Source organism: Condylostylus longicornis, unplaced genomic scaffold (genome assembly GCF_029603195.1).
Source record: "Condylostylus longicornis isolate FDR11 unplaced genomic scaffold, ASM2960319v2 ptg000110l, whole genome shotgun sequence".
Lineage (NCBI taxonomy): Eukaryota > Metazoa > Arthropoda > Insecta > Diptera > Dolichopodidae > Condylostylus > Condylostylus longicornis.
The window spans coordinates 2,639,419-2,711,507 of NW_026578078.1; the positions used below are offsets into that span (position 1 = coordinate 2,639,419).

The 72,089-nt window shown below is 23.9% G+C and overlaps 1 protein-coding gene across 1 annotated transcript; it reads right to left on the reverse strand.

Moving 5' to 3' along the window:
• Positions 1 to 5,627: 5,627 nt before the first annotated feature.
• Positions 5,628 to 51,872, reverse strand: LOC129614524 (uncharacterized). The gene is made up of 5 exons (XM_055529173.1): positions 51,794 to 51,872; positions 51,208 to 51,663; positions 7,867 to 8,088; positions 7,597 to 7,789; positions 5,628 to 7,123 (listed from the first exon to the last, which is right to left on the reverse strand). The coding sequence occupies exons 2-5, from the start codon at positions 51,234 to 51,236 to the stop codon at positions 6,722 to 6,724; spliced, it is 846 nt and encodes a 281-aa protein (XP_055385148.1). The 5' UTR covers positions 51,237 to 51,663; positions 51,794 to 51,872; the 3' UTR covers positions 5,628 to 6,721.
• Between the last annotated feature and the right edge of the window lie 20,217 nt (positions 51,873 to 72,089).

Genomic DNA, 72,089 nt, shown 5'->3' on the forward strand with positions numbered 1-72,089 from the left:
CGCGTTGATTTAAAATTTCAATAAAAACAAAAATATTTTTTTACTTTTTCTTTATGTGCGAATTTTTGCATTTTATGCTTAGGAAGTAATAACTTTTCATTCTTTAAATAATTTCTGAATTAATTATGTAATTGGTGCTCATTGCTTTTAATTTTTAAATCATTTAAACATGTGTTTGTATTTAGCGTTATAGGCGAATTAATAAAAAATGCACATACAGATTTTTATTTTTAATCTTGATTTCGTATGGGGTAGATAGGTAGATTAACCATAATATTTTTTTAGTTTATTATGTATAATACCAACAAGTGTTTGATATTCTATGCACTTGGTTAAGGTCGAATACAATATGTGCTTACTACCGTTTCAAATCTGGTTGTCCATCTCTTTGTAGTTTTTGACTGGTTTTCACTGTTAACAAAAAAATTATTTATTTAGAGCCTCTTTGAAGTGAGATTATACAAAACGCATTTGTAAAATTGTATATAATTAAATAAAGTATTTGTTTATTTCACTATACTAACTTATTTTCATAGTGATTTTGATTATAACCTAAAAAAACTTAATGCTGTGGAACAACGTACTCAAATATATCATACGCTTAATACAACTTCAAGCCACGTCCAGTCAAATTAAGTTTTATTTATGCAGATACTTTTAAAAATTAATTTCAAAAAGTGCATTTATATTTTTGATTAAAACGTTAGCCAAACTGTTCTACAATTTAATTTTTGTTTTAAACTTTAGGGGAAAATGAAAAATATTCATTATATTTTTAAATTAAAAGATACAAGCAAATTATAATTATTATAAAGCATTGAACAAAAGAATGCCAAAGACCCTTTCTATTTTTGCAAAAATTTTTAATAAAAGAAGAAAGGTGAAAAAAATGTCTTTGCAATGGGCAATGGATGATAAATAAGCTAAAATGTAAGTAAGATAATGTGTTTTTATGTGTGTAATTCTCATCATTTAAAATTTTACTTTTCATTGTCCTATATACATTGTATGCATATTCATATAAGAATGAACCCACAAATAATATTTTTCTTATAGCATGTAACAATTAATATGATGTTCCAATTTTTTAGAGAAATATTAAATGTATAATAAAAATGAATTTAAAATAAAGGAAGTTAGGACTAATAATCTGTAATAACTTTTTTAATTCATCATTAAAATTGCCATTGGTTTTATTTGAAATTTGAATATTTTAATAAAGCTAATTTGTGTGAACATATGTCTTAGAACAGATATAGGAAGTTATGGATATATGTTAAATTACTGCTATGTACATAGCCACATGTTAATAACTATATATAGCTGTAATTAGAATAGGAAACACATAATATCCTCAGCAATTTGATAATATTTTTACAAACATATGTATGTACATATTATGTGTACTTGTTTTCAATATATTTTTTTTAACTCTATATAAAACAGTAAGTAAGTTTTATTTTGCTATATTTGTTATTTTTCTATTTAAATTTTAAAGGTAAATTTTTAATCATAATAATAATAAAATAGTTAAATTGCATTTGGAATTGAATTCTAAAAGTACTTTTCCATTCATAAGTCATTTTTTTACGATTATCTAAGTGAATATTTTCAATCTAATCAGAAAAATATATATGTATGTATATTGTAATGTCGATTATATGGACCTATATGTCCGAATTTATCTAATGTTGTTTAGATTTATTAATAATCTATTTATATAGATTTAAATGTAAACGAGTTTTATATTAGAGTTTTTGCAGTCAAAAAGAGTTTTGTTGCAGTAGAAAAAGCTTTTACTGTAACTTATATACATATAACAAAATTATTTTGCAATTCTAAAAAAATAGTAATGATAAAATTCGGAGTTATGCTCAAAATTTCAAAAAGTAAAAAAATCAGTCGAAATTGACTTTAAGCCCCGAACCTATGAACATCGTCTCCATTGTTTTGTCTACTCATGAGGGCTTATACAATGGCGTATGACAATGTACTTTGCTACGTGTTACCCTGTATACTATATGAGTACTCTTTTACTAAAAATAATTAATTTTAAATCTAAAAACATCTCAAATCTATTCTAGAATCAAAAAGCAAAATTGGAGAAACAGAAACGCTTTTAAAGTAAAAACAATTATGTGTAAGCAACTATTATTTTTTAACTATAATTTATTAAAATTTATTTTAAATTATTCCTGTTGATGATATTTCAATAAAGCTTTCAATTGAAAATGATAATTACAGATAATAAAAGTGCATTATGTAAAAGTATTAATGCATGGATATTCACATTACATGTATATCTATATAACTTTTATAATGATTTCAAAGAAAACCATATTGGTATATTAAAAAATACAAATTTTACTATCCATATACGAATACCATGTACTGATACAGCGCATCCATCATTCATTTAATAATATTCTATTGTTTGCGATTGATAAAATTATTTGAAATCGATTTGACCATATTTACTTCGTTTTTTTTATATTATTTTTGCAAAATTTTTATGCAAGGATAGAATAAAATATATACCTATACCACAATAAAGAGAAAATTTTATTTAATGAATATATCTAGGGTTAATAACCTCTGAAGGTTAATAATGTGGAATAGTTATAAAGACTATTTCATTACATATAATAACGACAGTCTGAGCACAAATAAATTCAAGTATTCTAATAAATAAATCGATAAAATTTTGAATAATTAATTAAAAAATATTTAAACTTGTATACAATTACCCGTACTACATAAATTGTGTACATATTTTTTTGTATTGTAGCACTATATTATGGTGTATATGTATAATCTTTTGTGGAAATGGCAATATTGACACAAAATCTTTATTAAATAATCAAGTTATTTGTAGGGTTTCATAATACAATTAAGACCAATGCAATTACATAATACTTTATTTCAAATAAAATGTTTCACTTAATATCTTCAAATGAAAATTTCATTATATAAAAATAAAAATCAGAAGAAAAAAACATTGGCAATATTTTATTTATAAATCAATTTTCGTTGGATTGTGTCTTTGCTATATGAAGTCATAGGTTTTGTCTCTTTAGTGAAAAATTTAGCATACTTTTAGGTAACGTCAAATTCAGTTTTTTTTAGCTTTGCATTTTTCTGGGTATATAACTTTTTCCTTATATTGTTTTAGACATTTTAGATATACAATATTAGGAAAATTGTTATACAAATAAGATTATAAAAATCATTTGTAAAAATTAACTTCAAAATTATCTTCTTTTTTGCTTTAATTATTTAAAGCATTTAATTGTGCTCTGATATAATGATAAAAATATAGGAGCGCAAGATTTTTTTCCAACCAATTCCATGTTCAGAATTGTTGCTGCTCAGACGTATTTCAATGTACTTGCAATATTTTAATTACTCATATTCAGTTAAGTATGATTTTCTTATTTAATATAGCAATTTTTAAAACTAATTTCAAATTGATTTTGTTTAATAAAAAGTAAAATAAAAAAGAGGATTGTTATTATATCGATTTTAATAAGTAATGCTACAATATAAAAGATTTGTATAATTGTATATTTTATTTTTTTGATATTAAATTTTGCTTTTATATAGTACAAATAAACTTATGTTTCTATGTTATTGCATACAAAAGTGATAAAATATCGTTATACTTTATTTTTATCATCGTAAATTTTTACATTTTATTTAATTTTGTTTTGCAAAAGCCTACAAGTAAAATGATCACTTTTTGCTTTCTTCTTTTTAATATATTGTGTTTTAATTTCTAAACTATTAAATGTTATACAGTAGAGTTCCGGTTTAATAATATGAAAATAGCTATTAACATGAAATGCGATAAAATGGAAGAATTCTTGTATAATAATATTCCATATTCTAAATAATTAAGTACAAAAATTTTAACAAATTTTAGATTAGCAAGTTAGATAATTTTGTAAGACATTTTATGTTTCAATATATTAAGTATGCCCATTTTCACTCAAGTAAAATTGAAATTCAAGTGATCTAAAAAGGCTCTGGAATATATGTATTCAACTTATGTATGTTGCTTAAGAATGTTAATAAAGAAATTTATATAACAACTTTTTATATAATTTTCATATGTTCAAAACAAATAAACTGCTAGAATATAGCATTTTGGTCATACTAATGGGTTGATATTGTAAAGGTTTTATCATGTTTATGAAAGACGCTTGTAATTAATTGGATCTCACACGGAATTTATTTTTCAAATGATATTAAAGTTTATATTAGTTGAGGTTTACACATCAAAGATTATTCATAGATTTTGTTTGATCAGAATTGACGAGATGGCCTTACTCATCCAACCCATGGAGATGAGAATTGATGAGCTTCTCCCCATCCAACTTTTATAAATTTTTTATTAGATTAAATAAAATCTAATGAAAAATCATTATATTAAATAAAATCTAATGACGTTTGATGTGTAAACCATGTTGAAGGTACATGAAAAAAATCTCCAAAAAGTATGTAAAATATGTGAATTAGTGCGTTTTTCTTAAGATTTCTGTACTTAGAAATTTAGATTATGTATCTACCTATATTATTATAATATTTTCTAATCTCATTATTAGAACTACATACGTATTTTTATTTATTTTTGTTTATGTTTGTAATTTTAAAATTTTAGTACAAGTTTTAGTAAAGTTATAAAAATTTGTTCGATTTGTTTTGTAAAATGTAAAAATGGTTTTTTAATATTTTTAATATTTTCAATTTCTTAAAATCATATTTTTTCCTTTTAAATGCCTAATATTTTGCTTAAAATTTATTATATTGATAAAGTAGAACTATTATTAGATTAAATAAATATATTTATATGTGTATATACAAGTATACAGGTATTTATGTAATAATATAAATGTATGCATAATATTTTATTCTTTTAATTTTAAAATATTTCTATATAAAAATTCACCAATAACACAATTTTTAATAAAAATAAATTTTTAATACATACCTATGTATGTATATTATAATATTTTAGAATAATGATGGTAAACTTAATAGAATAAATACCAGTATTTAACAGAACATTAAAAGAATAAATGCAAAATGATTTCCATTCATCAGAAAAATTTAATTTTAAATATTACATAAGTGTTATTTTATTAAAAAATATTTTAAATTATTCTAATTTAACAATGTTACATTTTCATATTAACTTGTTATAATAATATAATAATATAATAATCGGAATGCGCAAGTTTCATTCAAGAATTTTAAAACAAAAATAAATTCAGATGGTTTGCCAGTTTATTTCTTTTACATTTTTTCTTTAATAAATTAAAATTTAAAAATAGAATATGCTTTTAATAAAATTTAGAATACCTATATTTTGAAATATTTACCAAAATAATTAAAAATTAAAATTAACATTATAACAGGATTAAAAAGACAATTACATAAATTTGCGCAAAAATCCCTGGTTAAAATAAAAATGTGACATTAATATTAAATTAAAGAACAATAAAAAATTTGTTATTTTATAATTTTTATATATCGTGCTTAAGATAGGTATGGATTTCTAAATATGTATGGTAGATAATGCCATAAATATCTATCAGGCCACCAAGCTCAGACTGCAAATCAAAAATAAATTCCAAATTTATATGAAGTTTAAATGGAAGAGATGTCGGAAATTATTTGTGTGAAGGAAATTGGTTACTATTTTTAGGTCTACTAATTCTACATATTTTTTTAAATTTAAAACTTAAATTTCAACTTCAAAAAATCGGTTGATAAATTCCATCTGAAAAATGAAAAGTTGCAATTTTTAGCACACACAACCCTTCTTGTCTTTCAAATGGAGCGGTTCTGATTTACAGAGTTCAAAATGGAAGGGTACTGAGTTGAAGTTTTTGAATAAAAAATTGTATTTATAAAGAAATTGAAAAAAAAAAAACAAAAAAATAATTATTATAATCTAGATGGCTTTTAAAATCATACTGAATAAAGTGAGTGTCACAAAAAATACTCAAAAATTCCATAAAAAAAAAAATATTTCAATCGGCTTACTTCGAAAACATAAAATATTAATAATTGTTTTTGTAATTTTCCGATTCAAAATTTTGCAAAATAACTTCAGTTTGGTGGCATAATAGGTATGCAAATGTGGCATTAATGTTAGATATAATAATAATTAGCATAACTCAAAATCTCATAATGAAATTTGCATAGTTGTTGTATTTGAGTGGTTTTTTAAAATTGCATTACGCTAACGCAAATATATTATAAAAATTTTGTTTTTGGCAGTCTTGTTATACTTTTAAAATCGGCATAAGGTGCTTAGGTTATACCTTTGAGTTCTTAGATTATGAATACTCAAAGGCTGTATAAGTATGTAGATAAATATGTATAATTATAAAGAGAGTAGTAAATTTTTTTTTTTGTGCTGAGATTTTGGGCTAAAATTATAATCGGAAATTGTTTTTTTGTTTTTCATAGTTTAAAATTTATAATTAAAATTGGTATATAGTGTTTTAATAGGCTTGGTTTTTTTTTCAACTTTTTTTTTTACTGGTATAATTAACATAACATTTTATTTAATCAGTCATATTTTTTTTTTTGTTTTTTATATTTTGATTTTTTGTTTTTGATTTGTATTGTTGTTAAATTTACAAAAAAAACTTTGTTTTTTTCGTAATTTACTTATTTAATATTATAAAAAAAGATTGGGAGGAAATTATGTTCAAGATGTGATATTCTTATAATAAAGTGGTTTTTTACCAGTTTTACCCATTACATAAAGTCCTTTTGGTTTACCATTACTAGGAAAATTTTTATGAAAATTACTATTAGGTCCTTTAATATAATTATGTGGTGCATAATATGATGGTATCGATTTTTTCGATGCTTTCTTTCCAATTGATCTTACGGTATCATATGAGCCATATTTATCGATTGTTTCATTTTCCCATTGATTTGACCATGTTGGAATATTTTTAATATCAATTAAACTTTTATCATTTTTTCTTGAACTTTTAATATTCGATTGTGGTAATTTTTTATCAGTTTTTTGTGCGACTTTATTTATTACAGGTAAATTCCAATGATATATTCTTCCAAGTTTTCCATTTGAACGGAAATTGAGCTAAAAATTAAAAGAATTTCATTAATAAAGTAAGTAATCATTTACATACATACATATATGTATTTATTTATAAATTTCTTTTAAAGTTATAACGAAATTGAACCATTTCTAGACTTTTTACCAGAATTAAATTTTTCATCTGCAAACTTCAGTTCGAATTTTATTACAATTATAATTCAATGTCTTTTCTTTATAAATGGCAAACTTGATTTAAAATAGATTTTTATTAAATTTTAGTATTCAATTTGGAATAAATTTAAAATTTAGACACTTTTTACAATTGTACTTATTTCACATTGTTAACAATTAGATTTCAATAAAATTTTGTTAAAATTTCTTTCTTGTTTATTTCTCATTAGAATATTTACAAGAGAATTTTACGAATGTATTTACTAAATGAACGGCCAAATTAAATTAAAATTCAGTAAATACCCGACATACATAATATATAAACTCCAGTATTTCTTACTTACCTTTTGAACATCATTATTATTGACAGAGTTTTTCGGATGAGCAAATTTAACGTTTCCATAATAAGCCGGTTGTGGAGGAAGTTTTACAATAAACATTTTTGAATCATCTGGTCTTGAAAATCTTCTCGATTCAACAGCTAATCGTTTTCGGCCATGACTAATTGGAACTATGACTTCTGATAATCCCAACCTCCTACAAGAAAATTCAACAAAATAAGCATGAAGTGTATATTTTTTTTATAAATTCTAAAATAATTTATAAAAAATTACTCTAAAAGTTCCTTATTATTAGGTTTTTTCGAATTCGATTTCTTTTCTCGATTCATTTTTTTCATTTGATTTCCACCACTTAATGGATTAGCATGTCTCTTTTTGAGTGTATTAACTGGTCGAATATCTAAATTTATAATTCGTGAATCTCGTAAATGTAAATTATGTTCTTCTGTTGGTGTTGTTGCAAATGCAATATTTACAAGTAATATGCAAAATATGCTGTAAAAAAAATATGAAAAATTTAAAATTATTAATGAATTTATTGAAAGATACTTAAATCTAAATTTGTATTTTAAATTTATGGAATTATTAGGAATTTGTTAGGGATTTATAACTTCGACATATGTATAACCTAGCGAATTTTCATTAATTTCACAACAAACCCAGTCATTTAAGAAATTTTTTTAAAATCCGATCTTTTTTGAAGACAAATGGAATGGAAAATAAAGAAAAAACAATTTGCTTTTTCACTTATTTGTGTCGAAATTAATTAACTCCATACAATGATTATAATTAACAATAAATCATATTACTTATTATTTAATATTGTTAATATTAATCCGAAAAACATGGAAATCGCATTAAAATTTATATTTTTTTACATATACATACATACATAAGCATTAAGATAATAATTAAGTTTAAATGACAAGAACGCAATCTTACTCTTTCTTTCAGTTAGAGGCTATACATTCACAAGAAAACTTATATATGTACGTATGTATATAAGTATAACCCATATTATATCAGTATGATTTTAATTTTAAATATTTTTCTTGCAAAATTTATATGAATGCACAATGAATGGTAAAAGAAAAGAAAAGCAAAATTGAATTAATTTACAAGAATTTTTTCACAAAAACTCTGTAACTGCATTGAATTGCTTGAAATGTAAACAATGGAAAGAGGAGTCGTGTAGAGTATAGACTATAGAGGGAGGGAAAAAATATAATATGACTGAATAATACATTATGATGCTTACATCTACACATAATTTGTGTGTATGATATTTACCTTAAGAATTCAAAAAACGGACCATAAAATTTTTTTATCTGAGATCAATATTAGATCAGTTGGCGTGCAAGAATTAAATAAAATGTAAATATAATCATCTTAAGATTACATCATAATAAATGCTACTTGGATATAAATTTACAAACATGTATAAAATATTTTCAGTGTTTTCAGCAGTTTTATAGTATGCCTGCTGGTCGATGATGGATTCTAGAGTGAATATTTTAAATTTATATTTCTTACATAAATTATTATTATTAAAATATTTTTGCAAAGTAAAACAGTAAGTTTAAAAATAGAATATAATAATAATATTTTTTCCTAGTAAGGTATACAGGGTGGTTCGCATAAGGTGGCAAATAATTTCAGGAATGATTCAATTTCCAGTAAAAAATTGTATGAGTGGGGGAGGGAGAGATATACTCATTTTCGAACTACAGCCTGTTGAAAAAAAAAGTTACAAAATCTTTCTGAATAGAAATAAATGCTTATAACTTCGGAACCATACAACATAGAGATATCATTATCAGTTTGTCTTACAGGCGATTAATTGTTCTTTATTTTTGGTCTTTGTTTTAAGCCATTAAAACTAATTTAATTTGATTTAAGCCATAATTTTCGAGATACAGCTTTTCAAAGTCAGAAGTTTTGCTTGTTTTAAAATTTTTTTTACAAAATTCGAAATTTCCTAAAAAATTTTTGTTATTATTATTGTTTTTTGTTTTGTTTTTTTTTTTTGATGCGCTATGATGAGATCTAAAAGTTAACCCATATAACATTTTCGTCTATCTCTCATAGTTTTTCCAGTAAAAAGTGTTAAATGTATTCAAAAACATGCGAAAAATGGAAAATATCGCCACCCGACACCCCATACAATTTTTTGCTGGAAATTGATTCAAGAATAATCCCTAAAATTATTTGCCGTCTTATGCGAATCTCCCTATATAAATTAATAATTAATATAGATTAGAATAATAAAAAAAATGTATAAGAACTTAAAAAAATCAACATTTTAATAAAAAAAATTCTTTTAGGTAAAAGTTTTTTAAAAATGACAAAATATTAAAGAAAATATTAAGTAGCAAGCGACTTGTATCAGATTTGCAAGTTATTAAATTAATATTTCTATTTCCGAATAGAAAATACCAATATTTTCGTTAAATTGAAGAATAATTGTTGATTTTGACGCCATTTTGTTCTTACCTATTTAATTTAATTAAGTAATATATTTACATATAGGAAAAAGTAAATCACATTTAATTTATTAACAAAAATCCAATTTAATAAATTCGAATCATTTCAACAATTTGTGAAGTAGCACATTTCCCTCCACCAAATCAAATTTTTTCTAGAAATTAAATCCTTTATCTAATTTATAATTATTTCGCTGACATATTAAAAAAATCATAATTATTGCATAAATTTAGGATGGAATAAAATTATAAAAAGCATTGTCACATACCAACCAACTAGTGATCAGTTGAGTTGAAATAACTAACTATATTTTTTGATGGTAGGACATTCATAATATTGTTTTTTGTCTAAAATGCAACGCTTTTTGTTGAATAAGTAATGCATGGAAAGAGGGCAAAAGGAGTATAAATTATGTATTTATTAATTTCTACGGCAGTTATTAAAATTTTCTATTTTAATGCGTGCAGAAATTTTTCAAACAGATTCACCAATTCCATCACTTATTCGGGTAGACTGAAAGTAATAAACACAAATTTCTTCAATTTTGTTAAAAATATATGTTAAAATTTAGATTTCAAATTAATTTTTACTCGTAATATTTACGAAAATCTAAATTTTTACTTTTCATTGATATGTCGGAAATTATTTAGTATAATGAAAAGAAAGTCAAAGTTGTTTAGAAAGTTTATTATTAATTTCGATTTTCTCAATTCTCATTTTATATACGTATAATAACAATTATATATTATGTGTTTAGACAATGATATTAAAAATTATATAAAAAAATTAAAAGAACATTGTGAATTATAATAAAAGAAAGTTCAAAATATAAGTAATTTAGTTTTTCTTTTCAATAAAAAAATATGTGTATATAAAATTGTTTAAACATAATCTAATTTATTCTTCGAACATTAACTATTTTCATTAAATATTATTATATGCATAAATTATATAGAATTAATATTGTAAAAAAAATGTTAATTTTTAAATATATGACTGGCGTCATACAAGAAAATTGATCTTTCCTTTAATATAATAAAAAATTGTTATATACCTAGGTATATTTTTAATAAATAACCCTTTATTTACTTACTTTATTATTTCAGAATTATTATAAAAGTGTACACATGATTAATATAAAAATATTTTATCCTTAATAATGTAGAGTAACATATAAATTATTTTTTTTTTGTAGCTGCGATAATAGTTAAAAAATGTTAGTGTATTATAATTCATAGTTTTGCATTCTCCATTTTAATCAGTTATTTTGATATATGTATATATAGGAAAAAAAAATTATTTATTATATTAAATCATAAATTATTATTTGTTATTTTCTACAGCAAATTTGCAAACTGAAACAAATTTAACAAGCTTAACCTTTAATTCATGGTGTAAATAAACATAAAATGGAAAACATTTTATTAAAACGTGAGGTTCTTGATGATAGAGTTAGATCTAAAAATAATTTTATAAAATTATAAAATGATTTAGTATAATTTATTTGAAAAAGTGTGTTTTGCTAAAATTTATATGTATATGTCAATGAAAGACATTTTAATTCTAATATTGAATATTTGTCTATAATAATTAAAAAATTGCTAACAATAATGTTTATGGTAGTTTTTTTTCACAAAAAATTCTACAAATCCTAAATTTTAATTTCTAATAGAAATAAAAAAAAATTCTGGAGTAGTTCAATAAAAATTATGCTGCGATTACATAAAAAATACGGAGAAACAAATAATTATATTTTACTAAATTAATAAAGCCGTTCAGTTTAACAAAAAAATATTATGTTATTGATACTTCAGCTCTTTCTTTGTGAATCGAATAACATAGCACCATTAAAAATATTGGTATGTATGGATGTATGTACATTTACATAAAAAAATCACACATTGAGATTTTATTTCAGGATAATAAAATAAAAATTAATGAATGAGTGTTTTAATTTTATTGATAAAATAAATGCAAATAATAATTAAATTTTATTGAATAGTTCTATTCAATTTCAGTTTTATAAAATAAGCAAAAAAAGAGGAATCGAATACATTATATTCCATGAGTATGATTCTATGAAGATTTCATAAAAATTAAAGTTTTTGTTACAAAACATAAAAATTATTTGTATGGGTATTTATTAATACATAAAAAAATTAAATTGATCCTAAATAACAACAAATATGTAGTTTAAATTTTATAATGAAAGAATAATGACATTTTTATGTTTTTATTAGTATAGTGATTAATGTATACGTATTTATATTCATTTACGTTATGTAAATATGGCTGTATGTACGTAAATTACTTAAAACTTACTGGTGTCGTGGAAGTTATGTGTATGCAATCATTTAATAATTTTAAAATACACTTATAAAATAAATGTAATTTTCATATACATCTATTGTAAAGAATCGTATAATCTACTAGTAATCCTATGCTGTTAAAGTGCTTTGTAGACCTATTCGCTTTAAAATATCCCCATTGGTCAATTTACGCTAATCCATCGCTTATGTAAAAAATTTTATCTTTCTATGCGCAACCCCTTTCTCAAAAAATTAATTGGAAGCGAGAATTTTGGATAAAGGTACCGTTTAACACTTTTGTACACGTACAAACACAAAATAACTGAAATATTGTTCATAAGCGTTATGTTTTTGTAGCACACAGCATGTAGTATTAAGACAATTCAGGTAATAAATTAATTTATTGGGGCTTATTTTGACTATCGAATAACTAATATCACTAGTGATATTTATCGTAAAGTTTCAAAAACTTTATTATAAACACGAGATATTTGTAAGAATTGATTTGTGTTTACAATAATAATATCGTACTTTAATCGTATATTATCAGTATCACTTAGTGATTTATTAGATAGAATAAGTTTGTTTGATCATATGACTTTCTTTGAATTTGTTATAAGGCATTACATTTACGGTACATATACGACATATGCATATGAAAGACTCGCATGTGATAAAATTTAAATAAGCGGTTTCGATACATTTTTTACACACATCTTCATAATTTAATATTTTTCTTATATTTTTCCAATTAATACATTTTTATAATTCCACACAAATAAAATATAGTGTTCAAACAGATCCAGTGTTCTACACACTTTGATTTCTTAGAATTATTTGCAATTTGTTTAAAATTTTTCATATTACATCCGTTAACCTAAATATGAAATGTAAGAATTGTAATTGTAGATACATACATACATTCGCACAAACATATATCGTAATTCGTATGCAACGAATAAATAGATTTCCTTATTGATTATTTACAAGAAATTTAAATTATGCTATTGAAAGTTAAGAATATAAAATGCACAAAGAATATTCTTTGTGTGGAATTCTTAATTCAATTCTTCGAAAATTTGCAATGACAGATAGAGTTATTGAAAATAATAGTCTGTCACTTGAAATGATTCGGAGCAGTACATATAGTAACTGTAAAATATGTCTGAAAGAACTATAGAAATCTGTCAATACATACATACATGCATTTTACATGATCTTCACATAAAAAGATTAAAAATTAAAAAGATAAAATTTATAGTTTACCAACTCACACTATGAGATACAAAATTCTAAGTAAGAGATACTACACGTAAAGCCTGAAAGTTTTTAAATTTTGCAGTACATAAAATACAGAATCAAGAAATATGTTTATGCCCTTTACTAGGCAACTGTTTTTTTGAAGTTCCTATTATTTTCAGAACGGAAATTATAATCAAAAAACTTTGGATAAGTAAAAACTTCGTGAAAATTCATTAAAATCACTACGGAACTCGGAAACTTTTGAGATTTGGCACCCAATCCGGAATAAAAATTTTAGCCATTTTCGATCCTTTAACCAATGATATATATTGTTGTACTCGTATACCTTTCAGAGTCATCCTGTATATATAAGATGCATGCAGACAAGGATGCAAAAGTTTAAGAACTATATGCGCAATCTTCACTCCACAAATACTTTCAACATTATAAATTAAGTGACAAATTTGTTATATAATACATATTTCAATTTTACTTTATGCATTTATTGCCGATATAATTATGAGCGTAACTAATTCATTATGACATAATTATCTTAACACTTCTAAGATTTTATTTCAATTTTAAATATTCTACTTATTTACAGAGCGTGTGTTAAATTAATTTAAAAAATTTTTTTGCAAATTCTTTACAAATAGTTTGAATAACTAACATTTAAAATTAACATTTTTCTGTCATCTCTTTTATTTCATTTTATATAGCAATATTATTTATTTCGAGTTCCAATACTCTTATTATTAATTTATTTATATAATTATAATTAATATGAAATGATATTACGGAACTAAAAATAAAATAAATTATTACATATTCTATATAATGAATCAAAGATATGGTATAATAATTAGACCATGTCGCATTTACTTAAATACTACAGATTTACTTAATAGTATTTTATTACTTTCATAATATTGTATAGAATAAAATATCACATAGATCTACAGTATTTTGAAAAATAAATACATTTTACAGTTTCTTTTTGTGAAATTGCAAAAATTTAAATTCTTGATTCTTAAAAAAAAGGCGGAATATCAAGTGGCTTTTCCGTAAAACTTGTTACAGGCAAAAACATTTACATAAGGCAAACGATTTAGACAGGTTTTATGGAATGAATAGCTTTCTTTAACAAAAATTTAAAAATTTTGACCTTCATAGTGTTTTTTCTTGGATTTCAAAATATTTTATTAAATATTTTATTTAAATGTCTTTTATTTCCATTTAAACATATATAAAACCTTATTTATTAAAAAAAAAAATAAATTAATTCTGATACGAACAGGCAAAAATTCTAGAAAATCTTCGCTTGATTTTTTTACGACTTTCGATAGTTTTTAAATTTAATTAAAATTTTAAATTTAAATAAAATTTCTGCACGGATTTTGAATTTGTGATTTTTTCGGCAAACGACCGGATTTGTTTTCCGCAATATCACCTTTGACAGATTGAACTGTCTTCTTATTGAATAAAATTTAAATTAAATATTAATGTAATGCCATCAAATATGTGTAGGTAATTATGGTATTTTATTTGAATTACAAAAGTCAGTCGCTAGTTTTTAAGTTGTATACCTTTCACACAACTTCCTTGCTTAATTTAAATATGCATATAATAACACCATAATGAAATGGTAATTATATAATGTATAATATTGTAATCAATCTAAATAAAAATAAATTTTCATTTATTTTTACAAGATGATAATTTTATGTATAATCAAGAAATTGATTTGTTACCAATATTTTAAAAACTAGTTATTAAATTGTTAAAAAGTAATTTATAAAACTTTTGATTTGTATCGATCAGAACTAATTTAAACGGTAATTTATAAGTAATAACTTTAAGCTGCAATAAAATCTTCTTATTAAAGATTTTTTAACATAGTAAAAACCTTTAAATACAGGAAATTAACGATAATTAAATTTATCGCTACTTAATTGAGAATTTTCATACTTACTTTGCATCATAAATTTAGATAAATATGAGGAATGATGCGTCTCTATATTTACATATGATTTAAAAGTTAGAAAAAACTTGACTTTTGTATTTCATATTATCACTAGTAAACCGCGATAATATGAGCAGCTTAAAATTAATAATGTTTTTAATTACTATAATCAGTGATAAAATCAGTTAAGTAACAGATGTACTGGTATTTGTGTATCTTGTGTAAACAAAAAATAATTTTCATTTTAAACTCAATACAAATATTAAGTGTGTGTGTGGGTTTGAGCAAGTGTGCATGCAATATGGACGAATTATTCTAGCTCCGGTTGCATAGAATACAAAAGTGTCCTGTGTTTATCCGTTTGTAACTTCGTGTATTTAAGTTTCAGCGAGTGTTTTGATATTGAGAGATTTTCCTCATATTATGTGATTTCGTTCATCGAAATTAAAAAAATAAAAATGGAATTCAACGACAATACCTTGGAATTAACAACAAATCATATGTTCATACGTTCACTGTTCATACTCGTACCATACTGATCAGATAACAAAATTTTTTTTTAAAATCAATTCAGCACATGACTTAGTATTTTAACTCTCTTTGGCAAATGATTCACCCTTTCTTAATACTTAGCAAAAGTCAATGTACACTTTTGGCACTATATGTACTAAGAATCTTTTAGTTCTCAATTTAAAAAGTAAAACGTTTGTTGCTTCTTAAACGTTCCATTATTTATTTCTCTGATAGATGTTATATAAGTATAACATTATCAATACTCTTTTATATTAAGTACATTTTTTTTGAGTTATTTTGTATTCATTGCTAGTAGTATTTATTGACCGTACTACTTAGCCTAGTTTTGAAAATATCTTAAAAATTTTATAAATTAATTTAATTATTTCGTAACTTTTTCTTCACACATTATTAAACTGAAACTAATCCAATATGAAACAAATTTTAAAATAGATTTCTAAAACATCTTTAACTTTTTATCAAATTATTCACACATTTCAAATATACGTAACGTAATACGTAAATTATGCGCGTAAAATACAATTTTCCTAATATCAAACGCTAATCAAAATCTTATAAAAAATGACAGACTATAGGTACCTCTATCTGTTTTGTATTAAGAATTTTGACATTTTAATTTGCATATGACACTTTGTAATTTACAATTTTGATGAATTTTCTATGGCTGTCATATTCAAATATAAAAGTACATAGTATGTTGTGATATGAATACTTTTCTAAATAGTGTTGATATTTAAGATTTTATTTATATTGTTGCATCTTAATTCAGTAGTAGAGATGATTTCAAAAACATAATATTAATAATGTATAAAATTCCTTAACATTTTTTTATGTTACGGTTTGTATAAAATTTATTTTGTTTAAAAATAAACCATCTGTAAGTGTCAAAGTATCAATTTACAAAATTATATAATGAATAAAATGTTTGGTTTAAAGTAGACATCTACCACAAATTATAAGATTGTATAACGAGTGAATTATTTAGAATGCACATATATTATTTATTAATATTATTCATAAATAATTAATAAAAGAAAAAATAATTAACAAGAAATAACATTTTGTATGTTTAAGTACATAAAACCTACCATCTTAAGTTAGAAATATTGTAAGGCAATAAAAATTCACTTAGTTTGCATAGAATCTAAGATGCGTGCATAAATTATTTCATAATATTAAAACACAATTCGTGTATTAGGTACAAATGTTTAATATATTGCATATATGTAGCTGCCAAATGACATTATCTGTTCAGGTGATTTCAAGTTATTTTTCTTTGTATGAAAATTGATTGGTTTAATGAACTGAAAGTTCTGTTAACAACTTGTTGATCATTATGTAATTTATAGGTTTTTTTTTCTTATGCTCATTTTCTTTATTGGACGTTTGTTATTATGTGTTTTTTTTGTTCTGCCTTCCTTTTTTTTTCAAAGAAATCGTTAATGATGTTATACAAATGTTTTGCATTTAATTACATTGCATTTGCGCCCACAAAGCAAAAACTATTGTACATATATTTTAACCATATGATATAACATGTATGTATGTTTGTGTTTAGGAATTAAATTTTGCAGTAAATGTTTGCGGATTAGCATGTAAGCTGATATCGCCTGTAAAGTACATTTTGTATTTATTTATAATGTACAAGAACGCATTATGTTTTTTATGATGTATAACACCTGTTGGAAAAGAAAAAAAAAGTCTAACAATTTTAATGAATTTTTTTTTTTCTTTCGTATACTTTTTCTTAAAAGGTGTTTGTATATATACATAAAATTTCTTAATTATATAACTGGTTTCTCATATACGGAAATTTTCTACTTCATGCCTATACATAATAATCAAAGTACGTACATTTACTTAATATTTATACATGTATGTATGAGAACTTCATTACAAAAGGATATTATGATTTTTAATGGAGGTTACTAATGCAAAGAAAATCATTTCTATTATTTAAAATTTTTATAAAGCTATATAAAGGGCAATGTATTTAGAAAGATGTTACTTTAAAATTAAAGTCATAATACACAAAATAGTCAATTAGACATGAGAATTATAAATAGTTCCCTGTCACCATTACAATTAAATTAGAATAAAAATACAGTTAGTGAAGTTGGTACCGAATTTCTTTTCTATAATTTGAGCGAAAAACTCTAACTTTTAAAATTTTAAGGACGAAAATGTTGAAATTCTCAAATGTTGCACACATTTAAGAAGGTTTCGTTTGAAAACAAAAATACAAGTATAGATTCAAAAAACTGTTGCACATACAATAGAACAGCAGCTAAATTAGACAGGTAATTACGCTAGTTAAAAAATGTAATCTGAGTTAGCAATAAGAAGATATTCTTAAAGAATAGAAGATATTCTTGTTTAATTACAAGTTGAATAAAGTTAATAAATAAAACTACGGCTACAACTTGAGGCAGCCAGAGGTACGTGAAAATTATAAAAGATGTACCTGTAGATAGAGAAATAATTTTCTATATAAGAGATTTATTTGCTTATTAAATTGCAGTTTTTATGTAGAGAGACGGAAAGTAAAATATTTCTACATTTTTTCTTCTCTTTGATAAAAATTCTGTCCTTGATTTACCAAAAATATTATTTAAAAGAAAAAATTAATATGCAATTATGCGCAACAAAACTATTTTCGTATTAATTATAAAATGTTACAGCTCGAGATTTAAAGTTTGGCTTAATTTTAACTTTATATTTATATATAGTTGATTTTCTGTTTTATATACCTAAGTAGAAAAAAATTGAATAAAATTAAATGCGCGCATGAGAATTGTAATTAAAACATGCATATTACAAGCATACATACGTTATATGCAGGAATGAATGTATTTGAAATTTGCATTTCTTACATTGCTTTCGGCATTATTGTTAATTTCCAATTCACCATGTATATATCTACCTTTATTGAGAGATTATCAGATTCTAATTTTGTTTCATCTTTATGTGTATAGTATGTATTTATTTATGTATGTATATTAAGCAAAATAATAATACAACTGTAACATGTAATTAAAATTAAAGTAATTACATACTTAATTTTAATGGTATTTTAATATAAAATTATGATAATTATTTTAATTACCTAAGGTTATTTACACATTCTCTAATTTTACAGAATATTTAAATAAACAAATTAAAAGACTTAATATTATAAAAATTTAATATTTCATATTTTATAGTTATAGATTTTCATATCTCAATTTATTTGGAATTTAATTTTATAATTGCTTTTTTTTACAATGAAAACATTGTTTATAAAATTATAATTCATTTTTCAATACAAGAAAGAAAATTAACCAATTACCCGATTCGAAAATATGGAATAACCATAGATGGTCTCAATTTTACTAATGAAATGTAAAAACAAATTTTTTTGTCGTGGACCGACGCCCTTAAATCCTTCTCATGTCGAACTATTGGATCTTTTGTGATTCTCATTCCCACCTACGTTAGCCCTATACTCCGGTCCCTGACAAACTACAGTATAGCAACCACATCAAGCTGTGAGATTTCTCTTGGGATCACAAAGCCCCCTGCGAAGCTGATGTATTAAAAACATTGCCTGATATCATAAATTGCTTGCTATATTTTTTTCACATATGATTTATCAACGTCAAAAGGACTCGCTTTGATATACCATTTAACCAAGGTGAGACCGACAACCAAACGATACTTTCATGATTTTTGACGATTTAATTAAATAAATTATTGAACTGTTTAATTATTTAAATATCAATTTATTACTTTAAATTATTGAAGTGAGCAATTTATTTTATATTTCGGACCCGTCAACTAGTTACCAAAATCGATTAATATGACACCTCTATAGAATATTTTCTTTGTTTTTAAATTTTGGCTATTCCGTAGGTGATTAAAATTTTGCAAAACAATATTGCAAACCTACTTGTGATTTTTAATTTTCCGGTTGGTAGTTCGGACAGCGATATTTTAAATTGAGCTATACGGCATTAAATAATTATTTTAGAAGATTAAATATTGATAAATATTTATATGTATATATACATGTATATGTAACAAATTTATAATTAACCAAATGTCAATGAAAGTTCTAACCAAAACATTTTAATTATTGAGACTACACAATAGTTTACTAAAACTATATATGGTGTGTATGATTTACTATGGTATACTTATTGATTGCGTTTGTTGTTTCTTTTTATGTCATATATAATAAAATGAAGAATCTCATAATTTTGGAATACAACACAAGTGAGTTTAGATAACTTAATTTATTAATTATTTATTATCTCTTCTTAAAGTATATATGAATATTCATAAATAGATATCTACTTAAACATATTAATTAAATACCATCTTAAAATTCTTATTAAATTAATATTCAAATTACAATAACTTTTAAAAAACACACTCTTGTACAAAATAATTACTTAAGGGTGTAATAATGCATTAATTGAAATATTTTTAGTATAAATACTTTTCAAGTTTTAATTCCTATCATAATTTTGCTATGCTAATTAATATATAAAGTATGATATTTTATTAAATAGAAAATCTTATAAATTTTTTATTCTGCTAGAAGCAAACTAGCAACTATAAAATTGTGTAATATCTAGTAAAATTTAAAAAAATATTTGCTTATTTTTTTAATTTTTTTAATATCTTATAAGTATGTGTATATAAATATTTAGATTTCAAGTGCTTCATGTATTTACAATTGGACGCTGAACCTTTTGAAAATACTTTGATTCTCTTGTTATATGTAAATGCTACAGCCTTTGGTCATGTAAATTAAAATAGCATAAAATTGAAAGAATAAAAATGAAAAAGAAAAAAAAACGCGTTTATTTTATGAATTGTGGTAGTTATTTTTAATTTTTATTGAAAATTAATATTATCAAAGTCACAAGAGTCACGGTTCAAATAGTAATTTATTAAAATAGCTGTTAATAGATTTACATATTATATATATATAAAGTTTATTCACAGGTGTAGAGAATAATATTGGTTATTGTTGTGCTTTAATACTAGAAAATATTAATTTATGAACCTCCGGTCTCAAAGACGAAGATGAGGTAAGACTAAGGCAGCATTTCCTTTGTTTCTTCAGTAGTTTTTTAAGAGTAAAAAAATTGCGTTGTACTGAAAATTTAAAGATTTTTGAAAATTTTTTTGTAACATTCTCGAATTATTTTGATTCCATATTGAAGAAATCTTATATATTTATGAATCGATTTTTAGGAGGACATTGCGTTTCAATATTTACAGATTAACGATAAAATATGACACTGATTTTAATTATTCAAAAGAAGTGCGTTTCAGGAAAAACATCAGTGGATTAACGGTTAAACCCGATGATATTAAGCAATATTACTAAGCGAGACTTATACGTGATTATCTAATATGGATATGAAATAAATAGAGAAATAGAAGGTCAGATGCTGATTTAAGCATATGTTAAATTTAAATAAATCAAGAATCGAAATATTCTTCATATGCACATTTCGTTTTCGGAACTATAGTGTAAGTGTTATATAATATCCGAAAATAATTTTATATTTATGATTTTATGAGCTACCTCTCATACGAAATATTAATTAGATTTTTAAATTATTATACGGTAAATTTTAGGAATTAAAAATTTAGAAGAGTTACTAAATTACATTTATAGGAATTTATAGGAATTTTTAATACTATACTACGACTATATACTACGAGTATATCCTCCTCTGCAAAGACAAGAGTATTTCCGCATTCTCTTTAATTTAGTCAAACTAGGGCCAGTTTTTATTGTCAAAAACCTTATTATTACTAATAGGAAATCAAATTTTGAATATAAGGCTTAATTTATAAATTTATACGTAAATTTAATATGATAACTTTAAGAATGAAACATTCGATATACATATATATACATACTTATATACGTATTAATAAGTTGTGAGATAGTTGGTATTTCCTATTCTATTCCATTTGAATTTTTTTTTTCCTTTAATAATATTAAAATACTACTTTAATGGATTATTTGCTCAAATATTGAAATGAAAGTAGGAAAAGAAATATAAAACAAACAAAAGTTTATTCAAATATTTGAAAAATAAAATTTTTAAGTTAAGTGAAATGACAATAGTGCCAATAATATTTACATATCTACTATTTATCCCGTACATTATTTTAGTAATAAACATTATCTTTTACATTTGCGTCCGTTAAAGTTTCTTTGAAGTAAAATTGAAATTCATGCATAGTTACTTTTAATTTATAGTTTTTAAAGACAACCAAAGTCAGAATACATTTTTAATATTGTTATACCTAAATAAGTATAGCACTATCTTGTACATATGCATGTAGGTACATATATGACTATTAGTATATATATATACGTGCATAATAATATGGAGAACCGTTATATGTATTTGAAAATAAAAGGAATGATAATAATAAAAATTTCCGTATAATTAACATCAAACCACTAAACACTTAAGTTGCAACTCCATTTATTAAACGTGTATAAGAAAATCGCATTAGTAAAATAAGTAATTAAGTTTGAAAAGTAATTATAAGTGCTCATATATGCGTATATGACTAAAAAAAAAAAAAAATTTATTCTATTTAGACTCAGATCGTTAGAAATTTGATATTATTATTAGATTTAATAAATTAATTTGAATTAATAAATAAATTATACAATATTTCATTAAAAATTTCTTATAAAAATAGTTCCGCTCTGCTAAGCTAATTATACGTAAACCAAATGTATGAAATGCTTTAAAAACCTTAGAAGGTATTCGCGTGAAAATATAAAGTTTTTCATTTTAAATGTTGAATAAATTTGTAATATCGTATAATAATTTTGATATAATGTAGGTATTAAACGATAATATGAATTTTACGGAAAATTGAAAAGCATTATGTCTGTACTTATAATTTGAAATAAACTTATAATTTGAAATAAGTAAATGCCTTAAGAAGTTTCACACCACCGAATCTTATTAATCTCAGTATAATAGCTTGGCACTTTTATTAAGGCAGTGAAATTTTAAAATCCTTAATTATAAGATTTTTTTTAATTTGTCATAATTTTAGTTCACCTTGTTATTGAAATGAATTGGAATTCCAATTATGTATTCTAAATTGCTTGAATTACTTGAAGAAACGAGAAAAAGGGTCAGAGACATTTTTGTCGAAATTGATGTCTTTCCATTTACGAAAATGTTAACTTATTGTTTTATGAATATGAAACTGTATTTTATGTATAAAACCGTAACTTAGCAATAATTTAATTTTTCTTTCAATTTTTAAAAATGTCGCTAAACACTTAGAATAACAAGAATTAAGCTTAGGATTGTTCCAATATTTTGTTTTGCCCTTGAAATTATTTTTCAAATATTCTAGAAATTTCTTTTACAGTATACGTTTAAAAGAACACCAAATAAATGCTAAGTTATTAATTCTTAACTAAAGTCTTAGTAAGTATAATAATTTTTAATATCATCTGATGATATACGTACATAATACTGTAAAAGATTTAAATTTATATACTTAAGAAAAAAAAATCACTTAACCTCTCAAGTGTTAAATTTACGCATATTTACCGCGTAAAAAATTTTTTTTTTATTCTTTATTCGCATTTCACGTTTTTTTTTTGTTAGCATTCAAAAATTCATTCTTTTTCATATTCAATCTTTTGTATATACATATGTATATGTATATCATTTGAGTATTTGTCCAATATCTACATACATACATATATGGAAATCCATAAAAGGTGGGTAGCCCATAGTGATGCTGGATAAAAATTGCATATAAGTATGTACTTTATATGTGTACTTGCACAAAGAACATAAAAGTTATGGGTATATAAGAGGAAGGTATAATAAATATGTACATATATAAATTGATAAAACATTCTTCAATATAAAAAGGAAAAAGAAAAAGGAATAATTTAAAAAAATCATTTGAAAATTCTTTTCAAAATAATTTATTTTTAGATTTTAAGAAGTAAAGTATACAAAACAGAAAAAAGGTGCGACTTTTGTTATCATCACGATATTTATAACGTCAGCATTCGTTCCATGAAGCAACAAATTTTTTTACTCATTTATTCATGCAACAATAATTGTTGCAAATGGCGCTATAATAAGAAACTTAAAAAAGTTTTTATTTTTGCATTTTGATATTTTATTTTAAAAGGCCTACAATTACAATATACAGAGTGTCTACTTGAACGGGTCTAATTAATAGCATAAAATTTGTTAAGTATCTAAGCGAGTTTTCTGTACGAATTTTTTGTCTATATTTCGTTACATTTAGTGACGACATATTATCTTCAAATAGATATGCATATAAAAATTTTGAATAAAAAATTTGCTTCAGTTCAACCATAAATAAAGTTGGGTCAAACCAATGGTTTGTATTGTAGCACTTTTCCCTTCAGCAAGTGAAAATTCTGCTTTTAAATACAGACTATGTATGTATACCTATCACACTATTAAAATTATTTTCATTCATAATAAAGCTATTTCTAGGATTGCATATATTTAGGATGATGCATACATGCAGTCTTTGAAATAAAGCAAAAATTAATATAAAGAGGGGTTAACATAATGCTCGATTTTAAGGGTTAATTGTGTGAGTTAAGAAAAATAATTATATTTTTTAATGTCATGGAATTTACCGTGTTTATAGAAATTTGAAAAAGCCTGCGGTTTAGGAAATATAAGGGTTTGCAAAATTTCAAAAATGCTTATGGTTTCATAGCAACAAATAGTTAAAAAAGGCCATTTTTAGGATTTTGGGTTGGTATAACTATTAGAGGGGGGGAGGTAGGTAAAAATTTTGTTCTACGGAAATAAGTTTCTAGCAAAGATCTATATACATACAAAATTTCAGCTTTCTATCTTCAAGGGCGTAGAAGTTTTGTAAACAGACACACGGACAGACGTACAGACGGACGGACGGACAGACGTACAGACGGACGGACGGACGGACGGACAGAGTGAAACTAATAAGCACTTTTTTTCAAATTTTTTTTGGAAAAGTGCTAAAAATGGCAGCTGAAATGTCAATAGTAAAAAAATCCGCTATATCCGAGTTGCAAAATTATTAGGTCGCTATATCCGAGTTGCTTTTATATTGATTCGATTGTGTTTCAAGAATTTTTCAAGAAATAACAAAAACGTAGCTTTCTGCAATACTTAAAGTTAAATTGCAATTAAATTAAAATAAAATTTGATTTTTGAATTTAGCTAAAACTGAAATGACTTACATAAACTATATACTTATATTTACAATTTTCGAATTTCAGAGATGACTCTGATTACACAGTAACAATTGCAGCAATATTATGCTTTTTTGTTAGCTGATTTTCGTACTTCCGGTTGTCTGTACTATTTTTGTATATTTAAGGCACACCGTATTCTTTTATTCCCACATTATAATTATACTCTTTAATGTTTGTGTATTTATACGTAGATTTTAAAAAAGAACTACAACTGGGGTTTGAGGATAAGTAGTAGAATTTCAATTATAGCAATTAGGTAAACACATTTCAAATAAAATAAAATTTAAAAACAAAAAGAACAAGAACAATAAGAAAATTTGCAATCAAAGTAAAACAACAAAGAAAACAAAAAAAAAATAATTTTTTTGTTTATTTAAAAAAACTGGGTTTATTTTTTTTTTTGTTTCATTTTATTTTTTGTGTAAGCAATATAAAATCTCCAAGAAAAGAAACAAAAAATCCAAAAAAAATAACAGGAAAAATTAATTATAACAAAAGAAAATGAACTTTGTATTATGAAAAATCATATAGAAAGCACGTGGCTGAGAATTACTTGTTTCTCTATGTACATACATTGATACAATTAAAACATGTTGTTACACACATTAATAAAAAAATATTGAAAAAATCCCCATACATGCTTTACATAAATACTTGTTTCTTTAATGATGATGAAAAACAATGAAATTTAAGTAAGGAATTCCTTCTTGAAGTTTCCTTATAAGTAATTAGAATTCCTTTTTATGTAATTGTGTTGTTGCCTAGTTTATAAATTCCTAATCCTCTGTGTATATTATATGTTAAATCCGGTCTCTATTCTAAAATTGCAATTTATAATAGTTATAGAATACGTTGCCCTCATTTATGAAAACTTTTCTCTTTACTTTTTTTTGTTGCTTTTTAAATATACAAGTGAATATTATTGTTATAAGTACAAATTGGTGTAGTATACAAAGAACATATAAAATATAATGAAAGTGTAATAATAATAGAAACAATTATGAAATTTCTATATATTAGTATGACATCCCTAAGAAATTCGATCTTGGTAAAAAATGAAAGAAAAAAAAAAAAAATCCAAAAGGTACCATAAATCATGTTCAAGGAGTTATAATTACATTATGCACTTAACACTATATAATTTTCGTTGAAAATACTATTCAAAAGTGTATAGAATTTAAATTTTTATATAAGTAGGTATAAAACGCAATCTATTATGCATATTAGCAAATTATATATGGAGATAATATTTAATTTATTGAGTGAGACTTTTTTGTGTAAACTTTTGGGAATCTTAGTTATAATCATACATAACTACTTAAAATAATTTACTTACATATAATTTTCAAACTCAATACAAAAAATAATTGTATGTTCATACATATATAATTATCTATATAACAGTGTTCTATATTTAAGGGCATATAACACTCTGAGTGTAGAAGCAACTATACATAAGTCAACTACATAAGAAGTACGTATATGTATAGAAAGTGGAAATTTGAAAAAAGGAGTAGAAAATGAACGTTAAATCCTCAACTCTTCAATTCGTAAGTTAGTTTTGCATTCATTATATCATGATATTTCCATACAAAATGGAAATGCGTTTACAAACTACGATTCAAAAATTCATTTGATGAAATTTATCTAATTAAAATAAAATATACAAAAGAAAAATTGTTGATGGATATCATTTTGTTAGAAATCTCAGTCTAATTCCTATCTACTAAGTATATCTACACCGAAAAAAAAATTGGAGTGAGTCCCCAATTTTCGATAGTTCTACTACTCCATTTTTGGGAAATTTTGGCATAGTAACAAAATTGGCACAGACGGCAACTGTTGTCTTTGGAATGATTACCTCACAATTCCACAAAAAAAAGGTAAATTTTTTTTTAATTTAGAAATTTCTTCAATTTTTTTTTGAATAATTTCTAGTTAAATATGGAATAGCAGTCATAGATATTGGAAATAAGTCCTATTCTTGTTTGGTGCTATATTCCAAAACTTTGGCAATCACTAAAAACAATATTTGAACTCAATGCATAGTAAACTTTGGAATACAATTTAAATTAAGTAACTGTTACCATAGATACAGTAGACAGTGCACAATAATTTAAGCAGTAAGTAGCCAATAAAAAAAGGAATTACTTCATTTTTTTTTTGGTAATGAACACCCTTATTTGTAGGTGTTATTACTAATATTACAGAACACTTGTGCTCTTTACATAGTGTAGCTATTACTAAAACAATGTAGAAGTTCCTCAATTTGTAGCAGATGCCTTTTTTTGCTTGGAGGTATTTTCTAAAATATGGGAATCTCTTCCTTAAATTTTGGGATATCGTCTTATGCGGTTTATAAGAAATATTCTTATTAAAAAGTGCGTTTCCCACTAAGTGTTAACTACCAAATATTATGTTAAACAGATATACTGTAAAACCTCCACAAATACAATATACATTCATTTGTGGTAAATATGTATTATAATATATGATTTCGTACCAGGACTTTCTGAAAGTTAATAAATTTTCATTAGCTAATTAGTGTAAGCGAGAATTTCAATAGAAAAATCGAAAATGTAAATACTAACATGTACTCTTTTCAAGGCCAAATTTTTCAAGAGACTTGTTGTGAATGTTATACAAATAAATGAAATAAAATTCCCTATTGGAATTTTAAGCGTACTCGTACTTATAATATAAAAATTATGTTTAAAAATTTGAAATACAAAAATTCTACATATTGCATCCATTTGAATTTCAAATTGTACGTACATAGGTATATGTTGATTTGTATGTTACATAGTATATGTTTTTGTTTGTATATTTCCAAAATATTTTAATTTAAAAACCGAATCATGAATGAAATTCGCTACATACTCAGATATGGCATTTATATTGAAAAGGAGTTTTGAAAAATCAAAATACAAAAAAAATTTAATTAAATGGATGCAGAATTAAAAATTAATTTATTTACGAGTGCTTCTATAAATATGCTATATGATGTCTACATTATATTTTCCACTTCTTTGGTTAGATGTTTACAAAAGAAAATCGATTTATGTACCGTTGTATATAATCTTACACAATATACAGCCTTGTTTACAAACATTGTTTTTCAAACTGTTTGTAGTTTTTGAATGCAATAACGATGATTTGGCTTAAGCAATCTCAAACAACTTTTTTTATGTATATACATATAGAAAATTTATTTAGCTTGTTATTTAAAAATATGATTTTTTATTTGTTATTTTAAAGCTCATACGGAGAGTACCTCAATATATCTTGGCTTTCTCAACTTAAAAGAGGACAATAAAGGGAGGAGAAATATTTAAACGTTTAAGAGTCGAATATTCTTTTAAATAACAGTTTAAAAATAATTGATACTGCAATAAATCTTGAATACCACACAATTTACGTATAAAAGTGCATAAATTCTTTAAATATTGTATGTATAACACTTTCACTTATACATTTTATATAAAATAGTTGTTTTTTAATCGAGTTCTATCTATATGTAATCGTTAAAGTCTAATAGCGAATAATAACGTTATTATGTAGTGTATTCTTTTTGGTTTTTATAATTTTGTGTTCTTCTAGGAGGAGGAAGAAAAATTTAAAATGTTATTTTTTATGGAGCTCGTGAAGAAATATATGATTTCTTTTTATTTATGGTATAGACAAAGTCGGCTTTTTTCATGTCTTTTTATATTATTTTTAATGGGAAGTATAATATTAAAGATTTAGCACTAGTTGAAAATTATAATACTGTGCTTGAGTTAAGCACCTATTAAAAAATTGAAAAAAAAAAATTATGTCATTTGTTTTTAAAGTTTTATAATATCAAAAGGTGCTGTTATAATTATTGTTCTTGAACACTAAATTAATAAATTTGATGTCAGAACAAAAAGAATTTGAAGAGGTGATAAACTAAAATTTGATACAAGAATTTCTGCAATGCTTTTATTTCAAAACCGGAATGCAAAATAAAAATTTTAATATAAATTTTGAGGAATCTATTAATTAAGGAAGATTATATCAGTTTTTTTTGGGAATAAGATTATATCAATTATATTAATAATACTCTGATTTTGACTCAAATTTATGTTTTGGAATATTCTAATGTGTCTAAGTATTTCATTTAACAATTCTTAAGGAAGATTTCCTCCGTGAATTTTTTTAAAAAATTTCATTATGTACCAATATTTTTATAAATGACTGTAAGCATTATAAAATTTCTATTTGACTATACAAACATTTTAAACATGAAATCGGAAGAAACATATGTCTTTGAACAAAGAAGTAGGAAAAAAGTGGCTTTGTATATTGAGTAACAAATAAACAAACAAACAAAATTAAAAAAAGGCTAGGAAAACAAAACTGAAAAAAAAAAACAAAAATTTAAAAAACATAAAACAGTACTAGGCATGTCCTCCCAAAACTGAAAGGGGGCCGACAACATTGTGGAAACAAATTCAAATGGAAAATGAAATAAAAAAAAATTTTTTTTTTGGTTTTTTATTCTAAAAATAAAAAGGAGTAAAAGCGAAAAAACACATATTGCAAAAAAAAAAAAATTTTGCAGGATAAATTCGTACTGAATTCTAAATTTTTATGTTGTTATAGAATAGTAGCTCTGCTTCTTATAGGATTGTATGTAAAAATTAAAAGGTTTGAAATTTTAAAAATTAAAAAATTTTAAAAGTCAATCATTAGCCTTTTACTTTTAGCAAAATATGAGAAACAAAACAATATTTTGAAAAAGCCATGCAAATAAAAGAAAATGTTATTTAGGTAATCTTGCCTCAATACAGTTGTCTCAATAACCTTCTGCGGTATAATCATTAATTCAATTAACAGATTTTTTACAATTATTCTAATGTATAGTTGCATAATTTTGAAAATTTAAAAATGGAACTTATTGAAGAGATTAAAACATAAGTACAAGCAAGAGAAAGTTGAGAATTCTAATGAGTATCCTTTCGGGATTCTGCATGGTTAGGGAATACATCAAAAGATGGATAAACGAAAATGGTCGATATTATGACAAAAACAATATCTCAGAAAGCATGGCCCACATAATAGAAATTGCATTTTTAGATTTTTAATGGAGGATAAGAAAGTCTTCTTTGCCATTAAAAAACTTCTTTGGAGAATTTTGGCTACCAATTTTCTTCATCGTTCTAACAATAATATTCAAATATGAAGAAATCACTTATACCCTTTTTGTTTGACTAATTTTATACAATTTTTTTTGCAATTAGCGTTAAAAATGTAAAAGTTATTTATTTACTATTTTTATTTTTTTAGTCACAGCATAGTATATTGATTGAATTGCAACAAAGTTCATATATTTGGCACAAAGTTGTGCGGCATTTTTATTAGAAAATATTAAATGTTGTTGAATCACAACATACTTGTATTTTTGTATACACGTTCGAGTTATTTTTTTATTTATAAGTAAGAGGCCACTTTTTTCATTTTCGAATTCAAAATTTTTGGTTACTTTCATTAGTCTGCTGAATGCATATACGATGAATAAAAAATCAATAAAGTATAAATTGTGCACTCAGATTTTTTTTTCGTTTGGTAAAATTTATTCATTTTTTATAGAGTGCAGAGAAAAAATAGCAAAAAGTATAAAATATGGTCAGAAATTCTTTTCTATTCGGAATAACCAAAAAAAAAAAGAAAAACAAAATGAAAAAATTAAATTAATATTACCTCAAAGTAAAGCAATTTTTACGAAAATAAAAAGAAAAAAAAACACAAAAAAAAGGAAAATTGCTTATGGATGTGCATATAAAATCTTTATTCAATGGTGCCAGTGATGATAATAATATTGATGGTGAAGAAAAAAGATGATGATTACAATAATTGATAGTGAGTGATGCCCATAAAATTGATGATGATTAATAGAATAATGTTATAATGTTATTGCAAAATGGCAATAACAATAAGGCTTTTGCAGTTGATAATATGAGCATTATGACAGAATGATTAGATATACTCGTAACTATTGTATGCTGACAAAAACAACTTAATATTTAGTTACAATCATTAAGGCAATGGTATGTGTTTGAAATTCTTTTCTTCTTCTAAACTTGTAAAGTTAGACCAAAATGAACCGATTTCTATATTAAATTTAAGGGCTTGTACTTGCATTTAAATTAAATTCCAAAATCAAAATTTTTGTTTTCTTTTCTTCCAAGTTCAAATTTTGAGTTTGAAAGCTAAAACTCGAACGCATCCGTTTTTTTTTTTTGGTTTTTTAAGAATTTCACTGCACAATTAAAGTATTTTATGCGAAATTTGTTTAGATTCCTGGGATAATTTTTATTTTACGAAATTCTAAGGGACACTGAAACATTAAAAAACTAATTTTGGTAATTTTTAAGCAACAAATATTTCTATTTTGTGTAAATTCGAATTTATCAAATGGACTCGCATTCACCGCTCATAGTTCTTAGTTTCTTTCAGTTTATTTAAATATATTTGACATTATCATATTAAATTATGCATGTATATAAATATACATACTTCTATAATATAGCTATGTTGCATTAAGTCAAATTTATTTTTGTCTCCTTAGAAATATTTTATTATATCGTTACTTTTATCAATATTTCAATCATCATTACGATCGTGATGATCATTTATTACTGCACATAATATAACAAAATATATTTTCAATGAAAATCTGTAATACCAGAGGTTATGACAAGTTGTTTTTATTTTCGATTTATTTTTATTTTTCATTTTATAAAAGGCAGTTAAAGGCACGCATTTCATTATCTCAAAAAAAAAAAAATAAATGTTAGCAAGTTCATGTTAACATTTTTATCTTGTTTTTGTATATAGAATTTTTATATCTATATATAAAATTCCACATACTTATGTATATATTTGAAAAGAGAGGGCGAAAATGGGGATTATTATTTTGTAAATTTTCAATTTATGTATAAACATATGTATATGAAGATAATGTATTCATAATAATCAAAGGTAAGAGCAGGTACAAAAATTAAATTAATTCAATGAAAATTCAATATATAAAATACGATTTCAAAAATAGCTACGTAAATCTACATATATACTCGTATAAGTGCAAAATTGTTTCACTAATTCTTTGTTGTCTATTGAAAATGACTTGCTAAAATTATTTATAATTTTGCCAGATTATTTAATGAGAAGATGAATAAGTACCTGATTAGGGAAATAGAATTTTAAATTTTCAATTAATAAAATTATATTGAAAAACTTAAGTTAATTGATATTAGACATAAAAATCGAATAATAAGTTTCAGTTTCAAAAATTATTAAAATCATTTATTTATTCTTTAGAACATACCTACCTACATACATACGTGCATACGGTATATGTATTATTATTAACACTTATTTATTAAATGTGAACTAAAATTATTATTTCATGAAAAAAATTCTCGAAATTATTATAGATTTTTTAAAAAAATTTCATTTATTATATTTTCCGTATACAAAGAATCACGACGTGTTTGAAATTTAATTTTAATTTTATTTTTTAAGTACACACGAGTGTTAATTACATAATTCTTTACATGATTTTAATTATAATTTTTATAAAATTATACAAAGGGTTATATTAATATATTTGCCCACTTTATAGACTTTGTAATATTTAAAGATCATGTTGCTTAAAGTTTGCTTATAATTTTAATTTGAAAATTTATTAAAATCTGTGACTAATTAATTAATTCATTCATTAATTAATTCATTATTTAATTCATTAATTTTAAAAAGTTTTATACATAATAACACATTTAATACTGATAAAGTACACATTCTTCGTTGTAGTATGATACGAAGCTTGGCGATTCTTATATTAAAAATTGACAGCCCTAATGTCAAGTATCTGCAGGGAAGAAAGAAAAACCTATCCAATTTATTATTGAAACCAGTTAACATTCGTCATGGATGATTAAAAATCGCACACTGTTGGCTATACCTTCTACAGTTATTCAGTTTATCATAGAAAGACTTTTTAAGAAACGGGCCAGCTTCTGAGCTGCAATAATGATCTCTGGATCATTATTGCAATTTGCTAACCATCATTACAATGTCTTGCATAATTTCAGCAGACTTCTGTGATCCTTACAGCACATACGCAATAAAAATTGAAAAGAATGATTGTCAGACAAAATGCGTCTCTAATATTAACTTGATTTCTTCAGTAATACAATGATAATTGCTGGAAATAATTAGTTTGTGTTAAGTTGAATGTCTAAAGAATTTAAATTATTAGTAATTAAGAGATTTTCAATATTCTTAATTTTCATCTTTAATCCAAAAATTAGAATATTGTTAATAAATGGATAAATTTTTTTTATTGATCAAAATTCAAAATTTTCTTTCTGATACAAAAAGTTTTGATTTTTTTTTAAAATAATGGTTGTCCAGTGACATGAAACGATTCTGGAAACTAACACAGAGCCTCGGACAAATAATAATAATAATAATAGAAGGACAGCATGTGAGCGAGCCTGCAAGAATTGTTTCGAACTTAAAAAAATAGCGCAAAATAGAGAGAATTAGCGAGGATATGTGGAAGCCTTATGTTCTCTAGGGGAATAGAAAGGGAGAAAATAAAAGTATGTATGTATGTGTTTTAATTATGAGCAAAAGCACTTTCTAATTAAAAATTTACAAAACTTATGTTTTATATTTTATATGAATATAGGCTAAGTAACAACAGTTATTGTGAACTCAACAATTATTGTTAACTGTTACTGTGACTAAAAGTTATCAATAAAATATTTAATAAATTTAAATATACATAATTACGATGAAGCTTGTTTTAATTGATAAATTTATGTTTTTAATATTTCAAATCCATAAATTGTCTAGCATCATAGTTTTAAATAATTACTCATGAAAATTAATTACGAAAGTCATTGTTAATTAAATTTATATTGTGGTTTTTCATTTAATTAATTTTTTGTTTTAAATCATTGTTTTTATAATTTATATTTTTTATTCTCAAATGTTCAATGCTTACAGTGTGTCTCAATTAAAAGAAAATTATCTAAACTAGATTACATATTTATTAAAAATATTCAAGAACATTAAGAAAAAATTGTCAGTCACACATAAATGAAGAAAAATCAGCATAAAAATAGGTTTAGGAGTAATTTTATGTGAATTTTAATCGACTGTGCATATGTATATGAACAGTCCAAGCAAGGTGAAAGAATTTATCATAATTGAAAATATAAACCATATAAGAAACATCTTGTATAAAATTTTCATGTGTTAATGAGCTAGTCATTTAATGATTTTATATGCCACTTGAATTGAGATTTAATGAAAAAAAAAGAAGCTAGAATTATTTTTAAATTTCCACTAAACAAATTAATGTAGGAATATTATAAAGATTTATATATGTATGTATTTATGTATATATAAAATATTTTCATAAAATGTCAATCAGATACACCTGTCTTAATTTAATGAATACGGAAAATAGAGATTTATCTTGTGACATGAACCCGGAATACAATTTACATATTCAATTGTAATTAGATGATTTAAAAAATTTTAAGGGCCTATTGAAGTAGATACATGTATTCATACAGATAAAGCTTGTAGATAATTGATTTTTTTTTTTTTAAATAATAAATACAATTTGAAATTACTTAATTTGATTTGGCATATTTAATAATTGAATTTGCATGATTTTTTCATTTATTTTATGACATTTAATTATTTTGCGTTAATCCTTTTTTCATTTGTTTGCATTTTTTCATAATTTTAAATATGACTAAGCACTTTAAAATTGTAATTAATCATTAATAGTAATATTTAAACAAAAAAATAAAATTAAAATATTGGTAAATGATTTATGAAGAATTATTTTGTCCTTTAAAAACAATTAAAATGTAACAAATTAAAATAAAAATGATTCACGGGGAATTCCCGTCTTGAATTGAATTCAGTAATTTTCATTTTTCAAACCATGTTCTTTACTAAATTGCGAACTTTTAATAATGTTTCAAAAATGAAAATGTCAAAACTGTTGGCCTTGATGTTTATTAAAACTATAAAAGAACAAATTTTTTGACAACAGGAATATAAATAAATTATTTGACTTTTTGCTTTGGTTGTCATTGTAATGTTGTATGTAACATACTGGTCAATTTATCAATACCGGCAATAATTTATATTTGTGACTTTATGATCTTATCAAAAGCCAACAATCTTTTGTTCTAAATTTTTGACGACAAGCACCCAAGTAATTATTGGGCTTTTCATCAAATGTCATAAAATGGAAGGATAAACGAAGGTTTAAAGTTAATTTGTGAAATAACTTTTTCTTTTAAACTGAAACTTACTTCTCATGCCTTGACTTCTATTTTTTTAAGACTTTTCTGCGACAAGTTAATCACTCACGCATAAGAAAATCGTAATATTGTTGACGATTAGTTTCTGTCATTTTTACTCATAGTTCAAATAATAAACTTATAAAGCTAATTGAATTCTTCATTATTTAAAAATTCCGTATTGTTCTTTACGACGCACAATCTCGACAAACATACCTTTCTATAAATTTATTGCCTTGAATATAAGTATGTATGTACTCGTATATATGCGTACAAGCGAAATCGTGTACATATAATTATAAAGTTGCAGAGTTTTCTTCTGTCGTTTTAAAAAATGCAATTTTGTTTTTTTGTTTAAGGCAATGCTTTTTTTATATTTTCTCATTTATCCTGAATTTTTTTAATTATTGAGATACAAAGTTTTTTAAAATTCATTATTCATTATTTTTCGTGGTAAAAAATTTTTTTATTGAAATTGTTTTTAGTAAACGCCTCTTTACTATTAGACGCAAACCTTTGTGTCCCAAGTAAAAATATTTATATAAGAAAACATAACTTCGTAAGTCAAGGACAATTATTTATGAATAAAATTTTTTCATAGAAGGTTGTATTTCTTTATATATAAGAATTTATTATCCGTTTATCTATTCAATATTCGTATAGAATGCCACCATATCACAATTTTAGTAGGAGTTGCAGACAAAAACTGTAGCCGATTCGACCTGTGGTTTGTAAAGATTTTTGGTAAACAAAATTTTATGCTAAAGTTGGTTGCGATTTGACTGCGCTTTGACATTTTTGCAGATTGTACCTGTGCTACTATTTCTTCCTTAATTAGATCTAAATTTTCAAGTACCTGTAAGAAGTAAGAACTCAAAACATAATTTGAGTTATGTTATAATTTTAACACAATTTGTCTATTAATCAATATTGTGTGCTTAATAATTTAGTTAATTTGATTTAAAATTTCAAAATGCCACCAATTATTGTGTTAACAATAAATTTCTAAAAATATTTTAACAAGGCAAAAGATTTTTTATTTTATTGAAATTTTTGTTTTGTTCAAATTAATTATTTATTGTATGTTTCGTATATAGATAACAAAACGCCGACAGTTTTTAACGTAGCAGAAATTTTAGTAATTTATTTTTAATGACAAATTATTTTAAACATTTTTCCAAGAAATTAATGTTAAATTTTAAAATAATCGCGAAATAATATAAGAAAAATTAAGATGCAATTCTTATCCACTTGAAATTTAATCTCCTGTTGTGAATTTTTGCAATAAAAAGGAATAATAGGTATAAGGATTTAAACCAATAAAACAAAATAAATTACAAGAAAAAAAAACATAAAAAAAATAATTGATCGAAATCTTAATTCATTTTTTATTAAGGATGCTTTTTAGCCGTTTTAAGTTTGTTCCTGTTTTTTTTTGCATTAAAATATACAGAAAAAAAAATTCTTAAAATAAGCAATAAAATGCAGGAGTTCTAAAGTTAAAAATTCTTTTTGCCATAAAATATTTTTCCAACTTATGCTTTTTATTTAGCATTTCGAAATCTACAAAAACAGAAAAATGAATTAAAAAAATGTGGTAAAAAAAATTTTGCATTTCCCTTTGTGCTTGGTTGTGATTTAAAAGAGAACCATTAACGTGAAACACGTTAATCGTTTTACCTACGTTTTACACTCCTTAGTTTTTTATTTCAATTTTGAAAACTTGCTTAAAATAACGGAATTCCAGGATGAAATAAATTTAGAGGTTAAGGTTATTTATTATAGAGTATGAGATCGGAGAAAAAAAGTTCAAATGTTTTTTTTTCTTTCAAAATAATTCATTTCCATTTTTTCAATTGTTTTCCAATGAACAGTAAAAAAATTATAAAAATTGGAGTTTTTTTTTATGAGCATATTTTATGGTCTGTTAGGTTAAACAATCGAAAAACGAAAAGAGAAGGGTGAACCTTTTATGTTTTGGGAATATTTCATTAAAACTCTGGTGAGTAACAGAATAAAACTATTATTTTTTTTACTCCTACCATCGTTGATTAAAATATATGTATAAAAGGCCAACATTACAAAAAGATCCAGATTCAGAACCTTATTGTAACATAAATTGGAGATTTTTAGGTAAGAATATAATTTAGTTGTCCATTTCTTCATTATTGAAGTTATTGATGATACTTTTAAGTTTCTTACCAAATTTAACAACCATGTTAGATTTAAGGGATTTTGTGACCTCGATGGAAGTCTTGCGGCTTTGGCTGGCTGTAATGCGGCAATTTGCCACGGCTCTAGATATAGTGCTAATATAGGTGGGTATAGGAATTATAAAAGATCTTAGGGATCGACGTGAAAAAAGCCTATAAGTATTTTTGCGGTGTACCCTTAAAGCTTAACAGTTCAGTTAATAGAATTTCTTTTCGTTTGAAGCTCGGTATAGTTATAAATTAACAGAAAATTGCCACTCTATGCAGTCATATATTAAAAGCTAATAATAGCAATAAGATTATTATTAAACATTGCAAATATTCTGATCTAAATTCAATTTATCAATTAATTGAGATAACTAATTAAGATAATAACTATAATTAAGTTTTATGCTAACAGTCAACAATAATATACATAACAGTCAATAATAATATTCTTTATTACTATATGATTATAATTATTTTGCCTATTTACGTTATAATATTGTCTATGATGACTATGTATTAAAATATTTTATTTATATACATTTTCGATAATTGAGCTCACACTTTAATTTGCAAAAAAATTTTTTATTAAAAATATGAAAGAAATTTGTACATTAAATTATCTATATACAATAATAATATAATAATAATTATTAGTACATAATAACGAATTTATCTTGTGCGATATGTGAATATTATGTTTTGATTGCATATGAGGTTCATCGAGGTAAATACTTAAATAAATTATAACAAAAAAAAAAAATATAGAGAAAAATTTATTTATGCGGATGCGGATTTGAGAAAAGGTGCATAGAAAAATGCATATCATTAAAATACTATAGAACAGGTTTTTTGTACAAGTGTACGTACATGCGCTATATGTAAGCAAATCTATGTAAAATAGATTTTCTCGTAGATATTTTTAATATCAAGCATAATTTAAGTATGATTTTTGGTCGTTAAAGAAAAACTATTTTATCATATTTTAGAAAAATATTATTATTTTTTATTACTAAGTATTAAAAAATTTTGTATCTTAATATTATAGTGTTTTTCTGAAATTAAATGATCATATAGATAAATACTAATTCAGTAAAATGGTTATTATATGATTTGAGTATTATATGAACTACTTGTAACAACATTGAAATTATTAAATTTCACATAAAAATCTCACTTGCAAATCATATATTTATAAATTTATGCATAATTACAAAAATTTTCTATATTTTGCAAAAGATGTACTCGTATAAGCGATCATTGATATGCATCTATGCGAGTTAGGTTTTTTTCTTTGATGTTATTATATATTTGCATATTCATATACATACTCGTACATACAATTTTATTTATTAGAAAGCTCATTTTAAGAAAATTATTTTAGATTTTCATTTTAAGCATTGCAGAAAAAAAAAATTAATGTTATATTTATGAGAGAAATTTAAAAATGTATGAAAACATTGAAAATTGTACACGTTTGCATATATGTATATTACTTACGAGTGAGTATTTAAGCAAAAAAACAGTAGAAATGAAATAAAAAGATTTCTATATAATTGTGTTTCACTTTTTATTAAAATCTCATTGCAAAAAAATATTTTTAATTTCATTTTCAATTTTGTATATTTCAAATCTAATTATTTATTTTCACATTGCATTTATTACAATTTACGTACATATACAAAAAATTTCTATACGAACTATACTTTTACGAATATTCAATGACATTCTTACAATATGAGGAGCCAAAAGTAATAACATCGAATTTAAGTTTTTTACATTCTTTTTTATTTTAAATTAAGCATAATAATATTCAAGAATTAGGGTAATTCAAGTTATAGAAAATTAAGAAACAATGTTCCACATACATAATACGATTATTATGTGCACGCAAAACCTGTTCGATTTCATAGAAAAATATGCAGATAATTATAAATTAATTTTACGTAGTCTCGCAAGGTAATTCATGAAATTTAGTGTATTTTATAGTTTTGAATATTCTCATTAATACGCAGCATAGAACAGGCATTTTTAGTAATAGAAAATTTAGTGGTAAACTAACAAAATTCTTATTTGGAGTTAAAGCAATGAAATGGAAGTCAGTATTTGAGAAAATAGAACGATAAATGAAAATCACTGCAGACTATTTTTATTATTGTTTACTCGTAGTTGTTGTTAAAGTTGTATTAAATCTCGTAATTATTGTTAAAGTCTATTAAAAATACTTAAATTGTTTGATTCTTCACACTTCCTTTAATCAAATTTAATATTATTCACAAATTTTGCATACTTTCAGGATCAAATTTAGTATTCAGGATTTGATTAGACGATCATAGTTATTTTTTATTTAACAGTATTGAAATATTATTCTAGGACATGCATTCTAGAATTCTGAGAAACTCGACTAAATTCGTATTGATTCGAAATTAGTTGTTCGATTGACAAATTTTAATTTTTTTTTTGGAGACGCTAACTCGAATAAACAAAGAATTTTTAATACTTTTTTTTTGCAATATTGCTCGGCATCTGGTAGAAAATCGGTTTATAGAGAACATTAAAATAAAAATTCTTATTATTGCTATATTGACAGTATTTCAGGAAAGTGAAGAAAATAGAAAAAATCATAATTTACTCTCAAACTTTTAATTCAGGATGCAAAAACAATATGAAAAATTTTTGGAAAACCACAGAACGCATAATCACACAAGGGAACACTTTTGGTATATGAGCAGGATGTTACTGAATATTAATTTTTTTATATATGTATAACATTCGCGAAAATAAATATATTTCAAGTTCAAGATGCAGATACAAAAAAAAATAAGATAAATATAAAGCGTCCGCTAATTTAAAGGCGTTTTAAATTTGATTTAATTTCAATTTTTCTTGTCTGTTTTCGGAACATAAAATCAAAACATGGTTTCACTTTTTTTTTAGACTTTTTATTTATTTTCTGTTGTTAAAAAAATCTCCTAATTTATATTCGACATGGGTTTTTTTTCCTATATAATTTTTGTAGCATTAAGAATAAAAGCGTTTATTTAAGCAAAAAAAAAAAATGTTCTGACTTCATTTGAATTTAATCCAAGTTATAATTATTGTTTTAAGTAAAAACAATTTTTGTAACAAATTTCCATAACAAAATCTTTTTTCTTCCCTTTTAAACCCTTTTTCTCGTTACATTATGTGACTTTTTTATTTTTGCTGTTTTGTTTTTATTTTTTTATAATAAATTAAAAGAAAAATGAGAATACAAAAAGAAACATTAGTAATAAAAAAGAAGCAAAACTGTTACTGTTTTAAGCACCTTTTTGTTCTTTGTTAATTCATTGGAGCTTAACTGAAGTAGTAATTCATTTTTATGTCCACGGGTATTAAATTTGTAATTTTATACAATTGTATAATTTGTTTACCGTTTATAATAGGATTTACATGTTATATTTTGTTTGTTTTGTGACGTTATGAAAATATATTTACACTTCATTCTGAAATTGAGTTTCAACATCCAACAAAATTTGATGAAAATCTGTTTTTATTCTGGTATGGTGTTATTTAACAGGTGAAATATTTTTGCAGAATAAAATTCAAGTTTACTCGGCAAAATTATTTCACCTTGCAATTTAAAAATTAAAATTGAAATTAAAGAATCAATTCGGTTTTTGTGCATTATTAATTCTATTATTGTTGTAACAATATTTTTTTTTTAAATTGAATGTTTTAAAAATACGTGATTGTTAACTTTTAAAGAAAATCCAATTTAAAAAAAATTAATACTCGGTTAGGTTGTATACCTTAGAGTCTTTATACACAACCCTTAATCATTATGCTTCACCTTTGCTAATTTTTTTTATTTATTATTTTTTTCTTTTTTATTTTTATTTTGAACTTCAGTCGGCTGAAATTATGCATCATCTTTGTTGGAATGTTTATTGTGTATAAAAATGTACATATAAAATAAAAGGAAAGAGAATAAACTTTAAATATAAAAAAAATTAAATGAAAAACAAAAATTACCCCAAAGGCCTTAACCTTTATATCTGAAATACAACGTGCTTATGGTTAACTGTTATACACTATATGCCAGTAAATTCAACTGGTATAAAGAATTTTATCTAATTTTTGTTTTCTTATAGAATTGCTTATTCAAATTACTCATTTGGTATATCAAAAAACTACTTTATTGAAAACAACCGACTCTATATAAAAATTTTAGTAGTAAACAATGAAAAATAACAAATTTTGGTTTCAGTTTGACATTTTAGTCAAAACCATACTTATTTAAAATGCTTTCGCTAATGAATTTCAAGTTTTGTGTTGGTTCTTATTAAAATTATTCATAACTTCTTTTATTGAAAATAAAATTTTAAACTAACAAATGTTAAAAATTGAAGAAAATAGTTTTTCGACTCAGTTTCGCAGAGAATTAAATTAATGTATATAATGTATGTGTAAATTTTAAATTATAAGTACAGTTTGAGTAATATAAAAATTTCAAAGTACAAAAAATTACAATCCATCAAATTCATCTTCATTTATTTAACATTATCCAATAATTTCTGTCCTTTAAAGAGCGTATAACAATCCATTAACTGCTATACTCACAATTGCGTACATGTCAGCTTATAATTAAAAAGCTACTGGTCTTTACCCCGACAGATGGTTGAAATATTTTTTCAAACGCAAAATCCTTTTTTTTTCAAATTTATAGGTTAGTTTTGCATAATATAACAGAATTTTCACACAAAAAAATGTTTTTATTGATAGATTGAATCCTACAGTTGCTCTTTTAATGCAAGTTAAACAAAAATAATATTTTCTTATCATTTTTAACACAAAATATATTTTTCCATTGCATATAAACTCATGAATGTTTGAGATAAATTTTGCTTACTTAAAGAATACTTAAATAATATACCCAAATTTATTCGCTAAAATTTTTTTTTTCTCCTTCTTCACTCCTAGGAGGAGTATAGGGCTAGTGCATGATATCTATTAAATAATTTCAGTTTATTAATATTTACCGTTTATTTTTCTTAGTCTTTAGTATCGAATATTATGAATATTTGGAAATTACTTGCATAATATTTATTAGTATTGCATATTAAGTTATAATATTTAATATAATTTTTATAGTGACCTGACCGGGGTTTCAACCCGAGACCCTTCGGTTAAAGAGCCGGTGCCATAACCACTGCACCAATGGTCAGGTTATTCGCTAAAATTAATTGTGTATAAATTTGTTACCTACATACATGTATGTACTGATTTCTATGCAGAAAAATGTAAAGTAAACAATGTTTGATTTAAATGTGAGTACAAGTATTGTATAAAATTTCGCTTATGCATTTTGGGTTGCTGATGAATCCGATAAATTTGTAACAAACAACCTTGACTTCCAAAATGTAGTAATGCGGTATTAATACACGTGCGAATTGATGAATTATGGATTAATACCGAATTACTGCATTTTGAAAGTCAAGCAACTTTAAAGTTTGCATTTTTCTTAAATTATTTCAAAAATTTTGATTTATATGCATATGTAAGTTTGTGAGCGTCTATTTTCGTCACAAATTTTATTTTTCATTTTTAAGTGTTCCCTTAATTTTGTGAAAATGCGTGTAATGCATTCAACTATTTTTGTTGTCAATTTTAATAAAATAATAAAATTTTAAATAATAAAAACTTTCTTTTGCAATAACGTAAGTTTATTAAATATTTTCGTTTATTTTTTCTTTTAAATTGTTTGTGCCAAGTTCAGGTTTTTTTTGTCATTTTTTAGACACATACTAACTAAAAAAAAAAAATAAAACTACCATAATAACGTGACCGTTTCACTACATGCTATTTATAGTTATTTTGATTTTTTTTTCCATTCTGAAGACAACCCACGTTTAAATTAAAATTTAACGATGTATAAAAAATCCAAAATAAAAGAAGAAAAGTAACCGCACGTCGAATTCTTAGGTAGATATAAAAGCGGTAATATAAAGTCTTTAAAGGGCATTTTTAAAAGAAAAATTAAAAATAGTATTTTTTCTTTTCTTTTTATTTTTCTCTAAAAAAACTACATATTTTGATTCGGCCGACTTATTAAAAAAGCGACAATATTAAATTCTTTCTAATGAAAATTTGCTGAAATTAATTTTGTATGCAATTGTTGTTATGACATTTTACATGTACTTTTACTTTTTGTTGTCTACTAGTCAATGAAAATCAGTGTACTGGAAATTCAGGTATATGTAGTTATAATTTGTAATAAGTAGCGTTATTATAATTTCTCGACTAATTTATATTCAACTTAAGAAATATTTTTGGGAAACGAATAATTGTTTTTAGGGTTTTATTTTAATATCAGGAAGTAAATACCATTAATTGTGCTATAGAAGAAGAAATTTATAAGAAATTGAACAATATTATAACAGTTCGTGTTTGAATTTAATTTATTAGGTTCCCTTTAACTTTCGCCAATATATAAGCGCCAAATTGAAAAGTGAAACATAACTAAAACATGAGTTCGCTGAATGAAATGTTTTTTATTAAAATGCTAGACTTTTTACATTAAGTTGACCAGTTTGTTCGATTTATATGTGTATATAACTTATACGTACATTACAAATCAACTACGGTTACTAAAACTATGTCAGCATTAAATTTTTATAACAATAAAACGAATATGTTAATCATAATTTTAAGGGGAGTAGCTCTTACTATAGATGTAAATATATAACTCAAACAATTTGGTTGGATAAAATTGCACATAATAAGATTAATAATAAAGTAACTTATAATAAAATAAATTGTACCGCATACTGAATGTGTATACGTACAATTATGACTTTAAAACTTGAAGTACAAGACTTACAATCTTTAAAGTATTAGAATTAAAAGTCTTTATAGATTTCATGAACAAATTATAACTTTGAAATTATAGTCCTGAAATTCTAACTTTAAGAATTGCGTTTTTCAAAGTATCAATACAAAAAAAAATTTTACAATTCTTAATCGTCTTCAAAACCATATGGGTATGTAAAAAATGCAAGGTAGTAAAAGATTAAATACATATGTACATATTATTTCCTCGGCCCACTTATGTTATTAAAGAAATTGATATAAGGAACTTGGTCACTATGCTAAAATTAAATTTTTTTTACATTTATACTAAGAAAAATTAGTAAATTTTTCTAAATACAACTGAAGCTATTCGAATCAAACTGTACGGTTCCACTTGAAAAACATTTTTGATTAAATGTTACTAATCTGTCAGTTGAAGGAAACAAGTTTCTTTTTATTTTAAGTCGACTTAAACAACAGCGGATGTCATTTGCTTTTAGTCATTTTATTTTCAGTAAAATTTCTTCAATATTTTTGTGGTTAAATCTATTTTTTTTTTCCAAATTATTGGCAGTCTTCTTTACGATAAAATTTTTTTATTAATTTTTGACAGCATTAAACAATTTCATTCTATTCTACATACATACGTTACATATTACATATATGTATACTGACAGCACTAAAAAATGTTTTGTATTAAAAAACTGTAATTTATATTAGCCATTTTCAGAATTAATAAACTACTCTTGTGTGTGTGTGTGTATATTTATAAATGAACATACATAATATATTATAATAAAAGTTTTAAATTCGCAGGTTCATCAAAACTTTTTCCCAAAAAGATAACAAAACATTTCCATTATGTATAATGAAAAAAAAAAGAAACTTGGAAAAGAATATAGGGGAATCGTAGATATAAAAGTCTTAATTTTTTATATTCTTTCGTATTTTTCTAACTACCAAAATAAGTAAAAGACACAGTCTTTTTCTATATTTTCTTGTCTTTTTACCGTTATTAACGATGGTGTATGCAATAAACTTATTTTTTATTTTTTCCTACTTAGTTGCTAGATTTATCAAAAATATATAGGCAAAGGCAAAGTCTAAAATTTGTCTTTTTCTTATTGTTCTTTTTTCTTTATATGCTTAAAATATGGAGAAAAAAAAAAAAAAAATTTTTTTGATTAAAATGATGATGAAAAATGTTTGTAACTATTTATGTTAGTAGGTATTGATGATGTATTCAACATATTTTACATAATGTATGTATGAATGTTGATAACGATAATCATAATATATGTATGTGAACAACACACAATTGTACATTTATAACTTGGTCTAAATGTAAATTGGTTATGATTGTAGATTTCTTATATAAATTATACGCTTTCTTATTTAAATCTTAATATTTTTCCATTTATATTTGATAGATTGAATGATTAGTATAGATTGAATCATGATGAGGGTCTGTCACAATATTTCACTTTTTACCTAAAAATTAAAATATATTTGTACACACATAAATATGTATGTATATTTTTAATTGTAACTTCTATTATCTCGTTCACTCCTATTATCATATTTTTTACGTTTCAAATCGATGAAGATAATTTACAAGAACTTATAACATTTGAGTCCATAATTGGTTTTATTAATTAAATTGTCAAAATATGAGTAAAATATTTTTTATTTTGGGTCAATAACGAAAATATTGCATTTCATTCTAATCGACATTTCTGACATACTTTTTAAATTTTTTTCTCCTGTTGTTATACTTTTAAAGGTCATTTTATTTTTATACCGACAGCATTGCATACAATAAAGGAGGTTATGTAAAGATACTTTATTTTTAAAAATATTGCAATATAATTACGAGTACTAGTAAGATGATTTTTGTATATATTTTTTTCAGTAAATGCAAAATATTTTATGTTGAATAGGGGGTTCTTTCACAAGTTTCTTGAGTAAGATATACAGTGTATTTCGATACCCTATGCCTTGTAAAGAAAAATTTTATTTATTGAACTTTTTAGATTTAGCAGAAGTTATAGAAGAGATACATTCTTTTGTAATGGTAAGTCTATAGGCACAAGCGAATAAAAGAAGTCAGTAATTGAACTCTTATTTCACAGATAAAGTAATTTGATATTGTTTTTATGAATTTTTGTACATTTTACATTAAATTACATTTTTAATGATATAATGATGTCACAAAAATGTAACTTGGCAGTTCGTATACATATAATTATGAGCAATACAGCAGAATAGAAGAAGCGTGCTTCTTGTGTGACCATGAAGAAATTTTTGTCCAATGACGTTAATCAAAATAAACTATATGAATTCTCCGCAATATTGTAATGTTGTATGATAGACTAAATTATTAATTAATTATTGTATACTATGTATGAAATATGTTTTTTTGTGATTATTTAGAATTCCATAGAACTTCAAAAAGAAATATACCTTATTTAATGAGCCACTGAACTTAAAATCAGATTACGCTTTAAAAATATAAAACATTATACTTTCATTTAAATCCGAAAAAATCAATATTCAGTTACAAACTCTACTTAATGTTGTTTAAAAAGTCTGCCAACCTTATTTCAAATTTCTTTATTTTTCACATATTTCGTTTTTTCTTTTTGTTTTCGAATCGATTCAGAAATTAAGAGAATTGCTATTCTCTTTTCTTTTTGTGACATGGGCTACTTATTTTCCATTTAAACTTAAAACTTTTATTATCTATAGTAATTTAAAAAACGGAATCACTATCGAGTTAAAACGATTAACATAAATTTTTTATACCTTTTTTTTTTATTTTTTTTTTTTTCATTAAAAACTGTTAATTATGTTGTTTAAAATATTTCACGGTTTACAAAAAAAAAAAATTATAAAAGTGCTTTAAAGCAGCATGTGAGTGACAATTATTGGCATAATGACTTTGAAAAAGAAGCAATTCTTTTGAAATTTATAACTCAATTTAAACACAAAAGTTATTTTAATTGTAAGACAAAATATGTGTATATATTGTGACTTTGTACAGAAAAAATATTGTAAAACCTTCCGAAATTTGTTAATAAAAATTGAACGAAACGAAGAAGAGAATTATTCCCCGAAATATGGATCTACGTTTCAGATCTTTTTACATAATTATTGGTCATTGGGAATTTTCTAAACATTTTTTGAAAATTTTTTATAATTAACTCAATTCACAAACGAATGCCAATATACATACGTACATAAATACTCACTTAAAAATTTTTATTTTACGTGATAGCAATTTCCTTAATTAAATTACTGAAATTAATTATAATTCTTAAAGATTTGAGGAAAACTACATAATCGTTTTATAGTAATGGAAGATGAATTATATTGTTAAATCATAGCTTATAAATTACATTTCTACTAACCTCAATTTTATTAGCGGTTATATTAGCTTACATTTGCACAAACGGTTTTCTACTCTTATCTTTTAAGAATTTCCCGCAATAAAACAGCATTATTATAGATCTTAAAATATGCATGAGCTGGTGAATCGAAAGTATTCATACATATTATATAGAATATTAATATAAGTCAGCTTCAAACTTCAAAATTTATTGAATACATACATTAAATTAGTATACATACACTAAATTTATAGTGAATTATTATTAAGCATTTAAATGTGCTTTATTTCATGACTTGAAACTTGGGTCATACATGGCAAGTCTAGCATTAGAATTGTTTTATTATATGTATTAATAATCTTATGATTTATGAAATGCATAACATATTTTTACATAAAAACAACCCTAAAACTGGGAAGATAGTGTAAATCAAGTTTACATAGACAAGTGGTTATACTGAGTTAGATAAGTTGGGCGGCAAAAAAGGGTTCAAAACCTGCAGATATTCAATTTGAATAAAAAATTAATGTAGATGTTATTCAGTAAGTGTTGTAGTTTTTTTTCAACTTTATAGGCAGTGATTAAGAACATATGAGTTATTAAAATAAATCAAACAAATTTAGTAATTGATAACCAATTTGATTTTTTTTTATATCTTAGGGGTATAATCATTTTCATGAACAATTTATTAAACAAAAAAAAGCGACAATATATTGTTTTATAGTGATTGATTTGACTATTATAAAAACATTGGCCCTTTTTTGTTTTTCATTTTATTTAAAATCGGATTAAGTTACTATTTTTATTGAAGTGCTTCATTATTAAAAACATGCAACTATTTTTTTTTTGAATTACTTGTTTTCATTTTTCTCCTTCCAATAACTTTAATTCACTTTATGTTTTATCGTTCAGGTTAATGAAATTTTTACAACTTAACCCTTAAAACAATAAACTTGTAAATTTATATGTACATACATATATATTAATATACATATATTTTGTTAATTTTTTGATATGACTTTCAATTTCTCTTTTCCGATTTTTTAAAATTCCCATAATTTTTTACTTTTAGATCATTGTAAATTATAAAATCCCCCCATATATATGTAAGTACTATGAGACGACAAATTACTTAAGGGTTATTTTTAACTATTTATAACTTTGATTTTTTTGTTTATAATTTTTGTTGTTATTAAAAGCAGTAGACGGTTAAAAAAAAAAAGTCCTTTTAGCATAACCAATCGGTTGGCTAAATTATATACGAATAATGGTATACACATAACGTATAAATTAACTGTATGTGTGTACGTAAGTTTATAGTCGATGGTAAACTTTTATTGCATGGAGTAATATAGCATGACTATTTTAATAAAAAAATAAAAAAGAAAAAACAAAGGTTCGAGAGAACATCAGACGAAAATTTATAGTCTTTATTTTGCAAGACGGACGGATAATAATAGCCTTTTGCTGGTCGATTCTTTTTTTTCCGAACATCTTTTTGTTGGTCATTTTTTTTTTAAATTTTGTTAAATTTATTCTGTTTACATACGTTGTACCTATAAATGTGATACACGTGCAATCAATATTTAAAACAATATGCTTTTTTTTCAATTCTCTTTTTTTTTTGGTTTTTTATCGAAAAAAATGATTTCTTTGAGCAGATTATAATAAAAAATTATAACATATTCACATTTAAAGGCATAATAAATACTTTAACTATTGAAATAATGCATTAAATTCTATAATTTTGAGTTAATTAAATTCTTAGTCTACATATATGAAAAAAAGGTATTAAGAATGCATAAAATCCAGAACTGGATTTATCTATATATATACAACTGAAAAAAGCCGAAGTGTAGAACTTCGATGCAAGTCGTCCCAATATACAAAATTCACTTTAGTGTTATTTTCTATTAAAAATGAAGATTTGTGTTAAATAAGCGAATAAAAAATACGATTATTATTCGCTTATTTAATAACAAGTTTACGAGAAAGCATTTAACATGCTAATTTCTTATTGCTCAATATCTTATTATTATATTAAAATAAATTAGCAGATTTATATTCATAATATTTTTGAGACTTGTAATTCTTCAGAAAGCGTAAATTGAAAGAAATTTAATTTTCGTTTTGTTAAGGTTAAGATGTTGCGCCGAAAATGAGCTGATTGTTTTTAAAACTTCGCATTTGAAATTATGGAGTATCTTCCGAAAACATGCCTAATGAAACTGAGAAAGTCAAGTAGCGCAAAGAAAGAAAAACGATCAATTTATTGCGCTATACAGATAAGTGAATCAAAGGGAAGCGAAACATTCTAGAAATTTTACTATTTATTGGCTTAGGGCCTCTAATACTCTAAGTCCGATTCTACTTACATATATCTATATTTTATAAAATTAATAAAATAAATTTTTTATTGATTATAAATTAGTGACAAAATTTTTTTAAAAATAAGTCTAAATAAAAGTTTAAAATTTTGTAATATATTTCTGAGGATAGCATTTTTTTATAAGGAGTCTTTTGAGTACGTTGAAGTAATCAAAGTTTATCAATACAAATATTTAATATGAGAATTTAACATTGAATCTTTTTACAGTTTATTGTAATTAATTAACATTAAGATTACACAACATAGTTAGAAAACTGAAAACTTAAGTATTGTAAAAAACTTCACTGAAAATCCACCAAAGTGGTATAAAAGAGAAAAATCGAGAACAATATCAACCTTTGATAAATAATCAGAATAAGAATTCGAGGCTTCGAATTATTCATTTTCTTTTAGAAAATTTTAACTTATGATATAAAAATGGAAATTTCTGTAACATAAATTTTTTAAAGAACTTTTAAATAAGATCCATATTGAGTTGCTAATAATAAAATATTTTGAATTCACAAAAAGAACCTACTTCTCTACAGCAAATTCAGAAATTTCAAGTTCAAATTAAATTTATTTTATGTACATAAATTAAATAAATAAATATCTTGAGCTTTGTAAGAAAAAAAAAATGACATAAACAAACCTGATGAAATAAGCCCTTAATTGATTCATGATCCTTTAAATTTTGTTCCTTGAAATTGTTAGTCAATAGTAAAAAAAAAATTGCAAAAATTTTTTTATGCTTTTCAATTAATTTAGTTTATTTCTTTTAATATTTATTCATAGACTATCAAACAATTCTTTTCCAATATCAGACTTGATTTTTTTCACAAATTTTAAGTAATAGCAGTGTTAAACCATTGACTTTTCGAGCACTTATCAAATTTAAATTACGAACAATGTAAAATTACTTATCGTTTATTTAAAAATTTAAAGTTGTTTTTACTATAAAATTAAATCCAACAAAAAAAAAAATTAATTTTCTTCCCGTTTTGTTGAAACTTCAACAAATTATGCACTTATTATGGTAATTTTTTTTACACTGCTCAAACTTAATGTCTGTTCCTTATTAAAATTAAACTGTTATGCACACCAGCAACTTAAAGAATTTTATGAAGACAATAGGCATTAATCACATGTACATATAAATATATTACTTGTATGTATGAACACGTAATTATTATTTACTTCTATTTTTTTTATATTTAATTAAAATTTTACAAACATACACTTGCTTTTATTTCTTGTTAAAAAAAAAAAGAAAATTTAAAAATAAGACGACGTGAATTAAATAAAAAATTTATCCACTATCAAATACCGCTCAAATATGTATAATACGTTCATTTCAGATAAAATCTTAATGCAGACTGGCATACGATGCAAAATTAACTTTGTATTTCACCTGTAATTTTTCTTTTTTTTTTTTTTGTTATATTATTAAAACATTTTTAATTCTTCTTTTTTGTTTTATGTTCTACGTTTGAAATCATTTTCATTCATAAGTATGCTACTTACTATAAATACTACATTATTTGATGTTTGATATTATTATGTATGCTATACCAAAATGTTTATACACTATTCAAATATGTATGTATACCGTTTTTACATACAAATTTATACTTATGTATAATGACTCCATATTTTGTTATACTAAATGTATCATACATAATATAAATGATGATGATTATTGATTCATCGTTATGTTATCATATTAATTGTAATAAACTTGTTCGATTTGAATTTGGTATGCGCATCAAACATAAAAAAAATAAAATTTCCTTCGAACAAATATAATTGTGTCGTTTGCATACTCTTATACATGTTACATGTAATGTAATGTTATTTAGAAACTCCAAATTCTAAATCCCAATTAGTGACTCGTAATAACACATGTTGGATGTACAACTAACAACTAACAGAAAATTTATTATAACATTACAGACCTAGAAAATTAATAATAATTTGTATTTGAACTACACAAGTACATTTATAGAGTTAAGCGTGGAAATTTCAATTGAGTTGTAAGTGAAAACAGAAGCGATATTAAGATATATGATGTGAATATAATAAATAGAATATTTTTTTTTTCATGAAAAAATAAAGAAAAATAAAAAAAAAATAAATTTGAAGAAAAACAATTATTTGTGAATTTCGTGTTTAGAATTTTTAAATATTAACTATTTTTTTATGATCAATAGTCTAGTTCTAGTATTTAAGACACATAACAATTGCACATACAGAATATAGAATAGAATTTTATTTTGAATGAAATAAAAAAGTATTAAGTTAGGCGCTTGAAAACTATGTACCAACTAATATACATACATACATACATAGATAAAATTTTTATCGGTTGCTTTTAAATGATAAGTGTCGCAGAACTAAACAATTTTTTTTCATTATTCTTCTAATACAAATCATATAGAATAGATCATTGAATACTTTTTGGCACCTATTTGATAAGTTTCGGTGCAAAATTGGTTTTTATATTAAAAGTTAGCACAAAACAAATCATTTTGTATTATGTATGATGTATACAATTTGACTTAGAATGTTGACAACTAAAAAAGTTGATCTTTGAGATTTTATATACATAGGTTTTAAGTCAACATGCGCTAATATCTTATATTTCATTTTAATTAGAAAACATTTTACAATAAGGCACTTTCTTAATGAATAACGTATATAGGTTTGATTCCTAAAAAAACAATGTACATACATCGTATTTTTAAGTATTAAAAGAAAGATAAAATAAATGAATGTACTTATGTACATATATATGTACGTATTATACATTCACGCTTTCATATTTCATTGGTCTTCAATTCCGTCGAATTATGACAGCAGTTTTGCGATCCAAACAATCTTTTAAAGATGATAATATGTTTATAAAATAGTCTTTTCTTCGACATTTAGAAAATTTTATAATTTTGAAATATTTTTGGTCTTCATAAATAATGACAATATTTCAGACAATTGAGTATGTTTAAATTTTTTGACATTTTTTGTTAGTTTATAACGTATAAAATATTTTATATAAACTATGCTACAGAATAACGTAGGTTAAATGTTAAATTTGGTTAAGTCTTAAGTTTTCTCATACGTAGATTAAGGGATAGAATCAGAATATCAACAAATCAAAATTTTTGTTTCTTCGGAATGCTAAAAAAAAATTTAATATAATCTTTTTCATTTGTTTCCTTTTTATAAAATTCATCAATATTATAGAAATTCAGCATAAATTAAGCATAAATCGTGATCGAGAGTTCAGTAAGCCCAGAAAGCTAAGTCAAATGAATACTTTTTTGGAAATGAATACAACTTTGGAGCCCTTAAATGGGTTTGTACACTTAATATTTTGTGCTAAACAAAATCAACTTTTTTTTTACTATAATAATGAATAAATAAATAAATTTTATAGACAATCAAAATATAGAAATAATAATTACGTAATACTATTTGAGAAGAGTTGAAAAACAGGAAGAATGCAGCGCTTCATTGAAATGTGTCTTATATCCCAACTAATTGTTCATATAATGGGTCTTATTTTTATTTGCATTATTTTGAAAAAACTCAAACATGCTTATTAAAATTTGTGTTAGGGCCTCATAAAATTCTAAAAGCTTGAACCAAATTTTGGATGTTGAGTTTTCAATGGGAACGCGCACTTCTTAGTAGGGAAGCGCAAATAAACTGTTTTTAAAGAGATATCAGTTTGTTAGTCTATGTGTGCACGCGTGTATCTCAAGTTCTGCTGAACCGAATTTGATGAAATTTTTTGTGTGAGTTTATTTCGGCTACCATATCCACGGAGGGAATTTACGAAATTTCTTGAAATTTAATTCTGGTAGTTACCCAAAATAACTGGTGAATTTTTCAGGGAATTCGGGTGGCACAAAGCGAAATTCTTCTAAGAGACAAATTTACAATTTTCTAGGTATGCCAATTAAAAGCTTGCTGATTTTCTTAATTTTTAGAGGTTTGTTTTTAAATGAAGTAGTGTCAATGGAAGCTTGATTAATTGAAGAAATAAACTGAAATTGATGATAATTTTTTGCTGAAATCGATCAAACCAAATATTTAAAAAATTTTGGCAAATGTTCACAAATATTATTTTAAATTTAATTCTGACCACGTTCTCATTTTTTTTATTTTTTTCTTAACTCTTTAATTTTTTTTATTTAATTTGTTCTAATTCTAGTTTTTAATAAACCAATGAATTGTTTTCCAAAACAATTTTAATTTATATTTTAACATTTCATTTATTTTATACAAAAAAAAAGAAAATATGTGCTTGAAATGAGGTTAAACACATTGAAATTTTATTTTACATTTTACTAGTATAGAAAATGTACACGAATGTTTAAATTTTTAATGTTATGGTGTAAATATCCAGATTATATCAAAATGTATTTTTACCAAATATGTGTACATTATTAATTTTGAAAATAAATTCCAATAATCTAACAAAATAAGTGCAATATACCTAAGGTACAAAATGGAATGAGAAGGTTATTTAATTTAATTCATTTAATATATGAGTATAACAGGTTTGTTAAGGATAATTTGGTATAAAGCATGATTCATATCAGAAATATCTAACCTTTACAGAAATATGGTCAGATTATAAAGTAGAAAGGTTGTGCGAATCGCAATATTTCTGAATGTGTTTTGGGAAAAAATTTTCAATTCAAAATCAATATACTTAATCTAATTACATTCCTAGTTAATTTTTTAACTAGGAATGTTTATAAAACAACTGAATAACGTAAATAGTTTCAGGGTTAACGGAGCAAATCCAATAAGGTTTTATAATAAATCAGATATCTCGCGTGCCTTTGTTTACATATATCTGATCTCTATATTATATAAAATTTGAATTTTCCACATTTTTATATATATAATATATATATATGTATATTTATACATATATATATATAATAGCGTATATGGCAGTTAAGGAAACTGTTTAAAATTCAAAAAATTCCATTTAAAAGCAAAAAAATGAATGTATTTTAAAATAAATAAATTTAATATAAAAGATTTGGATTTGGTTTACTTATGATCACATACATTTATACAATCATAAATGCATGTATGTATGGTTAGGTGCTTTTGGAAAACAAAATAAAACCAATAATAGACATTATGCTATGAAAATAATTTAATGAAATTAAAATATGGTTTTTAATTTTCCTTTATGCCATCGAAAAAAATTTTATTGAAAAATTTATTATAAAAATAAAATATTCAATTTGTGTTCTATTTAAGCTGCTGGTCTGAGTGAGATTTCAAATCTAATATAAACGTTTATTTTTATTTCAACATATTTAAAACAAAAATTCTTGATAGTTTCATTTTTAGCCCTTCTACAAAAAATTATTGAAAAAAAGTGCTTATTAGTTTCTTATTAGGACGGACAGTGTCTGTCCGTGGACATTTTTACAAAACTCCTACACCCTTGAAATTTAATATGTACATTAGATCTTTACTAGAAACTTATTTCCGTAGAGAAAAAACTTAACCCTAAAAATGGCCTTTTTTAACTATTTGTTGCAATGAAACCATAAGCATTTTTCAAATTTTGCAAACGCAGAAAGGCAGTAGCTTGCTTCTGTCGCGACACACTAAAATTAAACTTTAAAAGAACAAAATGGCTGTTCAAATTTACCGTTATCTAAAATCGGTTTTTTCAAAATTTTTAATGACGTTTTCTACACCCCAGGTTGTAGGAGCTTGAAATTTTAGCAGCTTTTAGACACTAATAAATAGTTTTTTTCGTTAGAAGAAAATTTTTTTCCATTTCCACCCCCTCTCAAGTTATTGCCTCTTGAAATTTTGTAAAATTTGAGTTTTTGACGCCTTATATTTTCGAAACCGCAAGCTTTTTTAAATTTCTATAAATGCAAAAAGCTAACGGTAAATTCCATGACATTTAAAAATATAATTATTTTTCTTAACTCACACAATTAATATATTAATTGTGTGAGTTAAGAAAAATACTACACACACCACTTTATATTAATTTTTGTTTTATTTCAGAGATTGCATTAATCGTTCATCCCAAATATATGCAATCCTAGAAATAGTTTCTTATATGAATGAAAATAATTTTTATAGTGTGGTAGGTATACATAGACTGTATTTAAAAGCAGAATTTTCACTTGTCGAAGAAAAAAGTGCTACAATACAAACCATTGGTTTGACCCAATTTTATTTTCATTCTTCCCGTTTTTTGGTTTCGAAATTCAACATGCTTAAAGACAGAAAACTGCAATTTTATGAATACGAAAACTCCCAAAATTTTAAAAATGCTTTTGTCAACTCATTGTGTCGAGTCAGAAAAAAATTTTTAACTTCGCAAACAATGAAACGTATCTTACATCATTAACAACCATCACTTTGATTTGAGTTTATGTTTAATAAATACATTGTATACACAAATATACATATGTATGAACACATTGTAAAGTGCACTGTAATTTATATATTAAAATGAATACGTAATATAATAAAGAAAAAATATGTAACTAGTATAAATTTTAGTTGTGGAAATAATTTTAGAAATTAAAATTTCAAATAAAAGGACATTGTCAAACGAAGACTAATAAAAATGACAACCAACGCCCATGGAGTCAATGATCATGAACTCATTTATTTTGTTTGAAAATTATTTTCTTCCGTATGACATTCAAGTTGTGTTGCTTTTCATTTTAAAGCAAAGTGCGTGTATTTTGCAAAAATAAAAAAAGAAATATTTTTTTCCAACTTTATGCAGGTTGCGTGTAATTGTTTTACTTTGTTAAATTAAAAAAGATAAGTAGCTATGTGTTTTAAGATAAATTTAAAAAATAAATTAATTACTAATTGAAGAAATCTTTGAGTTAATTTTCGATTTTCAGTTTCTTGAAGGTTGTCTGCTCTTAATAAAGTAAATTTCTTATAGCAGTTATGAATTTTTTTTAATTTGAAAAACCAAACGCTTTTATTTATTTAGAATATAGGAAATGTGTAAATTATAAAATTGAGATGATGTAAAAAATTCAAAATTTTTACCGCTAGAGGCTTTTTGCTCATCATTTGCTTTCATGGTTTCAATTTCAAAGCACCAAATTATGTTTCATCCAGTTTTGTTCTGCTAATTTGAATCAATTACATATTATCTTCTTGTTGCTACGATTTATAGATAATATAAAAATTACCCAATGGAAAGAAAAAATGAACTGATCAATGAATCCAAAAAAAATTTTAAATTGAAAATCTAACTCTTTTTTTTTGTACTATTTTATTTAAATTACTGCAAATGAAATTGCCTCCTTCTATATTACTTTATTTATGTTGGTGTTCTGTACATATGAAGTTTTTCTCAAACCAAATCAACTGTAGTCTTAAATCAACTATTTAAGCTGAAGTTATTTAAAATAACAGTTTCAGTTACATATGTATATTGCGAATTATTTTTAACATAGATTATTGCAATGTGAGTCTTATTCTTAATAGTTATATAGCATAGTTTCAAATATTTGCTATATAAAGCAGCAAATGTGTATTAATTCTGCTTTACAATTATATATAAATATGCTTGTATATATCGAGAGTTAGCTTTGTGCTCGACATATATTCTGATTCCAGATTATAAATTGAAACTAAAAAGGAAAGGAACTATTGAAAAAAAAATCAGTTCAGGTCTAATGCATTGTAGATTTTGCTTCAGATTCGTGCATGTACGAAATTATATACACATGTATGTATGTATTATCATATCATATATATAATTTTCAGTATCATGTTCATATTTAAAATAAAAACAGATTTTTAAAGGACGTTATAAATTTATTGTTCAAGTAGTAATACAAGTTGTGGATGGTTTTTGATATCTTTTAGCAAACAAAATACATGTGAAAATATAAGTGATAAAATAGTTGGAACCCAGTTGAATTCCAAAAATTTTTTATCATTTTTTTCTTCATAAATATGTTTAAGTTCTTGAGGAGGTAAAAAACTCTTGTTTTGGATTAGTACCGCAATATTAAATATTGGCTTTTCCATTAGGTCTTTTGAAAAAATCGGTTCCAATTGTACAAAACTTTAAGCATAAATTTAATTGTTGTATTAGGAGTGGTGGTTCGGAGCTGAGATAAATTTTTTTTTCCTTTTTTTTCATTAGCATTAGTAGTTACATAAGAATAAGTGCTAAAGGAAACGATTCCATGTGTTCTAAGTTTTAATTTGTAGCACTACTATTAAAACATAGTAATTTTCCTGATATCAAAAAACACATGTATCCTAAAGTTGAATTAGTAACGACATTTTGCCTTGTAATATCTATTGTGTATGGATATTTGTGTTTTTGGTAATTGCTCCTATATAACAAGGAAAATGATAAATTTTTATAGCAATTGAATTTTGCTAGGGGGTTATAAATTAAGGTAGCTTGTAATCATCGTATAAATTTATAAAATATAAGATCTCATTTTATGTACACACATACATACATTCAAAAAGATACTACGGGTGTTACGTGTACCATGGTTTCCTTTCTAAACTCAAAGAATAAATGATTTTTTAAGACCTTTTCGTATGCTCAAAAACTCTACAAACATGTGTATTCAATATTGTATGTGTATTTGAATTTAAAATAGTTAATTTGTAGTTTTTGGTTTTTTGATTTATTTATTTTTCTCGATAAATATCAATTGATTTTACCGTTTTGCTCTTTTTGAATAAACCTAAATAAAAATAATCGTGCTATACAAAGAAATTGTAGATTTGATTTTTTAGAAAATTCTAGTTCATTTATTGGGTCATTTAAACTTTTATACAACTTTAGGATATTTTTTCAAATCACTTTTTCATTTTAAATTAGTTTAATAAGGTTTGTTGAGAAGATATTGAGCATTGTGTTTTGAATGAAAAATAATGATGGATATGAAAACGAATCAAGCAAATTAATTTTATTGTTTGCCAGTTAATAACACGACTCTTTGCAAAAAGATGATCGTGTGTATAATTTTCCGCAATGGAATTTTCAATCAGTAATGTATAAAAATTATTATGGTTAATACTGTGCAGTAAAAAAAAATTGTAAAAGAAAAATTTACATTTTCTTACAAAGACAGAATTTTATGTTATCCCCGAAATTGCGATTTCTTATTATGAGAATTTAAAAATTTTAAAGTATGGTTTGGAATACTTGCAGCATGTTCTTTAATGCTTCTTTTCAATAGAAAATTTTGAAAGTAGCATTGTCAGGCTTTAATTACAACTAAAATTTTATAGTGATTAAGTAAAACCGTGGTTATTAACTAAAATTGGTCAAGAATCGAGGTTAATATGTGCTTTTTCTTTAATCATTTAAATTATGGTTATGTAAAGATTTAAGTAACTGTTGAACGACTCTAATTAGTTGTATTCAAATATGTACAATGAAACTTCTATACCTAAAAATTATTTTCAGGAGAAAATTTGAAATAGAGAAAGTTCGAATAGACAATCGCATGTTTGGGCCCGTTAACACAGTTGAAATAAATTCGATTTTAAAAGTAATTCAAATTGTACCAGATTTAATAAGGTTTTTGACGATGCTTCAATGCTATTACATAAAATATTTCTAAAGCGAAAATAATTTTGTATGAAAAAGTTCTTTTTTAAAACATGTGTAGCTATTAATTCTTAATCCCATTGAGACTCTTATAGTGAATTTAAGTATAATTATAGAGAAATGAAAACAAGTGGTATATATAATATATTAGTGGCAATTTTGGGATAGTAAAAGAAAATTATCCTCAGTTCCTGTTCAAATTCCATAAATTTTCAATAACTAAATTAAATTTAATTTTTTGAATTAAAAGTTTTGACCTTTTGAATTCTTACTATTTTATTGAATTAATTTATTTTTTGAGAATTTGAGATTTCAGGTTGATTCCTAAGAAAATTATTATTAATCCTCTCAAATTTCATTTTCCAAGCAAAATAAAATTAGGAATTTAATGAGCAGTTTTGAAGAAAATTTTATGAATAAAAGTAAAATTTTAAAATCTTAATATGAAATTATTTTTTTGCATATACAAGTACACAATATTATTGCATACTGCAGAGAACATTTTTTAATAACTATTTATACTATTGAAATAACTTTCATTTAACAATTTCACATTAAAAAAATTTTTTTTTAATATCAATTTTCGCGGAAATTCATACGCATTTTTTAGGGCATACTATGCATGTAATATTATATTCGCAAATATCGCATTTTTTAATAATTTAATGAGTCGAAAGACGGAAATCCACAATTCATATACATAAATTATTTATTTTTTTTAGGTCATTTTATTCAATTTTATTGATTTTATTAATATGAAATTTTTGGAAATGAGTCTACCATGAAAAAAGTTTATTCAAAATAATGTTTTCATTCTTGCATGGTTCAGAAAAAATTACAAATTTATATATCAACTATGTTACTACCTATGATATTTTTTGAAATATAATTCAGCGTTAATTGGTATATCGTGTAAATAAAGTGAAAATATAATCTTTGTAATTAAAGAAAATTGAATTTTTGTCATTTATTACACTTAATTATTTATTCATTTTAATATTTCAAGATATTAAAATTATTTTAAATTATGAATTGCTATATACTATGCTAGTTTTAAGAATAATTATTACCATCTTTGGTAATGATGAAACTGGAGGTAAGGTCATGATTTAAAAAAATTTAGGTTTTAGAGTAAAATAAAAATTCGATTGTAGAAAATTCTCCAAATTTTTAAAGTGAAGACCAAAATGGTATATGTGTTTTTGCAAAAAAATTCATTTTTAAGAGAAACTTCATTATATGCATGTAATAAAGTGAAACTTACCAGGATCAGTTTTTTATGTCATGCGTTCTCAGTTTTTTTCCATGTTGATCTCTCTAAATGAAACTTAATCGAGTATAGATTTTCTCTCCATACATTCTATCCTCGAAATAATAATGATATAGTATTTTCTGTGAAATTCAAAGAAGCGTATTCCTTGACAAAGTACATGTTTTTAACGATCAGGTGGGTTGTAAACTTACTTCCTTCTGTGTAAAAATTTCAGAACCCTTACTGATATTTGCTTGATGTTGACGTCTCCTAAAATAATATGTTTCTGTTATTATGAAGTATAGTATTAAAATGACCGTTTTGTTATATTTGTGTTATAAATGGTTTTACTATATTTATCTGTGTGGTTTATAACTTACACTTATACTCATAATAACAAAAATATGATATTTTAACCCAAATTTCAATTTTTTTAGTTTTAAAAAATATTTCAGAATAAACTACTTCATTTTCCTCTTCTCAAGACCTATCTGCTCTCATAAGCAAGGTTAGAACCTAAATTTTTAAGTATTTTAGTTTTAACATTAAATTGCATTCCTGTATGATGAACGTATTTTAAAAATTTGAAGTAAATACGGTTACGAAAAATATGCTTTTATCCAACAAATGATTCTCAAGTTTAATATTACGAAAACTCTCTTGATCTTATTAATTTGGACCAAATGTTATAATATTTTTCTCTTAGATATTCTATAGTTTCTTATTTTCAACATTTCAAATATTTTATCAAGATTTGCTACATTTGCACAAATTTCTTCCTTATTTTCTTTTCTTTCGATTTTTTTATATTTACTTCGATAGCTTAAACTAAGATTAAACAATCAAATAGAATGAATTCAATGGTGACTTAGTTATAGAATGTCACCGTTATTTAGATCCAGATTATAAGGTTCTTGATCATTTTGTAATTTTATTTATTTTTTTTAGTTTTTATTTAGGTTTAAATATTTTTACAATTGAATTAAAGTTCAAATAAATCATGCCATAAACTTTATACTAAGTATGTAAGTTTGTATAAAAATGTAAAGTCAAGTCAATAGGTGAATAAAGGTAAAAAAATTTGTAGTTTTTTTATTTTAGTTTTTTTTTTGTTTTTCCTTTTTTTTTAATTCCGTTCTTTTTTAGTTAGTTTGTGGTTTCCATGATATTTAAATGATTCATGGTTCAATGCTTTCCGTCTGGTTTGGGTTTTTCATTTCTGATTTCTTACTTTTTTTTTTTTAAGATGAAGAAGTGTTATACGGATGAAGATGTTGTAAAATTTGAAAAACAAAAATAAAATCGAAAAAGAATAAAATAAAATTCTATTGCCTTGTCGCTTTCTTATATTCCAAAGTATAAAATAATTTGTTAGTTATCAACGAGTCTTGTTGCATGTCAATTTGTATAGATTCAAAGAGTCATTCTATCACAATGAAGTGAAAATTTTCTTTTTTAAATGGGGGGATTTTTGTTTTTCTAAAGATATTTCAATTTTAGTTGCTAAGAGGTTAAAAACAAGTTGGATATTTTTAAATCGTTTTTTTTTTTATTAAATACCTAGTTAATTCTTTATATTTAATTTTTTTATAATCTACATTTTTTTTTAATTTTTTCAAATCTAGTTTTTATTTATTGAAAACAATTTAATAACAATTTTTTGAACTTGGAATAAAATTATAAATTGTTGAGTATTTGTTTAGAGTAAAATTGCATAATAGTTATAAATTTGTAATTAAGAGAATTCTAGATTTATTTTGAAAGAACTTGTCATTTATAACTACCTACCTACCGTATAGCTTAAAGAATCATTTACTTCAATTTTAAAATTTGAAAAATTTTTTTTATTCCAGCGAAGATTTACAATTTGTTTTCTTTTAAAAAATTCCGAAAAATTCTGGAGAATTGTCTAACTTGTTTAATGGCCTCATAAATTTTTATTGAATACTTGGATATACATTTACGCAATTAAAAGGCCGCATTTAATCTTTCACATGTTTATAAAATTATGCAAATCTCCAAACTCTGTAGTTTTGAATTAAATTTTAAAAATAAATAGATGTCATTTACAATTTGTGGAAAGAATAGCACTCTACTACTTTACTGAAGACCTTTTTCCTTTTTTTGGGAGGCTTCTTACTTTTATAGCAAAAAGGCAAAAAATGCAAGGGAATTAATTAATTAGGTAAATTTCTTTTAATTAACATAATAGTTCCGACCGGTCAAAATCGTTAACTAACCATAAATCTTTTTTCAACATTTTTTTTTTCTTTTCTTTTCAGAATTTATGTCAATTCGGCACTGAACTGTAACAAGTCCTACATTCCTGTAGTAAATATTTCAACGAATTTTTTCAAAATTGTATTAATTGCTTGCAAATGAGACAATAAAAATATTATATAATGATAATAAATTGTGCAATGGAATTACCTCTCACATAATCACCTCATTTTTATTGCATTTCAATCAGGTTAAAAATTTTTTATTGTTTTATAAAAATATAAACTTTTTTTAGGTGATTTGAATATTGCATAGCTAGTGGCAGTTTATTGTTACTTTTAAAGCAATCTTTAGCTATTATAGAAATTTTGAGATGCGCACGAATATATAGGAAACTTTTAATAAAATTAATTACAATATTATTTTAGTACCATGACTTTAATTTATTTTATAATTTTTATAATTTTTTACATTTTTACTATTTAATTAAGAAAATTTTGAGTAAATCCACAAAATAATTAAACGATTTTTTTTTTAAATAATTATGGAATAAAAGTTTATTCTCTAATTAATTTACAATAAAATTTTTTATACTACTTCTCCTAAAATTGAAATATAAGATTTTTGTTCTGTAATCCTGCAAATTTCGTGTACTAAACTAAACCAAAAACTTATTAAAAAGAATAATCTTTGAATCATTAAAGTGCTGGTCAAGACAAAATATATTGCACACTTAAGAAAATTCAACAATTTGTTCGTCATTGTTAATTGCGTCTTTGTTTCGTTCAGAGCAACTTCCAGAGCAGAGATGAATTTAACGAGATATGGCGGGTCTAACAGAAAAAACAGAGCATATTGCAACTTATATCAATATGATATTCGCAAAGCAAATTTAAGAGCATTCGTATTAAAATTTAGCCTCCAATTTAATGATGTAAAATGTCAGTTGTTTTAAAAAAAGTTCGGAAAAAAACCATTTAGTGAATATTTCAAGCAAAAAAACAGATAATTAAAAAATGTTGAAAATTCCATTGCACAATGCGAACAATTTCTGTAATGTAATGTTGAAGCTTAAGAAAAAGTGTAAAGTAACCCAAGTTTTAAAGGCATTAATTTACACATGGTCTAGCTTATCCAAGTTCATTTTTTGATGTCACTATGCTGTAACGGTAGTGAATTATTTACAGACATTGGCCTTTGGCTATTTGACAAGTTAAGTTTTTTTGAATGTTTTCTATCCTTTTTCAAATAGTCATCGCCAAGAAGTGTCCTGCAAGAGCATTTATTTTAAAAAAGCTCTTCAGAAATTCATTGTGCCCGCCCAGCGCGTAGACACGTTATAAGGTCTTGAAGTATTGAATTAATTTATGAAGTCAAACTTTTTTTAAAGGAACCAAGTTTTTATTTAAATTTAAAGTGATTATCATTTTAAATTTTGCGTGCATTCAAAACTATGTGAGTAAAATATTTTTTTTCCATTTAATTGAAAAATTTTCGTATTTATTTTTCAGCAATTTGATTAAATTTTCGAATTTGAAGGTAATTTTTCCTGACCGGGTTAAATTAACCTTCAATAAAAGCAATGCTGTGATTCTTGCAAATAACATTGTGCCTAAAATCTGTATAAGTGAATTTATGATTCAAATTGTTTTTCGATTTAAATATTTATTTTAATTCTTTTAACTTATACTCGTATGTATATGTATGTATATTTATAGAATAAGCTTGTTGACTTGATTAAGATGATTTTAAGAAAACTGTATAGAAGAATTCTTATGAATTCATGAATAACGTACGAAAAATTGAATTAATTATCTTAACTTTTATTCTTGGTTTCTTATATATGGTCCTCCAACTTCTATAAATTTATTCACAATAGTAATTTGGAATCCATAAAATAGACAAAGAAATCTTCATCTAAACAAAATAATTTGTAATTGTAAGAATAAAAAAAATAATGATCATAAAAAAAAATAATGATCATAAAAAAATTCAAACTCTAGAGTGACGTTATATTACTTTAACTAAGATGAACTCACCATTAATACAAACGTACTTCAACTTCCTTATTGGTCTGTTGAATTATTCATTAAAATGGCACCGTAACAAATTTTTATTTTCATGTAACATGACTGCATTTTTTTGTTATTTTAACAACTCTTAATCTCCGTTAAATTTTAAAATTGAAGTTGTAAATCTTAACGATCAAACGAGGATTTGAAATGTTACTTTCCATTTATAGAGATATCTGAAAAAATTTTAAATTTTTTTTTTTGGCTACATAATGTAAGTTCATTTTTTATAAGACTAGATTTACAAAAAGGACATGTTCTATTGTTTTCTGCATATTTTCAGTACATATTTATATTGGACCAGATAAATCGCACCAGTGTTATTTAATATAAGAGACTAGACTGCAAATATTCCACAATTTCGATTTAATTAAGAATTTTTTTAGAATTTTTACAAATTTTACTTATAAGTACACAAAAATAACTTGGAAAATTAATTATTGCGCATAATATTTAGATACTTAATTATGTTGATATTCTTTGTGGCTTTATCGCTTGACACCATTTAGCTATTATTGTTTATATGTACGAAAGGGCATTTTTAATTTATAATGTCAAGTTTTAAAGGTATTATAAATTTGTGGTTTAATTCGCAAGGTTGAAAAACATATGGGAAAAACACGCATATGCTTATATGCAATCTTGAGCAATGTATTAAGGCATTTAATTCTTAAGGTACTAAAGACTTAAGACAATATGTAACGCAGACTTAAAGTTTGGCATCCTTCAATTATCCTATGGCCATATAGTTTGCAAAATAGCAAGCTATTCAACCGAATCGTTATGTTACCAAATTAAAGACTTTGAATGTTGCGATGTTTTGTTTTCAATTATAAATCACTTATTAATAACATGTTACTTATTTATGGGTGTACCCTAAACCTGACTAGATCAAATTTATTTTGATTTGTTTTTATTCTTGTTAGAATAAAAGACTTCAAACTTTAAATTTTGCTACAACTTATTGCTGAATACATTTTGAAAGATAGTTTTGTTAAACTAAAATGCATAATTGTGGCACGATATTGATTTGAGTAGATTCAAAAAACATTTTTTGTTTCAGATTTGTGTAAAATTGTATAAATGTAAGTGAAATATAATAAAAATGTTTTTCTTATTGGTCTCAAGTGACTTTATAGGAATGTAATATAATCACTAAGAAGAAAAAATTGCTTTGATGTTTGGATCTTAATCGCAACGCGATATTTTGCGTTTTGACTGATTAAAAAATTATTTTTTTATAGTAACAACGGATAACAATATCCAACTAGCAGCAATATGTCAGTAATTCTTGAACATTGGAATTGAATTATTGAACAAAAGTTTGTTGATATTTTGTTGATATTGGAAATCAAAGTTTACTCAATTTTGTCATGGGAAATTAGATTGGTGCGTTAATAATATACCACATGTAGACGCACTTTGTGTTTAGTATAGATTCATTTGATCCTGAAAAGTTTTTAAAGAAAACAATAATTGCAATTAATTTTTTTAATTTTAAGGATTGTAGGAAATTCGATTTATCATAATAAATTTTGAACCCAAGAAGAATACTTCAAATGTCTGGTTGAATAATTTATAAACTGATGGCTTCCTCTAAGTATTTTGTGCAAATATTTAGTCACATTATTAATTTATTGCAATGAAATTAAACTTTCACCAAATGAAAATATGCAAATAACCTAAATAATTATCTAAATAAAGATGGAAACCATTGATGTGTTGAAAGAACATATTTTATCAAATATTTTTTATTATAAATGTATGTTATAATAAATAATAACATCTTTTGCAAATTTGTAATTACAAAATATACATATAGTAGAAAATGGAGCTTCTACACTTATATAAGGAATTACCATATACGAGTTTCATGTATCAGTTATAAATAATGTAAAAAATTAATGTGAATTCATAAAAAAATTAATTCCTATGTACAACATATTGTTATCATTATTTATGAGATTTTTAATAACATTGGACACTGTTTTTACATAGAATAAACAATTATTATCAAAATAAATTAATGTGATTTTAAACAAATTTAGACGGAATTTTACTTGAAATAAAATTACATGTCAATAAAATTATTGAAATACTTAAGTAGCCGACATTTACATTAGGATAACACTAGAATTTTTTCACGAAATTTTATTGTAAATTGCTTGTAATTCTAATCGAAATTAAGTTTTACAGCAGTAATTAATATTCAATTAATATTGGTATTAAAGTATATTTAATAAGTTTTATAATCAGGAATCAAATTAATGGTAAAAGAACAATCTTCAATTTCTTTTAGGGAAGGAAATGGGAAAAAAGAAGTTAAAATATTTTACGCATTATGGTGAAATTTTACTGCGTACACATACAAGAAATATTAGAAAACAAAATAAACTTAAAATGTCTCGTAATCAAGTTAGTTAAGAAATTTGAAGCTAATTTATTTTCGATTGGAAAATATTTACTATTTCCTTCATATTTTATTAAAAATTGATAAAAACTGTAAACAAGCCTTTAACTAAGAAAAAAAATAATTTCCTGAAAACGGTGTGGTCGCTAAAGTTAAATGTTAATAGCAGAAGGGAAATGGGATATACATAGTTAGAAGAAAAATTTATTCTAATAAAACAAAGAATTTGTTAATTTCCAACAAATTAATGATCCACAACCTATTAATAAAACTAAAAATCGCACTTTTATTATAAAAATTTGAAATAGAAGAAGCATAAAAAACCATGCTGTAAGGCTTCAAGAAAATTAAAATAAACTTCTGAATCAGGTGAATATTAAATATTTTAATTGTGATGAAATATGCCTCAAAGAATTTTTCACAATTAAAAATATGTAAAGTAAAATAAGAGTGGATTATTATAGTTCAAAACATTAAATCAAAATGAAGTAGAAAGTATGAGAACAGCATGTAATCTAGGATTAATTGTCATGAATTATATAAAAAAAACAAAAAACTTGATTTTAATTATCACTATTTTAGTTGAATAAGGTAGAATACAAAATTGAAAATTAATTAGATGAAATTAAGGAGAATTTTTATATAAGAAACACTTATGCCTTTTTTATTAAAATATTTTATTTGTATATTAAGACTAAAGGAGAAGGTATATGAAGAAATAATTACATGTGATGCCTTCAAATTCAATCGAAAACATAACACATACATATACATATGTGAATTAGATTATTAGAAGCATGAATGTTTCGTGAGACTAATCTCAGTCATGTAGACTTTTTCATATATACATATATATTATGTAAGTATGTATGTATATATAAATACAGTTTAGCGGAAAATCTTTAAAATATTGTACATGATGTTTAATAAATATGAAGGTATCTTAGCAAATTAGTTTGAAATTTGTTTTGTACATAATTCTTTTAATATTAAAATAATTCTCATAATATGTTATTATTTAATTTTGCGCAACATAGCGTGCATGTGTAATGGTATATAAGGCAATTATATAGCGTAATGAAATACCAGAAACGTAAGAATATACCAGAAAATTTACTTAAACAAAAACTTTATTTGGTTAATAATGCAGTTTAAAAATATCAGGTATAATTGATTGAGAGAGATGAAATATTTGGGAAATTTAAGATTTATAACATGAAATGGGAATTTGCTTCTCAAATAAAAAAATTCAATTCTTGAACAATAATATTTCCCCTAATTACTTTGTTAATTCATGCTAACGATACTCGAATAAATTTAATTTAAAATATACTATATTTTAGAAATTTAAAAAATTTCACTTTTGATTTAAATTTAAGAACAAATTTCCTTATATTTATTTTAAATGATCGTATACTATGTATATATTGTACAAATGTATGTATATGTTAAATTTAATATCTTTGGGTACTACTGGTTAATGACATTCGGCATTAGTCGTTATTGTAGCAATTTTTAAGTGCTCAAAATACATATGTATACTTGCATTCACAAAAAAAGTTGTTTGTATATTCATAAGAAATTTTATATACTGAAAAATTATTTCGTTCAGTCGCAAACCACTCAAAATTTACTGTTTTATGGTTTTCAGTGTTGTAAAACTCTTATTTCTTTAATTACGAAAATTCATGTACAACTTCAATTATTATGAATCATGAATAAGTTTCACTGTAAATTTGATCATAATTTTAAAGCTATTTAAACCATATTATAATAGTTAGGTATTTTTAAGAAACGTGTGTGCAGGAGACATAGTACATAAATAATTTAATTATTTTTAACTGAGAGTACTACAACTAATGTTATTTTGTTAGGAATACTAGTATTTAGGTTCATCTTTCTCAACTATAAATATATGTTTAAAACAATTTAAATTCCTGGAATCATATTGCCTAATTGGGTTCCGTTTCATAATTTTTAGTATCAACCTTTACATACAAAATACTTTTTTTTACTCATATTTTTATTGTGTATGATATCAAATTGATTTTTAATAAATTAATTAAGAAATTTAAAGCTTTCTTTTTATTCTCACAAAACATGAGAAATTTTGATTTGGCAAACTGTTATTGTCAAGCTACGACATGCACAAATAAACGAACATACATTAAAAAATTAACTATGTATATTTTTTTGTTAATTATGAAAGTTTGCACATATTTCGCACAAAAATTTTAAAATGTGTTAGAAAGTTGTAAGATTATGTCGCATTATCATAAATATTTTCCATATTTACAATTTATTAGTAACTTAAAGTAAAAATGCATATGGATGTGTGTTTGTGTAAAAGTACAAGAAACGAGAAAAAATATAAAATATTTGCAAAACTAATTTGTTATGACGTTATTTAACACCTTTAGAAAAGAAAAAATTCTTTTAATTTTCAATACCCTACTTAATTATAGAGCGTGTATAAAGTTATTTATAAAAGAATTTTAAATCGAAGGAAAGAAAAAATAAAAATTAAAAAAAGAAAGAAAGAGATTCTTAAGATTTTTTCCACATTTTATTAAACATTTTTTTTATTATTATTGCAATACAACCTGTTAAGGTTTTAATGTTATTTAAAATTGAAGGAAAATAATTTAATTTTAAAGAGTTTAATGCCAGAGTTTCAATATGAATTGATGTTCGTTTCTTTAATATATTGTTTATCGATATTTATATAACAGATTATTTGCGATATTTGTCTTTAATTTGTGTATGCTCACATATATGTTATACTTGGGTATAAATGATTTGAATTCGAATTTTTCATTGTAACCTTAAAATTTTCTATCAAGAAAACTGTTATAAAATATTATGCAATAATAAACTGCTATAATAATATAAAACTGCTATAATATATTAGATTTGGCCCTTACATTTTCTTGAAAGCATTTTAGTAATAAAGTTCATCGATCTATTTTTAACAAGTTCAAGGTTCTTTTTAAAAATAGATCTTGCAAATGAGTTTATTAATAATAGTTAATTACATTTATTAATTTAATTAATTTTTATTAATATTTAATTGTTTAATCCTAGTCTAAGAGTTCCTATGGGACCAACGGGCTCTTATTTTTAATACATTTTTTATGTTATACGCAGATAAAAATTTATTTCAAATCGTGTCATTTAATTACAATAATTTTTAAAAACTACCGTTATCCTGTAATTCACATTAAACTTTGCGAAAAAATTAATTTTAAAATTGATTTGTAATTAATGTTTATTCGATGTAATTAGTAAAGTTGATTAGTCACACTTCTATTAATATTACAAGATTAGTCATACACTTCATTTTTAACTTTAAATAAACTAATTTAAAGGTGTTTTCCAAATGTTTAAAAATTAGATTTAAATTAGAAATAATTTTCACAGTGAATTTAAAAAAAAAATATTAGACGTGCATACATAATTGTTTAAGTCATATCAATTGAAGAAAAAATTTGAGTAAAGCAAAAGCTTGAAGCAGTGAATTACAAAACACCTTCACTAACAGTGATGTAAAGGTGTTAAGGCACACTATCCAGAGAACTCAGTTAAAGGGATCATTTCTTCAATTGTGCTTAATTTATTTAATAGTAAGTTTTAAACAAATTCTGACCTTAATTTGTGTACACATGCAGCAATACATTTTATTAGGGTTTTTTTTGAGGATATATCGCATGAATTTTAAGTTTACAAATATATTAACCCTTATTTATTTTTCCTGAATACATGTTACAGAAAAAATGTTGCATCGCTTAATGAAAATTTGCCATTTGATTTGTTATTGTTGAAATCACTCTAAAAAACACCCTTTATAAGCAAAATTATAAATTTAAATTATATAAATCACAATATTACTCTGTAGTCTATATGTTGGGATTAACATACAGACGTGTTTATAAGATATATGTACGTATGTATATATAAATTATATGTG

Coding starts and splice junctions, on each gene's coding strand:
- LOC129614524 (XM_055529173.1), bottom strand. CDS start 51,236: ATGAATCAATTAAGGGCTTATTTCATCAG. Junction 7,790..7,866: donor AATAATAAGGAACTTTTAGA/GTAATTTTTTAT, acceptor ATTTTCTTGTAG/GAGGTTGGGATTATCAGAAG. Junction 7,124..7,596: donor ATAATAATGATGTTCAAAAG/GTAAGTAAGAAA, acceptor TTTAATTTTTAG/CTCAATTTCCGTTCAAATGG.